General features: G+C 55.0%; 1 protein-coding gene across 1 annotated transcript; it reads right to left on the bottom strand.

The window, feature by feature from the left end:
• Positions 1–267: 267 nt before the first annotated feature.
• Positions 268–35649, bottom strand: ALX4 (ALX homeobox 4; the record flags this gene model as incomplete). The annotated part of the gene is made up of 4 exons (XM_084894495.1): positions 268–2402; positions 3447–3575; positions 10187–10497; positions 35190–35649. 4 exons carry the CDS (start codon positions 35647–35649, stop codon positions 2076–2078), a joined length of 1227 nt encoding a protein of 408 aa, XP_084750621.1. The 3' UTR covers positions 268–2075.
• Positions 35650–60948: the final 25299 nt, after the last annotated feature.

Genomic DNA, 60948 nt, shown 5'->3' with positions numbered 1-60948 from the left:
CACAGAGAGACTTCCGCTACCAGAGGCCTTCTCTTAAAGCAGACACATAGAAAATTGGGTGGTGGAGTCCCTTCCAGAAGGATCCACTGCAAGCCCTCCTCCCCCCCTTGGGGCTTTCTCTGTGCAAGGACTCTCTCCTGGTGAAAACGTGCCTTCTTGAAGGTTCCCATTTAGGAGGAAATGGGACTGCTCCCAGCCTTGGGCAGCTTGCTCCTTCCCTCACTAGGTTTTTTTTTTTTTTTTTTGGGGGGGGGGTGGTGTCTGGTTATTTCAGTGGCCCTCAGAACTGAAAAGGCCACTCCATGATCCTCCAGCAAATGAAATCCGGAAAGCCACGCCTTCAAGGACGTCCAATGCCATGTCCGAGACCCCTGTGGCTCCAGCAGAGCGACCTCAGAGTTCCGGCTCACAGAGGCCTGGCTCGCCTGAGGGAGGCCAGAGCCAGATGCTCCCCGGCCTGTTCTGGAGCCGAGGAGAACTCGGGGCCGAGGTGGACACTGCGATTTCCTGTAAACCCCGAGCAGCTCAGAGGCAGGGGATCTGCCCAACCCAAGAGGCTGGCCTGCGTCCAGGCCCCGGGGCTGACGCGCCTGGCCCTCCTCACGGGCAGAACCAAGGGAGAGAATAAGAGACAAGCACTTCAGAGGGTGGGGGCTGCCATGGACCTCCCGGAGGACGGGGACATATTGTGTGCCATGGCTTTGGTGACGGCTGGGGCCTAGCTGCAGGTCTCAAGTCGGGCAGACGTGGAGTGCCCCTCCCCCTTGGAGGCCCCTTCCTACAGGCAGGGCAAGGCTGCCGAGGGCATCCTGGGCTCGCCCCTAGGAGCCTCCCAGAGGCCAGAGGGAGGGGCTGGGGATTCCGATCCCTTAGGAAGAAGCGTGAGGTGGGCTGTCTGCCCTGTGCCTGGAAGGCTACGGAGCCCAGTCACTGTGGAAGGTTCTGGAAGGTATGTCGGTGTGCCAGAGATGGCGGAGGATGGGAAGGCAGCCTGGAGACCGAGCGTGGGCACAGGTCCTCCAGCAGATCCCGCACACGCCCCTGACCTGTGCCTCCCCCAGGCCCTGGCTCCAGTGTCCCAGGTGTAAGTCCTTCCAAGACACTGCTCAGCTGCCCCAGTGAGTGACCAAGAGGGGACAGGAGGGAGAACCCAACCCCCTCCCCCCTCAGGGGGGCTAACTGGATGGAGAACAGACCTGCCCGACCTGCCCATGGTCGCTGTCATCCCGCCCGCAACGGGATGTCAGGGCCGGAGACAGTGTGTGTGCGAGCCCTGCCCTCACTGGACATTTCCCTGTGGCCCTTTCTCTCTCTGGAAGCTTCTCTCCCCTGAGCACTGGGGGTACCGTGGGGTCTGCATCCTCCCTGGCGATACACCCAGATCCAGGGTTTCTGGGTGCGTCCCCCTCCTGCACGTCAGCACTGCTGGTGACCGCTGGATTCTTTGGCTCCCGCTCCTCGGCCCATTCATTCCCTCTGGGCGTGTCCAGCCTGGGGATAGTCAGGATGGGGACTCCTCCATTCTGGGTGACGGTGAGGCAGGTGCCTGGGGTCCAGGAGGTCAGGTTTTATGGGGTGTTTAAGAAGAGGAAAGGAGCCAGGAGGGCGGGGGGCTGACCCTGCAGGTCAGCCTGTTCTCCAGACAGTCTTGGGGCTGCTGACCGGGGGCCACACAGAAGAAGGATGGACGGACGTGACTGCATTGCGGCTGCTGCTGAGTCTCAGCGGGAATTTAGACTTGACTCAGTGGTCACACCAGGCGGGATGGGGGAGAGGGTCTTCAGCTTCTAATGGATGCGAAGTCGCAACCCCGGCCACCGCTTCCTCCGCTGCCCCTGGCCGGGAGCAGGCATCTCGGCCTTGGTGCGGGGAGGGACAGGGGCCTGCTGTCCCCTCCCTCCCAGCAGTCCACGGGGCCTCAGACCTGGGGTGGCTGAAAGTGCTGAGGGTCAGGCCCCTGGCTCGGGCCAGGTTCCTAAGAGGAAAGTCGAGTGGGAGGCTGGGGGCCTGGAAAGCATGGGCGTGGCCAGCGCCCTGAGGTGGGGCGGGTGCGGGCCCGGGGCGGGAGGGCCCTGTCATGTGGCCCAGGAGATGGCCGCACTGTGCTCCTTGGCCTTCATGCGCAGGGCCGCAATGCTCGAGGTCTTGCGGTCCGGCTCCCCGTTGAGCTCATAGCCGTTGAGGCCCGGGCCGAGGCCGGCTCCGAACAGGCCGCCCATGTGCGTCTGGCCCACGTGGCCACCGGCCCCGGAGACGCTCAGGAAGTCGGTGACGCCGCCAGCCCCGGAGCCGGGGGGGTGGGCGTGAGGTGACATGCAGGCTGGCACCGGGTCGCAGGGGACCACGCAGGCGGGCACTGGCGAGGCTGCCCCGTTGTTGCCGATCCAGGACGGGTTCTGAATCTGGGGAGGAGGAGGGAGAGATGTCACCAGCTGCCTGGGGCAAGGGTGGGGGAGTTGGGGGGGCGGGGGGAGTCCATAGGAATACCCCCTGAGTGACCTCTCCCCACAACGAGCTCTCCCCAGCATGAGGATGAGCCCATTCTTACTTGGGAGCCCCTCTAAGCATGAAGGTCCCCCAGGCGCCCCCAGGAGAGCCTGGGCTGGGTGCTTTGGCGGCTGCCCCCCGGGGCCAGGCCTGCAGTAGGTAGAACTTCTGTCTGCTTCGAACTTCAGACTTCATCTGGGGTCCAGTGAGAGGTTGGGGCTGCAGCTAAGCAGCCGAGGGCAGCCCGTCTCGGCCGCTGCCTTCCTGATCATAGACACAGTTGCGGACTTTGTCTCTTTGTCCGTGGATCCTTTGAGGCCAGCGCCTGATTTACCTCCGGCTCCTCCCAGGCCAGAGCCTCCAGGGTACGCGATCAGTGGGGAGCGGGGAGCTGGGCGTTGGGGGCATGGGCTCTGGGCTGGTGGGTGGTGGTGTGGAGGGGGTGCGAGGGGGCAGAGGGGACCTACATCTCCCAGAAGCCAAAGTCAGTGGCTGAGGATCTCAAAGCTGATGCCCTTGAGGCCTCAGAACTCACTCGAACCAACGGATACACTGCCTCAGGAGGTGAGTGCAGCGACGGAGGGGATGGAGCCAGTGGGGCACCCATATGTCTGGGGTGAAGAGGTGGAGGGTGCCCAGGCAGTGGTGGGGGTTGGGCTGGATGCAGCTGTGTCCCCTCTCCTCTCCCCAGCTTCCACCTCTGGGCCCCATTCCCCTCTCAGCATTGATGGGGAGGCAGGTGGAGCTGGGGACTCAGCCACGCCTGGGGCAACCCTCACGTGGGACAGGAACGGCTCTGGCCTCCCACGGTCTGGTGTAAGGGCACACAGCTTACTAGGCTGGGCCCGAGGGACCTGGAAGCCGTGAGCCCCATCTCGGAGGACCTGGGTCCTTCTCCAGAGTGCGGGTTCTGGGCTGGGGGGTGGAGGTCAGAGCAGGCAGCTGGGGCAGGGACTGACCTGGGCGTAGTTCTCAGCGCGCGTGAGGAGGGGCAGCTCGTAGGCCGTGGAGAAGTGGGTCCGGACCTGCTGCATCTGCCCGAAGCGCTCCCGCTTCCGCCACTTGGCCCTCCGGTTCTGGAACCAGACCTGCAGGACAGAGCAGGTGTTGTAGGTTCGGTCCGAGGCCCAGCCCGCAGCGGTGACCGGGAGCCCAGCAGGCCACGGGGCTGCCGGCAAGCGCCGCTTCGGTGTGCATCCCCAAGGGCTTACCATCTAGAACGGTCGAAGCCGAGAGTCAGGGAGGCAGCTCGCTCACCCCCCACCAACCAGGGCCGTGACCCTGGCCAGGAACTTCATTTTTGCTACGTGTCAGGATCTAGAGCAAGCGTCACACACATGAAACGCGTCCTGGTCGTGAGCATTTATGGGGAGGTGTGGCCTGATCTGCCGTGGAGAAGCTGATAAAAGCGTGAATACCCCTCCAGAAAATTGTCCTATTAGACCAGTGGTTGGCAAACTGCAGCTTGCGAGCCACATGCGGCGTGCAAGCTGCGGTTTGCCGCTCTGTTGACTAATGAGTTTGCCGACCACTGTATTAGACCACCACACACGTGGTTTTCCGAACGGCCCGTGACTCCCTGTGGCCTGCCAGCCAGAGGCCCTCCCCTCCTGACTCTGCCTTCCCCCCACCCCCATTCTTGTGGGAAATAGTCTCCCGGCTCTGAAACCCCGTGTTAAAGGGCCTGAGGATCACAGAGCCCTGCTGGGCAACAGAGGCAGTCAGGGAGGGCTTCTTGGAGGGGAGGGCTGGAGAGGGGCCTGGAGTGTTGGCTGGAGGGAGAATCCAGGCCTGAGTTTAGAGACACCGGGCACGCTGAGGAACAGTGGGAGAAAGGAATCGAGGAAGCAGAAGTCAGACTGTGGGGACCTCGGGGGCCAAGTGCAGGGGTTTGCCCCTGATGCTGTCAGCAGAGGCAGACATGTAAGCGCTCACTCAGAAGGGGGGCTTCATGGGAAGAGGGCTGGAGGCCACCTGTCACCGAGCATGGGTGGTGGAAGCTGGCCTGACTGGGGGCCTGAGTGGGGGGGGGGTGTCCGGGGCAGGTGAAGGAGCTGGGATCCATGGGGGGTGCTTGAGGCACTTCTGGCCCAAGGCTCGTGGGCAAGAGCTCCCTTCAGGGCCTGTGAGCCCTGCCTGACTGGGAATTGCCAGGTGGGAGAGGGGTGCTGAGGGATCGGCTTCCAAGCCAGGGATGGCCTGGGGCCGAGTCAGAGGCGGGAGCTGGGCTTCCCAGAGGCAGGCTGGGCAGCAAGCCTGTCAAACCCAAAGGCTAACACGGACCCCATAAACGATGCATGCGGCCTGTGGGCTGTGCAGCCGACATGCTTTCTGCACAGGCTCCCAGTGTCGCTCAGGAACGGAGTGCCCCACGGGAGCGCTGGCACTGCCAACAGCCTCCGTTTCTGCCTCTGGAAAATGGGCCAATATTTGTATTGACATCTCCCAGGGGTGATGCCTCTTAGGTGAGACAGATGGGAAATTCCATCCATTTTTAGAGTGCTCCACATTTGTTTATTTATACCCTGTTTCCCCGAAAATAAGACAGTGTCTTATATTAATTTTTTCTCCCAAAGTTGCGCTAGGTCTTATTTTCAGGGGATGTCTTATCTTTCCATGCGCTAGGTCTTATTTTCGGAGGATGTCTTATTTTCGGGGAAACACGGTAGCGCCTGGCCTTTCTTGCTGTCCTTCGCTAGAGGAAAGGCTCAAGAAATCTGAAGTATACCGTATGTATCTCATGCCAGCGTAGGAAGGGTGGGGGGAGGAGGGAGTGTGTACTGCACCTTCCTTCCCCCCAGCCCCAAGTATGCATGGGCACAAGTGTACACACACACATGCATGCACACACACCACACACCCACACACACCCCACACACATGCATGCACACGCACCACACACACACACGTATGCACATGCACACACACACGCCTGCTGAAGTTTCTTTCAGTCACTCTTTCCCCCCTCCTGACTGTGGCACAGGAGAAGCGGTCTTCCTGTGTCCTCCCTGGAGACCGGCCCTCTCCTGGGCCTGGGGTCTCGGCCCTGCCCCAGAGCCTGCTGGGAGCCAAGGGCGGGTCAGATCTCCACTCTGAGCCGCTGAAACGGGATCCCCCTTTATCAGCGGCCTGGAATGGGGGGCTGGGGGCAGGATGAGAGAGTGCATCAGAGGAGCTTGTTTTCATTTCATGTTTAATTTCCTGCAGGCTTAGCTCAGTCTTTCTGCTCCTTCCTCCACCTCCCAGGGCTTTCTGTGGGGGGAGCCGGGGGGAGGGGAGAAGCCCACCGGAGGCATCAAGATATATGGCTTTTTCCTTCTCTCTTTGGGGGCGGGGAGAAGGCAAGAAGAGGTTCAGTTGCCGCCTGCGGAGGTTTCTGGGAGCCTGTGGACTCGGGGTCCCTGTGTGGGAACGCAGAGTGGAGAGGTGCCGGTGAAGCCTCCGCAGGCCTGGATGGGCTGGGAGGGATGCAGCGGGGAGGGAGAGGGCCAGTGTCCCTAAAGGAGCCTGGAATTGAGGGGAGGAGTAGAGGGGGGGGGGATGGAATGTGGGGGAGCTGGTTGTGGGGGAGGAGGAGGCCGGCAGAGGGGAGACCTGGGTTATCTGGGAAGATAGATGAGCAGGCGAGGGAGAGGAGGCAGAGAGAGCACTGGCTTGGGGAGGGGAGAGGGATGGGGTCAGGCTGAGGGCTGAAGAGGAGATGGTGGGAGGCGGCTGGCTGTGGGGGAGCAGGCTGCTGAGAGCAGACCTGCCACCTCCCCCTGCAATTCCTCCCTCCCTGGACCCCACCCTGTGCACATGGCTAGAGCTCTCTGCCCAGATCTGGCTTTAAGCTAAACTAGCCTCTCTGGTCTGCAGCCTCCTCCCACATAGATGGGGCGGTGGCAGGGGCATCCTCACGGGCCCGTCCTGTGCCGACATTCATGGGTCCTGAGGTTTTGCATCCTTCTATTTCTGACCCCTGGAGCCTGACACTCGGAGAGCAACCCCCCTGCTTCCACCCAGATTCCCTGTGCCCCATGCCTGTCTCCACAGCACACCCTCAGGAGGGGAGCAGGCCGCAAGGTTCTGTGTGTCTCACCCCAGACCACCCCATTCCCCGTCCCCTCCTCCGGCATGAGCCCATCGGCGCAGACCTCTCCCCAAGGAACCAACCTTCTTGGCAGAGGCCCTGCTAACCGCAGCCCATCTGGGGCCCTGGCGGGGTGGCCCAGGGCGGGGAAGGCCTCTGTCTTATTGTCTTCAGACACCAGCTGCGCAGATTGGAATCCCAGACACAGAGAGAGAGGCCCCTGCAGCCCCCTGGAGCAGGGCCAAGCCCCGGGCTTCTTCCCAGGAAGGGCCCATCTCGGCACCCCGTCACTCCTCCTGTGCCCCCCACCCAGGCACCGGGCTTCCCACCAGCTGGTGGTGGGCCCCAAACACACTGAGCGGACGCAGGCAGGGGGTTCTGCCACTATTCCCTTTGCCCCCAGGGCACTGCCAGGCTCATGGCTCAACCCAGAGGTCTGAGGCAATGAACATCCCACCCACCCTGCCAGGGCCTCCATACAAAGACGTTTCGGAGCAACCTGGCCTGCATCCTAGGACAGCAAACTGAAGCGAAAGAAGCCCCCGGGCTGGAACCGCGAGTCTCAGATCCTAGTCTCAGCACTGCCACCGCGACCCGTTCCCGAGTCCCCGGACCACAATCACTCTCTCCCCCAGCCGCTTGTGCTCCTTGTCATCAAACGAGAGGACCAGGTGATCCTCTTCAGCACTAACACACTGCAATTCTAGGATCTCCCCTTTGGATCAGAAGACAGGCAACCCTTTCTGCCTTGGCTGCTGGGAAGCTCAGAGGCGAAGTTTGTGCTCAGTGGCAACGATGATCCCAAGCCTAGATTTCTGACATGATGACCTTCCCATTTTATGAAATTGTTCCTGTTCTTAGGTGAAAATAATGAATCTTCCATTATAAGCTACTTCTCAACTCCTTTTTTGGGGGCAGGCATAGGTGTGTGTGTGTGTGTGTGTGTGTGTGTGTGTGTGTGTGTGTATGCAGAGAGAATACCAATTTAGCTGGATAGTGGTGACTGAAAAATGTTCGGCATGCCTCAGTGTCATTTCCATGTTTAGTACTGGAAGGGCCATCCTTCTTTCTATACTAAGGGAATTCTACCCCTGGGTACTTCCATCTACTTGCTAGGAACACATACAGCACACATATACGTACACACATCCTACACAGAAAATGAGTCGGTTAATCTCACACCAACACAGCACCTATAGCAGTGGTTCTCAACCTTTCTAATGCCTCGACCCTTTAATACAGTTCTTCATGTTGTGGTGACCCCCAACCATAAAATTATTTTCATTGCTACTTCATAACTGTAATTTTGCTACTGTTAATGAATTGTAATGTAAATATCTGTGTTTTCTGATGGTCTTAGGCTGTACAGAACCGCTAGCAGGGTCACCTAAGACCATCGGAAAACACAGATATTTACATTAAGATTCATAACAGTAGCAAAATTACAGTTATGAAGTAGCAACAAAAATAATTTTATGGTTGGGGTCACCATATGAGGAACTGTATTAAAGCGTTGCGGCATTAGAAAGATTGAGAACCATTGACCTACAGGAATGTTCCATTCCAGCCGACCCCTTCTCCACCTCCTGCCAAATCCATCTGCTGAGCTGAAGCCAGATTCTGGGGTTCCTGTCCAGACTCTGAGCACGTGAGGTCATGTGGCCAGTGATCCCCGACAGTGGGTGGGAGAGGGCTTTTGGAAACCCAGTAAAGCCTGCCCTGCCTTCCTTCCCCAAACACTCACTCGGGGTCAGAGCGGAAAACAACAAACAGCCTGCCCTCGGGAGCTTAGCTTAACCCCCCTGTTCACATCACTGTGGTTCAGACCACTTCTGGATGGCTACGTATTTACTGAAATGGCCGGTCCTTCCCATGTTAGCTATCGTACAGCATGATTCTGGCCTGCGCTGCAAATGTCTCTCCCTCCTCCTGGTGAGACTGGCGAAGTGTGTATCGCCTTAGAAGAGCTCTGATAAGGCTCCTTAGTGAACTAATGCCACAGGGGGTGCCCTTGGGGTCTGCTGAGCAAGGCAGGGCTCTTTGTCCCAGCACTGAAAGTCCTTCTGAGCTGAGCTGAGCTGTGCTGTACTGCTAAAAAAAAAAAAAAAAAAAAGCAAAAACAATTCCCTTTTTCCTCAAGCTATTGACTCAAGCACACTGAGGGGGAAACCTGCTATCTGATGACATTTTATTTGCCATTTCTAACAAGCTCTGGGGTGGAAAGCAGGCTGAGCATGATGCTCTATGTGAAGCTGAGGCCTGAGCTTTAATGCGTAAGTTTTGTCACCGTTTGGGGTACTCAGAGGTCTTGGTTTCCTGTCTGGTTCTTTCTTTGCTATAATTTCACACAGAGTGGCAGGGACACCCTCTCTGGACAAATGAGGTCAATTGGTCCACAAATATTTACTTTTTGCCTTTGTTTCTCTGATTTTGGCTTTCTCTAATTGGTAGGAATACAGGGATGAACAGTCACATAGTACCTGCCCTCAAAGGCTCATATTCTAGTGATAGGAGACAAACACAAAATAATTTAAGTCAGTCATTTCTACAAAGGAGATAAAATAGGATAATGTGGCAGTAGGTAACCTGGTTTGGTTGTGTTGTGTTGTGTTGTGTTGAGTTGACTTGGTTTGAGTTGAGTTACATTGTGTTGAGTTGTGTTGATTAAGTTGGATTGTATTAAATTGAGTTGTGTTGGATTTTGTTGGGTTGGGATGGGTTGAGATGTATTGAGTTGTGTTGCATTGTGTTGCATTTGTGTTGGTTTTGTTTGAGTTGGGTTGTACTGAATCAAGCTGAGCTGGATTTTGTTGTTGTGTTGTGTTGAGTTGACTTGGTTTGAGTTGAGTTACATTGTGTTGAGTTGTGTTGATTAAGTTGGATTGTATTAAATTGAGTTGTGTTGGATTTTGTTGGGTTGGGATGGGTTGAGATGTGTTGAGTTGTGTTGCATTGTGTTGCATTTGTGTTGGTTTTGTTTGAGTTGGGTTGTACTGAATCAAGCTGAATTGGATTTTGTTGTTGTGTTGTGTTGAGTTGTGTTTTGTTGGTTTGGGTTAAGTTGAGTTGTATTGAATTGAGTTGTGCTGGATTTTATTGTGTTATATTGTGTTTGTTGTGTGATTGGGTGGTGCAGAGGGCTTCTGCTTTCACCATAATGGTCAAGAAGACTTCTCAAAGGAGGCATATAGAGTTGGGACCTGAAATACAGAGGAGTAGGTGGCCCTCTTGGGAAGAAGGAAGAGCTGGATTGGTCTTGGTCTCTGCCCACTGGGCTGCTGTGATGTCTTTAAGTTTACCCTGTTTCCTTTCTAAGAGACAGATCTTCTATAGCAGAGACTAGTCATTTACTCCTTTATGAAACCACTTAGACTCTCACACCACTTAGAGCCCAAATACAGCTTCCAAGCTTCCTGCCCCACCCTCCCCCCACAGGGCCCTCTTCTCCCACTCCTACTCCAACCAGAGGAAGGAGCCCAATGTTAAAGTGAAGCAGGGCGGGCTGGGAGCCTCTGGGGCTCTCCTTGGACAAGGTGAAGACAGTGTGGTTGAGGGACAGTCGGCAGGCTCAGCTCCAAGGGAAGGCCCCGCTCTCACACTCCACCCCCCCCAGGCACCCTCACTGACCTGCACTCGGGCCTCGGTGAGGTCCGTCCTCATGGCCAGCTGCTCCCGCGCGTACACGTCGGGGTAGTGGGTCTTCTGGAAGACCTTCTCCAGCTCCTCCAGCTGGTAGCTGGTGAAGGTGGTCCGGTTCCGCCGCTTCTTGCCCTTGTTACTCTCCGAGTCAGCCTTCTCCAGCGGGCTGGGGAGGTCAGCGCTGGCCCGGTCCTGGGGCCCCTTCACCCCAGCCTCCTTCACACTGAGGTAGCTGCTGTCCATCCCCACCGTATCAGAGTCGGGTGGCAACTCTGGCTCACTCAGGGAGCTCTCTTTGGCTGAGGGGGAAGGAAACAAGGTCAGAAACCAGTGACTGAATCAAGAAAGAGAGCAAGGAGGGATAGGGGTGCCATCCTCTGACTTGTCTCATTGGGTATGAGGTCAGGAGGCCTGGGTTCTAATCTTGGCTTGCCATTACCATGCTGGGTGACCTTGAGCAAGTCCCTTTCCCTCTCTGAGACTTTACCATCATCTCAAAATGGTTCCTTTTTAGCATCAATGTTATGTGAATATGGGTCAGTCATTATGACATTTATGATTCCCGCCCTTCTGAGCCCAGTCTCCTCCTTCTAGAAGGCCCCCCCCCCCCTTGCCAGAACTTCTCCTTTGGGCATGGAGGGTGTGAGTCAGTGCTTTGGAACCCCGAGATGGAAGGGAAAACTCATTCAGCTGTCATTTCAGGACCAACTGAGCTTGGGATGAGGAGGAGAGGCCCAGGCAGGCGGAAGTGCCCCTCTTTTCCTGGCCTGGTGTCTTTTGGAGGTTCAGCAGGAATTGCGGCTCCCTCTCCAAAAATCCACATCCCCTTGCCCTCCACACTGGTCTCACCAATTGGCCAAGCAGTGTCCGGCCCCCTCCAGGGGGGCCTTGGTTGATTTACACAAAGCTGGAGGCCCACACCCACTGCTGTCTGTCAGAATGGGGCTCCGCCCACCAGTTCTTAGAAGCTGGAAAGGATCAGTCAATCAATGCAGGTCAGGGATGAGACAGAGGCCCGGGTGGGAGTGGTGTGTCTGCATCCAAAGAGCCCTGTTAGCACGTGGGCAGACACAATGGCCTTTGGGGTTGGAGCAAGGGCTCTGGAGCCTGACCCTAGGTATGAATCCCACAGGGATGACTCTCCAGCTGTGTGCTTTGGACACTTCACTGAACCTCTTTGTGCCTCAGTTTCCTCCTCTGTAACATGGGGCTGACGATCGCAGCAGGATAGGTATCCTCATAGGGTAGTTGTTGGATTCAAGAGGCCACCATGTAAAGCACGGGGCACAGTACCGGCTGGCTGTGCACGTTCCTGCCAGCGCCCTTATTCCCAGGGTGGTCTTGGCTGGCCAACAGCAGAGGACTGACCCTGGAGAAGTCCTCCGAGCGGGCAGACACTCGCCGGAGCCCCTGGGTGCGAGTGCGTGTGCGGCCCTGTGGGGAGGGAGCGGGCTGGTGTCTGCAGACAGGGTGTGAGCCCCTCTCGGAGCCCCTGTCTGTAGCTGGAGTTAGATGACATCACAGATGGATGAGACACATGTGCGCAGCCTCTGACAGGACCTTGCACACACAGGCTCCGATCACCACAAGCATGAGGGTCACGCTAACCCTCGCTTTCCTCTTCTGGGACGCGGCCCAAGCAGTGGGCAGTATGTGTTGGGACGAGGCCGCTGGCCCAGGTCTCCTGACCCTGCCCAGGTCCTGAGGCTTCAGGCTCGCTCCAGGCTTTGTGGGTACCCCGGGGCTCTCTTCAAGGGGGGGAAAGCTGCGAGGGACATTTCGTCTCTGTCATTCTACCTCCCTCTCCGAGGCCCTGAAGATGAGGGGGTGGAGGTGAGGGAGCCTGGAAGCAGCTCCAGGAGGACATTTCGGGGGGTCACTGCCAGTGCCGACACCCCCAGGGGGTGGGCCGGCCCACGGGATCACGCATGACACCATGTGAGCCTGGCACAGACCGCCAGGTCTTGGTGACAGCTTCATGTGAACTGCCGCTGGCAGCTGGGCCAAGAGCTTTCAGCAGAGATATTTATCTTCCTGGCAGACAAATAAGTTTTATATTTTGGGTGTTTTTTTTTTTTTTGTTTTTTTTTAAAGAGAAGAAATCCCACTCAGCCTCACCAAAAATAAACATCTCTGTTATGCAACTTCCTGTAGGTCTGACTGGCAGGGGGCAGCCCCTACCCCTCCTGCCCGCGCCCTGGGCTCCCTAGGCCCCATCCCATGACCCCGTGGACCCTTAGCGCAGCCTCGGGCCCCCAGGCTGGGGTTGGGGCCGCCCCGCAGAGCCTCACGGGCTGAGCAGAAGGAACTCCATGTTATGGAAACGAATGGTTGGTAGGGACCAAAGTCCTGGTTTTAACTGGGGGGGAACTGAGGCCAGAGAGCACGGGGAATGTGCGCTAACCCTCTCAAGTCCTGGGTCCTTCCCCGAGGAGAGCAGGAGAGCATAGGGGCAGAAGAACCAGGCCTCCCATAGCCAAGGAGCCCTGCTCAGCGTGTCATGGGGCAGAAGGGCTGCCTGGGGATGAGGGAGAAGCCCCTCAGGGCTGCACTGGGTCTGGGCTTAGCCAGTGCGGAGGCGGAGGCGGCAGAACAGCCAGTCTTCCACGGTGAGGAGTCAGAACTCAGTCTCCCCACCTCTAGCCACCCACTGAGAGGGCGTGAGGGGGGAGATGGGGAGACAGCACGGTCTGTGTGCAGACACCACACCAAGGGCTGGGAGGTCTGCCATGACTCCGTGGGACTCATTTCACATCAGTCTCGTCTGCAGATGGGGCAGGCACGCCCCTCGGGAACGGGGCAGGGGGGTGAGGGGAAGCAGGCAGAGAGGGTGTCACACCTCATCAGGGTGGCGAATCCCTCCCACCCTGGGACTATGGACCTTCCCCTTGGGATCTGGATGGGGAGGGGGGTGGGCATGTCTGTGTCCAGGTGAACGTCCACCGACCGGAAAGGCAGGAGATGCGGGGATTCTGGCAAACGGATGCTTCCGGTGCTCAAAGAGGAAGGAGAGCCTCCCAATCCCAGTCCTGATTAGTGGTCGCCTTGCTTGACGTCCTTTGGCAGCAAAGGAACTTTCCCCGAGGTTCTGTGCCCGCCCCCCCCCCCCCCCAGCTGGTGGCATGACAAGCCGAGGCCCTCTCAGGTTCTGGGTCCAAACCTCCTGGACTTGTGGCATCTAGCTCAGCCTCCTTCCACCCCAACATCTCCACCCAGTGCCGCTGCCCAGGCTTTGGTGACAGAACTCACTGCCCCTGGCAGCTGGACCTCCGTCCTGCAGTCCAGCCCTGTCTGTGTCCTGGAGACCTGATGCCCTGCTCCTGGTTCTAACCCTACAGACCCCCCAATACAGCCCGGTGGGCATTGAGGGTCGGCTGCCCCCTCGGAGTCTCCCATCTCCTGACTATGAAGGTTCAGTTCCCCTCGCTGCTCCTCAGGTGGCCCCGGGTATATGGAGCCTGTCTCTGACAGGCGGATGCCAGGGATGGTGCCAGCAAATTGTTCTCTGGCTGGATGATCCCAAGGGGCTGGTGGAGAAGCAGCATGGCATCCTGAGACCTGGGTGCCCTTCTCAGTAAGATGGCACTGAAAATAGAGCTCCTGGAACACACACCCCCCCCTGTCTCCCAGGGCGGGCCCAGGCGGCAGAGGCACGGAGACGGGCTTGGGCATGTCCAGGAACCCCAGCCGGGCATCTGCCAGGAGCCGGCTCCACACCCACCAGGCTGCTGGGCTGGGGTGGAGAAGTCCCCTGGGAGTCTGCCCGCTGGCCAGGCTGCAGAACCACTGTCTTCAGGACAATGGCACCAGCATGAGGCCGAGGAGCAGCAAGCCCTGCCTGGGGCCGGGTCACTGGCCTGGCCTGTGGGTTGGGCTCCTCCCCAGCCCCCCTCCACTCCCCCAGGCAGGTCCCGTAAGGACTTCGAACGGTGCTGTGCTGACTGACAGCCCTTCCACAGTGGGCTTTGTCTCGGGCTGTGGGGCCCAATACCCTGAAATCCTGATCTGCATCTTCCCTGTGGAATGTCCCGATGTGGACATGACCCCCAGGCCACCCAGAAGAATCAGTTAAGGTGCCTAAGACACGGAGCGTGAGCACCATGGGCCCATGGAAGGTGCACGGGCCCTGGTGGCCGTGGCGGTACCGCCTGCTGTTCAGACAGCCCAAGGTGAATGCTACTTCCATCGCCCACTGCTGATGAAGTGGGAGCTTTCAATTCAAGGTTCTGTTCTCAATCAGCGGCCCCCAGGGCCCGGGGTCTCTGCCCGAGCTCCTCCAGGCCTGAGCCTCTTCCAGGAGCTGCCGGGTCCATCCTGGCTGTTGGGTTTGGAGAAATAGGAAAGCTTTCTTTATCCCCTGGCCCTCTCTGCCCACTTGTCCTGGTTCAACCCAGAGGCATCACTCTAATGTAGCCTGACCCTTGTTGGATGTGAGGGCCCTTGAGAGGTTTCCAAAGGTGCCTGCGAGTGTTTATAACTAGGATTTAAAGAGAACATGTTAGGACTGTGGTTTAAAGAGAAGGGACTGCCGAAACCGGTAGTGGGTAGAGAGAGCATCAGCCTGTGGACTCAAGGGTCCTAGGTTTGATTCCTTCAAGGGCATGTACCTTGGTTGCGGGCACATCCCTAGTTGGGGTTGTGCAAGAGGCAGCTGATCGATGAGTCTCTCTCATCGATGTTTCTAACTCGCTATCCCTCTCCTTCCTCTCTGTAAAAAATCAATAAAATATATTTTAAAAAATAAATAAAGAGAAGGGACTTCTGAAGCCATTGGGGGAAGAGAGTGCCGGGTGTCTCTGTGTGGGTGCTCCTTCCGTGTGCCCAGAGTGTGCCCTCGGGCAAGAGGCATGGCCACAGTTGTTAATGGGTGTGGGGGTAGGGACCTACGTGTACTTGCCTGCAGAGCATGCGCACTTGTGCAGGCAAGTGGGATGTGTGTGCTATTGCATGTGTAAGCAAGCATTATCCTGCAAATACACATGAGTGGGTATGGCCATAGGTGGTGTGTGTGCATGTGTGAGTGTGCATGTGTGCGTGTGTGTGTGTGTGTGTGTGTGTGTGTGTTTGTGTGTGTATGTGTGTGTATAGTTGTGCCCAGGCCTTGCACATGGAGTGTGTGTCTGAGGGTCTGAATAATCGTATCCTCCCTGGTTTTGATTACATCTATTTTTCCTCCAAACATCTGCTTTGAGGGACATGCCGCCCGCTCCGCTCGCTCTGTTCTCGGGTGAGCGGCCTCGCACCCCCTGTGGCAGAGCGCACAGCGCCGATGTAATCTCCTTAAACAAAACAGGCCAGCGTGAGGCCCTTTCATGCTATTTAAAGGGCAGTGACTAAGCCCACTGCTGTCCAAACAGTCCTGTGGGGGTGGGGTGGAGGCCAAAGGTTACCCATCGATCACGTCCCCAGCACACCTCCTCTGCCACCGGGCTCTGACCAGAGCTCAGCTTGAAGGCCCTCATTTAGCCCCGGGCCCGATCAGGAGGGCTGAAGGAGTGGCATTGCAGTGAGCACACGTGGAGGCTGTCCTTTGGGCACCAGTGGGGGCGGTGTCCCTGTCCAATGGAGCTGCCCACCTGCAGAGGACAGCGGGCTGAGTCACAGGTGCTTGGGCCGGCCAGCCACCAGGTGACCCAGCGCTCCTGTTCACCTACACGCACCAGCCTCAGCCCTAAATGCTTCTCCGGACAAGGGCAGTCTGAGACACTGTCACCAACCACAGGGCTGAGGCTACCAGAAGACTCAATGCCAACTGATCTCCTCAATGGGCCTGGGACAGCAAGAGGACATTAGGGGAAGCTAGTGACACCTGAGTACAGTGATATTTAAAGAAAACAAAAACAGCTGAAACCGGTATGGCTCAGTGGATAGAGCATCAGTCTGGGGACTGAAGGGTCCCAGGTTTGATTCCAGTCAAGGGCATGTACCTTGGTTGCGGGCACATCCCCATTGTGGGGGGTGGGCAGGAGGCAGCTGATCGATATTTCTCTCTCATCGGTATTTCTAAATCTCTGTATCTCTTCCTTCCTCTCTGTAAAAATCAATAAAACATATTTAAAAGAAGAAAAGAAAACAAAAACAATGGGCAAAGCATGTGATCAGACACTCCACGCAGGTGTAAAATACGCATGAAACATGCCCGGCGTATTGCCCGCCATGAAAGGCAGATGACGAGCCCTGTGAGATGTCACTGCACACACACACCCAGCAATGGAAGTCAGAACCGGGCGGTACCAAGTGCTGGCGAGGACACGGAGCAACTGGAACTCTCTCATCGCTGGTGGGCACGGTGGGGCTGTGTCAGAGCCATAGGCTGGCCACACGACCCAGCAGGTTCACTGCCAGGCATTTGCCGGAAATAAACGAAGACATTTTCGGGGGATAGGGGCACCAAATCTGCATGCACTGTTTAGAGCGCCTTTGTTCATAATCGCCCCAAAACTGGAAACAACCCGACTGTGGGTGGCTGAGCAAACTGTGGTGCAGCTATGCGATGGGGTACTGGTCAGGGATCAGCGGAACACGTGCTGATACAAGCAATGGCACGGCTGACTCTCAAAAGCAGGCTATGGTCTGCAAGAGAGGCCGGTCTCGAAATGAACGTAACGCATCCCTGCACTTATTTATCATATGGCATTTGGGGAAGGCGACAGGTCAGGACGGAGGAGAGACCACTGGTGGTCGGGTCGGGGAGGGGTTTGACCACAAAGGGTGACACCTGTGTGTGGACCCATCCAGTATCCCAATCGTTACAGGAACGTGTTAAAATTCATAAAACTTACACCCCCCACACATTTAAATTTTACAGAATCTTATTTTAAAAATAAAAGAGATGTGAGTAAAGAAAGTACAGAATTGTGTTTAAATATACTAAGGGAAACTAAGCAAGTGAAACGTTTGTAGGTCTCCACCCAGTAATCCCACCTCTAGGAATTTATCCTGAAGGAATGATTATGATGAGCACAAAGAATTAACTAGAGAGAAAGTTCACGTGGCATTATTACACAGAAACCCTGAAAATAGCCAGGATGTCTGGGAAAAGACCTGGGTTAAATGAAGGACGGTGGTTCCAGAAATGGAAGCTCTTTCCTCTGCAGACTATTTCTTCCTTGGCATTTGACACGCATATTATTACGTGTTTATTTGTTTTTTACACCCCCCTCCCTTTGTTTATTATCTCTCTCTCCCTTCCATAAAATAGGGAGTATATCTGAATATATTTGTTTTGTTGTCCTTCACTCTATTGCCTAGCATTGTGGCTGGCACGTAGTAGGTGTTCACTAAACATTTGATGAACAAATGAAAGAAACTGGCATTATAGAAGAATAGCATTTTAGTACTCAGAAAAATGTTCATAATATATTAAGTAAATCTCATTTGAGAGGTGGGGAAAGGGGGTGGGTGGGTGAAGGATCTGTCCTTAGAAAATACTAGAAGTTTCCAGAGGTAAGAACACAGGTTCATTTTGTTCTTTTTTGTTTGTTTGTTTATGGTTTGCGTTAATTTTCTGTTTATCCTACCATGAACAGGAATTGCTTTTATCACTTTATAATGCTATTTGAAAGCAGCCATTAGTAATAAGTGCTGGATGCTGCTGGAGGGATGTGAGCCCCACTTGGAATGGGTGGAGGAAGGGGGCAAGCTTCAGAGAAAGACCCCTTTTGCAGTAGTCATTGGCCACCTCCTCACAAACTGGGCCCCTCCAGACTCTGAGGCCTCTTGGATAACACACACACACACACACATGAACCCTGTTTTCTGAAAGTCTTTTTTAACCCAAGACTGTCCTGTACATCGTTCCATGCTGTTCCATATTCTTCCACCACATCCTTTTTCGTGGCTGCATAGTATTCCACCACATAGCTAAACTCTATTTTATCTAAGCAATCCTCTCCTGTTGGCTTTCTGACTCTCTGAAATTATCACAGGCCTCTGATGACCATCCTTATCAGTAAGCCCCTCAGGACACTCATGGTTTCCTTAGAAGACACTCCAAGCACTAGAAATACTGAGCTAAATCATGCACACAACCTTACAACCTCGGAGGACACGGCCAAACTGTCTCCTAAAAATGTTCCCAATTCCTCAGTGACCAGCAGGGTGCCCACTGCTGCAGGGCCATACTGTTTTTAAATCTTTGCCAGTGTGATGGGTAAAAGTGAAATTTTGTTTGCATTTACTTTTCTGAAATAACCAGTGAAGTGAAACCTTGCATTTGTCGTGAATTGCTCCTGTTGGGTTTATTTTTGTGAATTGCTTCTATTGGGTTTCCAAGGTGACCCCTTCTCCCAACCTGACTCCTAGGGTGGGCTCCCTTCTTCAGCACTGAATTCCCTGCCTGTGAGAGATGATTCACGGGGCTGTACCTCCATGAGACTCAGAAGAGCCAGGTCTCCCTGATGCGTTGCTAGGTCTTGAGCCAGCGCCTAGGCTCCTGTCCTTGGTGGCACCGGGGCAGCTTTGTCTGCCCTGCTGAGGGTCGCTCCACAGAAAAGCGACCCAGGCCTTGGTCCCTAGCACACACTGCTTGTGGGGGGTGGCTGCAGCATCGGGGTGGGAATGCAGACCTTGTGGAAGGAGGGGGTGCAAGGAAACCAGCCACAGGGAAGGCCATGAAGACCAACGGTGGCCCCGCAGCCTCTGTGGTCGGGAACAAAACTCTTGGCTGTTCTGTTTCCTCAGCTCCATCAGTATTGTTCAAATCTTAGCCAGGAAGTGGGGGGCGGGGGAGGGTTGTGGAGAGGGAACAACCTCTGCAGGAAGCCAAGAGGAGGCGTCCCTGGGTCTTGGGGTGCTCTGCTCACCCGAGGGTGGGGTCCCTGGCCCCTGCCAGAAGGTAGTAGGGTCACACTCCCAGGTGGCCAGAATCAAAGCTGCAGTTGCTCATACTGGCCACCAGGAGACACTGCAGTCCCAACAAAGTTCCTCTGGGCAAAGGTGGTGTCTCAGGGCCCCAGTCCCCTGATGAAATTTCTATAACTTTGGTTGAAGACTCAGGCCCTTACCTGGGAGGGTTTGCCAAGCAAGTAGTTACTCAGTCCTGCTATGTGTCTGCTGTTGTCTTAGCACAACAAGGGACACAGCTGGGTGAGGTGGATCCGTGCTCCACCCCATGGAGCCATTTCCTCCTCTAGTTCTGAGGGTGTTCACATTCTTGACTCATTTTGATCCTTTCCAAATGTCCCCACGGTGGTCTGAGCATCCTCATGTTAGAGGTAGGAAAGCAGGCTAACTGAGGGAGCCTTCGAATGTCTCCGCGCCGAGGAGCAGCCTGCCCTGAGCTCCCTTTCTTCCCGAGCTGCCTCCCTTGCAGAGCCAGGGAGTCCTGGCTCTCCAGCTACTTGAAATGAGCTGAGGAACGCACCCCCTCCCCAGGGCCCCTGGTGTTTTGCCTGGTTGGCTCTCCATGTGGCTGGCAGATTTGATGCCAACTCTTCTGTGGGTTCTTCCCAAGGGAGACTCAGCAGAGGCCGGGCTGCAGACAGAAGCTCTCTGTTCTTCCCGCACAGGGGGGTGGGGGTTTTGTTCCTGTTGAGAGGATGGAGGGGGCTTCCCAGAGCCAAGGAAGGAAACCGAATGAGCACTGAGCTCTCCCTACAAACCAGGAACTGTGCTTCATGCTTTACCCAGTACTAGGACATCTATCATCCATCACAGTCACCGTTACTGACCCTTTACAACTTTGTGAAACATCCCCATTCCACAGGCCCAGACACTGAGGCCAGAGGGAGTAAATGACTTATCTAAGAACATACAATGGATAAGAGGCAGAGCTGGGGTCTGAACCCAAAGCCTGGGCATTTCCTCTGGACCTTCCTGGGGTGCATTCCTTGTGTGGGACTGGGACATGGCACCAGGAATCAGGTTAAGGAGGGCGTGAAAAAGACTGGGACTCAGGAGAATGGCTCCCCGCAGATGCCTCCGACCCCATTACGGCCCACCTTCAGTGCTGGGCCTGACAGAACCTGTGGCACCTGGGATCACCAGTGTGGGTCATTGCCTTGTCTCAGGACTTGTTTTCAGGGTCTCCAACATCCCCAGGCTACTCCCAACTAACTTTCTTGTTCTCTCCCTGACATTATGTCTTGGTTTGCATTCATTCTCTACCAAATACTGAAGTATTGAGAGGTAAAAAGGCAACTTTCTCTTAAGAAGGTCATAAGAAAATAATATTTATGTTATGTTTATAGGCATATTATGAATACAGATACAATATATACATAGAGAGAATGCAAGAGAGATGGATACCGCCTATATGATGAAATGTTAAATTTGGGGAGTTGGCATCAAGGGCATCTGGGAATTCTCTGTACTTGTACCTTTTCTTAAAGTCTGAAATTACCTTAATACAAAAATTTGCTTTAAAGAAGAATGTGGATAAATGAGGAAAAACCGCTTTATCCAGGAATCCTCCTTCGGAACCCGTATTGGTAATCCTCTGAACAGGACCCAGACTGGAGTTCAGTTAGCAGCCTCCCGCCTACCCCTCACCGCCCACAGCCTCTTGCGATTTTGTCATTAAGATGACAAGGTAGATGCCAACTCTGGGGACAAGCCCTCCTTCCCAGTTCTTCGGACACCTTCGTTGTCACAGAAGATCTGGCGGCTCAGAACTCACGGTCCCCATCTAGCTTCTCTGAGGCTGCAGGAGGCAGTATTTTGTTCCCTGAGGTCAAGCTACTGTTGGAACTTATCTAAAAATGTATTTTATCTTTTCAAGCCTATTGTAACTTCAGCTTTCCTACAGTTAGAGTAAATGAGTGAGGTTTCCTTGTATAAAAAATAAAGTGGTGAGATGGAAAGCCTACCGACAACTAATACACGGGGACAGCCAACTGTCCACCAGCGGGAGAACGGATAAGCCAATTGTGGTGAATGCAGTACACGGGAGTGTTATTCAGCCTCAGAGAAGGAAGTTCTGGCATATGGATACATCTTGAGGATAGCCAGCTGAGTGGAATAAGCCAGTCACCAAAAGACAAATCCTGTATAACTCCACCCATGTGAGGTACCTCGAGTACCTCAAGTTCATGGCGGCAGAAAGCAGTGTGGTGGTTGCTGGGTGATGGGGCAGGGACTTGTGGGTAATATCAGGAAGTGATATTCAACTGTAGCCATACAGAGCTTTAGTTTTATGAGATGAAAAGAGCTATGGAGATGGGTGGTGGGGATGGGTGCCCAACATCATTAATACACTTAATGCCACGGACCTCACACTTAAAAATGACAAAGGTGGCACATTTGTTACGTGGATTTTATCACAATAAAAAATTGAGGAGCCCGGCCAGCAGGGCTCAGGGGTTGAGCATCGACCTATGAACCAGGAGGTCAGGGCACATGCCGGATTACGGGCTCCAAACCCACGAAGGGCGTGCAGGAGGCAGCCAATCAATGATCTCTCCCTTCCTTTCCTCTCTGAAATCAATAAAAAAATGTTTTTTAAGAAATTGGGGGGAGGAAAGGGAAAGAAAGTCCACTAGCCAGTGTCCCATAGGCCCTCTGTCCTGCCTGCATGACCTGCTCCATCCAGTCCTAGGTCCCTTCCACCCCCAGCTTATGCCCTGAATTCTTTCTCCCTGTCTTCTCCCATGTGCTATGTCTAGATCTCATTTATCAAATCCCTGGGTCACCTGCTTGTTCATTCACTGAACACCTCCCCAGGGCCTCCCCTGAGTCATGGCCTCATGGAGGGGACAGAAAGTCAAGGGTTACCAGGCCCGTTGGGCCAGAGCATCCTGGGCACAGCAGGTCCACAGGGTGGAGCAGGCAGTCCTGGCGGGAAAGGTGGGGAGAAGTTTCAGCGATGCATGGCCTTGAATGGAGTGTTGAAAACCAGAGAGGTCTTGGCAAGGCAATGTTCCATTTTTGGTAAAACAGGACACTCCCAACTCCCCAAATTGGTCATAAATGACCCAGGGAGACGCCTTCAGGGCCTCCCACCAGGGCTGCTGACAATAATAGAAACAACAATCACATAACCCCTGGTGTCTGAGCGGTGCTGAGCCATCTGCTTCCATGTCTGATCCTCCCCAGATGCCCAGGAGGTCAGTGTGGTTGCCCATTTTTCAGAGGAAGAAACTGAGGTCAGACTAGTTTAACAACTTGCCTGAGATCACAGAACTAGGAGCGGGCAGAGCTGGGACTGAAGCCCAGCAGTCCAGCCACAAGCCCAGCGTGGTGACTGTCGCCTGTCAGGGCAGCCATGAGGGGTCCTTCTTCCAGAGCCGGGCTCTTGGGAGGAGGAGATAGGCTTCATCGGGTCCCTGGGAGATAACTGAGCCGCAGCAGACATTTCCATCACAGCGGGCTACACTGAGCTTTAGGGTCACCCTGAGAAGCCCCCTTGATGGCTACAGTTGAATATCACTTCCTGACATTTACTGGGGTGGGGGCATTGTGGTCTTAGTCTAAGGGACTCGAACTGCCCTTAGCTGCTCTCCTCTCACACTGGAGGTTTCCCAGCTCCCACCTTCCAGGCCCAGCCCAGACCCCATCCCCAGCCCTGCCTCCAGGCCCTGCAGGAGATTCTGGCACCTGGCAGGGGAAGGGGAGCTGGCCCACGTGGGGTCCACTCAGAGGGGCAAAGGGAGCCTCCCTTCGCCCCCACAATAAGTCCCAGAGCTCAGCACCAACCCACACCTTACAGGCAGGATATGGAGTCACCCCCTCAACCCCCCAGTGCTCACACGGCCCCTCAGGACTGCGTCTCCCAATGGGAACTGGCTGTGATGTGTCAATAGTTATTATTTGGGGGCAAGTTAGGCCAGAGTAGCTGTAAGAGCTGAGCAAAATCACTCGACCTGTAACCGTCTCATCCCACACGTGCCTCCTTCCCCAGGTACACTCTCTTCAGCTTGGATTCACCACCCAGCCCAGCTGCCGTGGACATTTACAGGCGTCTGTCCAGAGGCGCCCGGGGCCCCTTCAATCAGGGCCCATTGCACATCGATGCAACGAAGACTAAAGGGGGTGACACATCTGTCACCGCGGTGAAAATCAGATGTTCACTTTATTTTGTTCCATATTTTTAAAAAACGTCCTGTTTAATCTAATGAACCAAATAAACTGATGGGCAAAAATAGACCCAGAGACACGGACGCGTGAACAGACTGTTGACCCTCTGAGGGGAGGCAGGGGAGGGTGGGTGGGAAGAGATCAACCAATGAACTTGTCTGCACATATGCATAACCCATGGACACAGGCCATGGGGCCTGGGGCTGGGGGAGGATGGGAGCAGGCTGGAAGGGTTTAATGGGGGGATGGGGAGGAGGACCTATGTAATACTTTCAACAATAAAGATTTAAAAAAAACAACTTCTGGTTTATTTTTAAGGAAGACCCTCACATACACATACTTGGACTGACTGAGGTGGCAACTTGAAGGCACACCGTGCAATGGACACTGTCGTTTTAATGGCTGCATTGAGCACAGGGGGGCTCAGGGGCCCGTGGACGGCGCTCAGGTCAGCTGTGAACGACTCACAGAAAACCGGCTCCCACGTCCATTCCTGGCGACACCTGGGCCACTTCCTTACGTGGGCGCGCACGTGTAAGTGCTCAAGGACCAGTTTCTCCGTGGGAGCGTCCTGTGCCCCCTTCATGCCACCAGAGATTGGAGGTGGGGGTGGGGGTTGGGGGGTAGGGACAGCAGTGAGAGGGTGGCCATTCCAGAACCAGACCTCCGTGGCTCAGGGCCATGTGGGCTCAGGCAATGCTTCTCCAAGTGGGTCCAGACGCTGATGCTGAGCTGGCCAGGAGGCCATTTCACGTGGTCCGTGGTCCGTGATCAGAAGCTTGGGGAGGGGTTTGTCGGTCCCTCCCACGAGCGGGAGCAGCCCTGGGCTGGTTCTGAGGAAGGCTCTGGAAAGAGAGGGAGGTAGGGCCTGGGCAGTCAGGATGCATGGCCATGTGAGTGGTGGAGGGAGGCAGTGTGCTGGGTCCTGACAGCCCCTCCCAGCTGCACTCCAGGCCACAGTTTACGGAATTCTCTCGTGTGCTTGGTACTGTCTGATGGGCACAGGCATGAGGCCACCCAGGCAGCGGGCATCAGCCCCAGGGCAGAGGGTGGGGAGGAAAAGACCCAGACTTTGGCTTAGGGGGCCTGAGCTGAGTTCACAGTTGGGACAGTGGCCCTGGGTGGCTCTCCACCTTCTTTATCTGTAAATCCGGGCTGCTAACACCTCCCAAAAGGTTTCAGTGAGAGAGCCCCTGGGCGACACTGAACAGATGTTCCCTCATCACAGGGGGGCAAGCTGGGGCCCAGAGAAGGTGCAGAACCCCCCCCCCTATTCTCTGTGCCCAGCTGTGCCCACGCAGAGGTGAACACCGCACAAGCCTCGCCCCTGGGGGCCTTCTGGTCTGAAGGTGGAGGCCAGACGAACACATAGAACAGACATTCACTCACACTGCCTGGGTACAAGGTGGAGGCGGGGAGGCTGTAGGATCTGAGGGGCCTGGGAGTACCCCTCCCCGGACTTGGATCCCTCCTGCCCTCGTCTGAGGCAGAGAGCCAGCCTCCTTCCTTTCATCACTCATCCATATTCGAAAAGATTTTGTTAACCACACAGTGCAGCTCAAGTAATAATTTTCCAATTTTATGCATTGAGGTCAGCGATAACTGTTACAGTTTTGACCAGACCGACACCGTCGGAGTTCCCGCAAAATCCCCTAGACAGTGATGGCTAACAGTTGATCTGCTTTAGGAACTGTCCCAAGCTCCTTGCCCACCCACGTTCCCTTATTCGTCCTCACAATATTCCTGAAAGGTGGGCGTTCTTATCCCACGTTAGAGATAAGGAAACTAAGGGGGAAAGTTCAACCAATGTGCCAAGTGCACAAGCAGAAATCTGTTCCCAAGTCCCCGCTACACCAGCCTCCCCAAGCCAAAGGCACCTGAAGTTTTAGGCAGCCTTCCAGCCCAACAGGGGGAAGCACGACGTTTCTAGAAGATTCTAGGAATACTAGAAATGGTGCCTGAAGCTTGCCTTTGGCAGTAAGCAGTCCTCTATCACCAGCCCTTTTATCCACGGCCCCTCTTTCCACACGTCCAGTTGCCTGCGGGCAGCAGAGACCCAAAAATGTTTAATGGAAAATTCCAGGAATAATTCATACGTTTTAAAGGGTGCGCCCTTCTGAGCAGTGTGATAAAATCTTGTGCTGTGACCCTCGTTTTACTTAACAATGGCCCCCAAGCCATTCGCATAACTTTTATGACACTGCATTGTTGTTATTGTTCTATTTTATTTGTTGTTGTTAATCTTTTACTGTGCCTAATTTATAAGCTTCATCATAGGTGTGTATGCATAGGACAAAACATAGTGTCTGTAGGGTTCGGTAGTATCTGTAGTTTCAGGCATCTGCTGGGAGTCTTAGAGTGTACCCTCCATGGGTAAAGGGGGGCCACTATATTCACAGGGCAACGTGCTGGAGTGGGGGGGGGGGGAAGCATGGACAGAGGCCTTCCCTCCTGGAGCTCCTCCTGCTCCACAGAGGGGGGCTCTGGGGTCATCTTACCTAAGGGAGTGGGTCTGAAATGTGGGCGTCAGATGTGTGGGCCCTAAGAGCACCTGAGAATTTCCCCCAGAAGCAAGTTCTCACAGGAGGGTCAGCTGATGTATATGGAGGCTCTGAACCCACTGGGGGCCCAGCCAGAGGCCTGGGGGTCTGTCCTCCACCCCTTCTCACCAGCCCAGTTCCTGGGAAATAAATGTGTCCCCGAGCTGAATCTCTTTGCCCTGTCGTCAGTCACCGGCCTGGAGGTAAAAGGGGGGACAGGTTGACTTGCGAGGTTCCCCATTTTCTGGGATTCTGGACTTTACCTAAGAAGGCATGCAAGGGACAGACAGACAGACAGATGGGACAGAAGAGAGAGCCTAGAAATAAGCTCTCAAATATATGGCCGATTGGTTTTTGACCAAGGTGCCAAGATCATTCAATGGAGAAAGGGCAGTTTTTTCAACAAACGGTTCTGGGAAAACCAAATATCCACATGCAAAAGAATGATGTTGGACCCTTATCTTATACTGTAGGCAAAAATTAACTCAAAATGGATCAAAGACCTCAGCTTTAGAGGCAAAATTATAAAGCGCTTAGAAGAAAACCGATACTGGAGTGAGCAAGGATCTCCTGGATATAACACAGAAAGTACGGGAAACTAAATGAAAACGAACGAATTGGATTTCATCACATTTAAAAGCTTTTTGCATTTAAAGGACACCATCTGGAGAGTTAAAAGACAACCCACAGAACGAGTGGAAATATTTGCAAATCACATATCTGATAAGGGATTGATATCCAGAACAGAACTCCTACCACTCAACAACCACCACCACAACAAAACAACCCCATCCAAAAACGGGCAGAGAACTAGAATAGAATTTTCTCCACAGAAGACATACAAATGGCCGAACACAAAAGGACAAGTATGGCTGGCCTGATCCACATCCATGAGGTACCTAGAGCGGGAAAATTCATGGCGACAGAAAGCGGGACACAGTTCTTCAGGGACTCGGGGGAGAGATGTCAGGTTCTCCCCACAGGCCTTGATTCCAAGGAAGGAGAAAGGAAGAGAGGATGAAAATATTTTTAGTTCACTTATATGTGGAAGATAATGAACCAAATAAAGTAGAGACAGACTCATGGATACTGAGAACAGATTGAGAGCTTCAGAGGGGAGGGGATCAATAATGAGAGGGGGTGGGGCCCTTCATCCTTCCCCATAAACAACTTGACCTTGCAGGATGCACCTGAGGGGGTTAACTGAGGCCACCTGACTGACCTCCGCTCTCTGCTCTCACGGAATCAGGCACTTCAGTCCCCTTCTCTGTGAAGATCCTGCAGGCACCTACCCCTCACTCCCCTTTCTCGTAGGACAGGCCCAAACAGCCCCGTTTTACAAATGAAAGCAAAGGAGTGAAGTCAGAGAAATAAGGGGAATGTTAAAAAAAAAAAAAAAAAAAAAAAAGCCAGGACTTGAATTTGGGTCTCTTGACCTCCAAAGAAGACATGGGGGAGCTCGGGGAGGGGGGGGGGGGCGGGGAGGGGAGAAAGGAGAGAAGCAGCAAGGGCTTTTCAGCTACCAGAGAAGATCCAGTGGGCCTGTGGTGACTTTCAGCTTCCTTCAACTTCTCTGAGACCTCCCCTTCCTGGGCAAGGCAATGCCCACCTGGGGGGTGGCGGGGGGGACTTCTAAGGAGCTACACGCTGGGCAGACAGCCCTTCCTACCACTACACACCCAAGCTGCCCTCCTCTGCCAGCCTGAGCCAGGACTCCCCATTCCAGCATTGTCTGATGCACTGGAACCACCAAGTTACTATCCTGTGCCCCACCCTGGCGCTCCTCCGAATCCGACACAAGGCCTGGCACAGTGATGGCTACGTTTGGGGAGCAATGAGTGAGTGGAAGCAGGCACTTCAGTCCCCTCCTCTGGGAAACAGAACATCTGTCTGGGCCAAGAGATGTCTGGGGCCTCTTCCAACACTAGGTGGGTCACCCCACCTGACACCAGGACCCGTTGTGTGTGGGTGGGCAGTACCCAGGCTCCTGGACGCCACTGAGGCTCCGGGCCTGGCACATGGTCAACGGAGAGAGGAGAGGTCAGTCACGTGGCCTCAGTTAACCCCCCAGGCACAAGCCCTCATGGTTTCCATCACGCAGGAAAGAAATCCTGGCCCAGAAGTCACGCAGAGATCATCTATGTATTTGATGCATGGAGAGTGTGCAATGTACAGGAGGGGTTACCATGAAGGAAGTGGGTGAGCCTGAGCAGATCTTCCCAAGTCCTTCCTCTTCCTCCACCCCCAGCAGTGGAAGGAGGAGAACCCAGCAGTGGTTCCCTCCTTCCCATTACCCTGTTTACAGGGCATCATTTCTCTTTGGGCCTCAGTTTGCTCATCTGCTAAATGGGATCTGCAACATGCAAAAAGATGGTACAGATGATGGTTTCTCTCCAGGGTGAGCCACATAGGGCAGAGGGTATACTCAAAGCTAGGCGTCAAGGGGAGGCCTCGCTGCAGTGTGGGTGGGTTGAGGGGACCCTGTGGAGGCCCCAGGAAGATGCTGGGGACTGGGTGCCACCCCCATGGGCCAGAGCAAGACTTTGCCTTCCCAGGGCAGGGAAGGCCACAGGCAGTAATGCACAGGTTTAGTCCTGTTTCCCTGGCATTGTACATAGGTGCGTGCCCTCGGGCACACGAGGCTCATGTACACTGGGGATCGTGTGTGCCCTTCTGTCACACAGGAGTGCACACAGACTAGCACATTCGCACACCCACTTGGCCTCCACTCAGGACAAAGGTGCCGGGATATGCTCACAGGTGGCTCTGCCCATGCTCCAGCCACACTCTGAACGCGACAATTCTTCAGTCCCCTTTCCAGTCCGTACACACTTACTATGCCCAAACTATATCCCCAGAAGGATGGAGCCAGAGGGTAGCAGACAGATGCTCAGCTTGTCCTCCCAGGACCATGTCTGCACGTAGGTGCTCAGAGGGTGCAGAGCAGGGAAGATGAGGGAGACAGCACTTGTGTGGCCTGGAGGGCCCAGGAACTCCAGAGCCTCAGCTTGATCCTGGCCACTTGTGAGCATAAAGACACCCTGTAGGTCCCCACTCCATGTTTAAGCCCCACCTGGAGCCTAGAGCCTGCATCCCACTGGGCCCCCAAGACTGCAGCTCATTGGTCCCTGTGCCTGTAGCACACCCCAGGGAGCCCCCAGGGCCCCTCTTTGCCTCCTGGAAAGCCTCTCTGTCTGCTGTGTCCCGTTTCTCCTGGACAAAAGTGTGTGTGTGTGTGGGAAGAGCAGGGAAACACAGAGAAGGCGGGTCCAAACTGGTACCGGCACAGAAACCCCTCGAGGGTCTTTGAAACTTGTCCAAGCTTCAACATTTCACAGCGCTACAGTCCAGACCCAGGGCGGGGAGAGGAGGGGACCTTCCCAAGGCCGTGCAGCCCGCAGGAAAGGACGGCAAGACCGCCTGCCCCTGTCCCAGGGCTGACCGCCCTGCTCGCGCTGGTGTCAGGCTGGACCCACAGCCTCTTCGTCTTCTCCTCCATCACGGAGTGAGGAGCGCGCTGAAGGCCAGCGGCTTTGCCCGCAGCTGGGTGCCTCGGCCCCGGTTAGGAAGGAGAATCTGCTCCGTGGCCATCTGCTTTCTGAATCCCATGAAGCACGCAGGGCTTCCCACAGCGCCCAGCAGCCTCTCTCTGGACGTCCCAAGTGCAAACAGGGGTCACAGGGAAAGGCTGGTACTTGAAGGACTACGGCATCTCCCCAACCCCCCCCCCCTCTATCTCTCAGTCACCCTCCTCTCCTAAAAGGCATTTCAGATGCCATGGCGCCACAGTGACCCCCCAACTGCCTCTGGGGCCAGAATTGGAACCCGTCTGCTGCCCCCATAGCCACCCCTCGCTGCCCCCAGCCTTTCCCTCCTCTGAGTCTCCACTTTGCCTGTCTCTGCTCTCCACGGAGCTTCTCTCTCCTCCTCCTTCATCTCCCTCTCCCCCTTCCCCCCCCCCCATTCCTCCTCCTTCTCCTCCTCCTCCTCCTCCTCCTCCTCCTCCTCCTCCTCCATGCTGGCAGTCTGGGGTGGGATGCTAAGGAGAAGGGAACCACTGGGATAGTAGTGGGTATGGGTCTGGTGTGCCCCGTGGCCTTGAGACAGCACCCTGGACTTACAGGGTGGCGGAGGGAGGGGGGGGGCGGGCTCTGCTGCACCAGGGAGTCAACCTTTCTGAGGATACCAGCTTCCCAGCAGCAAGGCGTTTGCTGTTCCCAGACCATGGCACCCCTGGACTGGGCGAGAAAGGAGCATCTTGCTTGGAGGTGGGGTGTCGTTGCTCCTCTGGAGGGCACTCCCTGGGGCATCAGTAACTCCTAGAGGCACCAGCCTGAGGCTGGGGGAGGGGAGGGGGCGCTAGTTGACTAGAGAGAGGTGCCTCCTCTTTCGGCAAAAGGGCTCCTTCTAGAAGAGGGGCCTCTTCCCACTGTCCAGGGCAAACCGGCCAACGGGGTGTGGCGCCCAGAGCCCCTGACCGAGACCAAGACCAAGGGCGGCTTTCACTTTTAATGCATCCGTTGGGCAATGCCACTCCGCCATGTAGTCGGGCCCTCACTGTCTTGGTTTCGGAGTCTGATGGCTCCCCGTCACCTTAGCGAGTCCCGGGCGCCCCATAGCTGTTGTGGGAAGTTGCTGGAAGTTCGTGGGCAGGTGGCGCCTGGCCGGCGGGCTCAGATCCAGACTGGGATCTCACTGTCCCCAAACAGGGCCTGTGCCAAGGTCCCTGGGGGTCGTGGGAGCGGAGGACGCCGAAGCTCCGAGTGGAGGAAACACCTCCGGCCAAGCTTCCCCTCCATTCCCCCATCTCCCCCTGCTCGCAGAGACAGGCGCTCCACTCAGAGTCCCCCCCTTCATGCCCGCGGGGCTGCGGGCGCTCCCGACAGCTTCCCCCTTTCCCCCTTCTTTCCCGCTCGATGCTTCCAGCCCCTGGTCCAGGGGTCCGCAGCGGTGAAGCCTATTACGCGAGAGTCCAACTTCCCCTCACCCCCGTGACTGCGAAGATCCCAGTATTTCCATTGCGAACGAATTTCAATGTTCCCGTGTGCCACCAAAGCAAGCCCTCCTCCCGGCGCGGAGCTGCGGGAGGGAGGAGAGAACCGGGCTGAGGCCAAGGTAAGGAGAGGTAGGTTCCCCGGAAAAGTGCGCCCGGCCTCTGTCCAAAACGAAAGTCCTGGGGGCTCCGGCTGGATTGCATGTGGGTATTTGGTATTTTAACTTGGTTTCCTACCACCACTCCGGGGCGCAGTGCGCGTCGCTCCGGGTTTGGGCATCTCCGCCGTGCGCAGCAGCGGCGTGGCTGCGGTGGAGGCGGGAGGTTCCCGCCACAGCGGAGGCATGGGGAACCCCGAAAATGCGGGGCATACAAAGTCATCCTCCCAAGTCATCCTCCCGAAGGAAACGCCACCGACTGGCACAGGCGTGGTCCCCAGCTCGCCGAGGTCTGGTCTGTAATTTTCTTAAAACAACTTACCCAAAATTTCCCCGCAAAGTTTCCGCGCACATATACACACACAACAAACAACGGAGTAGCAGGACCCAGGTGGTCCTCACACTACTGTACACACACACACACACACACACACACACACACACACACACTGTTCTTCCAACGTCCCACTTAGCCGTGGGGACTGCGCTGCGTGTAAACTATTTGTAAGAAAGAAAACGTTCTTCAAATCGATCGATTTAAAAGAATATTAATTCTTTAAAAATACAACTAGTTCTTCTGTTCTTCTGTTTACGAAAGTTGGTGTTTTAAGCGGGATTGTTGGAGCAGGCGGGCGGCTATCGAAATTATTGAACGAAAAAATTAAAAGCATCTTCCTTCGCTCCCTCTCCTCCAAAATTTTGGGGCGGGGGGGGGAAGGGGGGCTCGGCGATGCCACAACTCCCAGGCTCCAGCGTCCCGGACCACCCCACCCCACCAACCAAGGAGCTCACTGCTTCCGCCACATCTAGGCTTCCCTGCGCCTTTGGGGTCCCTTCCAAACCCCGCGCTGGTTCTTTGACTAAATTCAAACACCACCCGACTGGGGCAGAGTTGACCATTTTGGGGTGATTGTGTCCGTGTGGGGAAATAAATGTCCCGAGCATTCAGACAGTGCCTCTCATTCCACTAATCAGGACCGGCCTCAGGGGCGCCCAGGGGCCTCGGGATAGCGGGATAGCGGGATAGTGGGCGGGACCTCAGCGCGGGGAGCGCTGCCCTGGCCGGTGGCTTCTGGGTAGCAATCCGCGCGCAACGAAAACCTGCGTGCACCGAATCGAAAGCGAAAGACAGAGGGAGCGGGGCTGCTCCCAGAAGAGTCCGGGGCGCATGGCAGGGCCTGGAGCGCCTGGGGCGGCTCCGGGGTTTGGTCCTGGGTTTGGGGGCCAGGTTCCTGAGCCTCCACCACAGCGGCGGTGGCGGTGGCGGCGGCGGCGGCGGCGGCGAGGGGGCTGTTTGAGCCGCTGAGAAATGTCCAGTCTCCAAGCTGGCGAGTCTCCTAGGGCCCGGGCGCTCAAAAACGGGTCAAGGATAGGAAGGGACTTCGGAAGGTCAAAGTGCTGCCCCAGAGCTAGGAGACCCAGGAGCCGGCGCCCTGGCGGAGGTCGGAACTGCAGCCGGCCATATCCCGGTGGGTTCTTGGTGAACGCGCTGCAGGGGACTGCCGGCTCCTGGAGCCCGTTGCCTTTTTAGTGCTGACGGGAAAACCGAGGCCGGGTTAGCGGTAGAGAGGGCGAGGGTTTCTCACCTTCACTCCTGGCGACTCAGAGAAAATCCCGACAAAGCTGTCTGTTGGAGACCCAGGGGCGGCCCCTACCCCCAGGCCCGTGCCTCACTGGCGGGGACCCATTGATCTCTGGGAGGTCCCGGAGGAACCTGGCCTTGAGCTCCGTTCAGTCACTGGCTTCCGACCCCGGAGCAACAGAGCTGGGAAGGAGGGTGCGAGGTGGAAGCTACCTGAGCATCAGCGCGGGGCCCTGTCTGCCCCACTTTCCCCAAGCTCCCGAGGCTTTTTCCTTGAACCTCATTTCTCCTCTTTTGAACATAGGGTCTGACAAGTGAGGGAGAGAACAGCTGTCAGTACTTGCCTCGGTTTCTCTCCTTGCTGGCAATCTAGAGAATCTACCCCAGAGGTTCTTGTCCCCGCTGCCCTGGGAAGGGCAGAGCCTCACCTCTTGGTGCCCGCGGTTCCTGATCTTGTACCTAATGTGCCCATCGCTTCTGTAGGAGGACCAGAGAGCTCCAGAGAGCTCCTTCCGGCAGGGAAGCACAGTGCTGAGAGGAGGAAAAGAGGGAAGAGCTGCTGGTTGTTTGTGGCTTTGCCCTGAATAGTGCCTCCACCTCGGGCAGCCAGGGAGCGGCCTGTCTGCCCTGCGATTCTGGCTGCCTTTCCTCCCAACCTTCAGCTTAAGGCTTTGCCCACAGCGGGGCAGGCGCCTGACCTCTCCTCAGAATTGGGAATGTGGAAGAGGGTGGACTAGACTCCGCTCTCCCCGGGGGACATTTACCACCCAATAAGGCCTCCCTATTATCTCCCCACGATGCAGATGAGGACTGGGGTGTGGGGAGTTACTCACTCTCAGGCCACACTGTGGGCAGCCCCAGTAGAGGAAGGGCCAGGCTGGCATGTGAAGGCCCTGTAGGGCTCAGAGGGGGTGTCGGAGGGGGCCAGCCCTTATCCCTTTTCCCCTGGACCACGTTCTAAAGAAGAACGTGGAAGCCATGTGGGATCTCTCTTTGCCTAAAGTGGAAGCCTCTTCAGCAGCCTCCCCGGAGAATTTCTTTAAACCACGAAAACCGGGTCCAGTGGAGGAGAAAGCACAGGAGTCTCCTGGGGTTGCGCCATGCACCTCCATGGGGCCCCCAGTTTGTGACTTGCTCTCACTTAACAGTCCCAACTGTCATGGATGAGGAGGGCCCTGGGTGAGGCCAGGAGGCAGAGAGCCGCTGGCTGCTGAGCGTGGAAGGAGCACCTGTGTGAGCTGAGAGCTGCTGTGATCTGAAGGCCTGATCTCGTTCCAACAGGAAGGTGGAGGAAGTGGGGAAAGGCCACCGGATCCTTCCAAATCTGCTCTCAGTCCTGCCCTGTGGGTTTGGGAGTGTGCGACTATGTGCGAGGCCACATGAGTGTGTGCATCCGATGTGTGACCACGTTGGCTCATGAAGAAGAGATTGTGTGTGTGTGTGTTGTGTGTAGAATGCAAGTGTAGACAGAGCTATGATTGTGGGAATTTTTGTGCATGTCAACAACCACCAAATGAACTAAAGCTGAGCCCGAGGGAGATCACATTTGAGTGCAAGAAAGCGCTGGCCATGGGCTGCTTTCCTAAGGCTATTCCACTGCCAAGGCCGCCACCATGTCCCACGTCTGTCCCAGGCCTGGTGCCTCTCCATCTGGCCTAGATCAGCTCAGCCAAAGCCACTGCCCTGTCAGCACCGGCCCATCTCTAGGGCCCTGCCTGCAGGCCTCAGGGGGAGACTGTATCTAGTCCAGAGAAGACTTACCCTTGCTTCTCTTTTTCCCTCGCTCCCAGCTTGGGGCTCACCAATTCCCAGTCTGTGGAAAACAGGGCTTACGCTCCTCGCTGCTCTGGCTCAGGCCGCCCTCGAAAGAGGCCATCTTCTCCATTATGGCCACTGATCTCTGGGGCCCAGGCCTGCATTCCAAGGGCCTGGAGGTCATTCAGGGCTCGGTTCTCTGTGGGCCCATCAGTACTAAGAAACGTCCCTCTTCCCCCAGCACTGATCACCCTCCAGATCTTCAGCTCTCTGCCTCCCTGCGGTCACCCCTAAACCATCTTTCCGCGGCTGGCCTGGAGAGAAACGCTCCGGAACCCTGGCAGGTCCACCTCCCTGGCCGGTCCACCAGCCGCGCTCGAGTGGCCACTGGACTCGGGTCTTGCGCGGCCCCAGGCGACTCTGGACCCGAATCCGTGTGGCATCCCCGTTCCATGGCATCCCGGGCGGGCGCTCCGAGGACTGCACTCCGCACCTGCGATGCTCCCACCGAAGGCACGGCCAGAGGAGCCTCCAGACCGGCCGGGAGGAGGCCCTGGCTGCCGGGACCCCTGCGCCCCGGGCTGAGCCGCAGCCGTTCCCGCTGCCCGCACGCCTGGAGCCGGTGCGTAGCGGCCGCGGCGGAGCTGGCCTGGAGGCAGCGCAGAGCAAGTGGTTGGGGAAACAGCAAAGAGGGGGTGAAACAAACTCCAAGTGGGATTTAACAGCTCCAACGCTCCTTGGCCTTGGCGACGGTAGAGATGAAGGTGCAAGACGGTTCCTTGTGGGCAGCGGATCGGATCCCCATTTCTCTACCGGGAATCGCCCGCTGCTCCGCCCGCACCTCCTCAGCCCAGCAACCGCTGCCTCCCACCAGCCGGAGAGGTTTCCGGGGCGCCGAAGCCACGATCCCCGGGGTCCCCGGCCTCGAGGGCCCCGCACGTGCACTCACCGTAGCAGGGGACCTGCAGGGCCGCGTTGTGGCCGCCGCTGCCCTCTGGGAGCTTGAGGCTGCCGTCCGGGGGCGTCTTGCAGGCGCCCCGCTGCAAGTAGAGGTGCGGCGGCTGCGCTGGCGGCTGCGGCTGCGGCTGGGGCTGCGGCGGCGGCGGCGGCGCGGGGGGCTGCGGCTGGAACTTGGCGAAGGAGCCCCGCGCCCCGGCGCCGCTCTCCAGGGGCGCCCCCAGGTCCGGCTGCCCCGCGCTGTAGCGTGCCCGGCTCTTGGCGTCCCCGAACCCCTGCCCTTTGGCGGCGGCGGCGGCGGCGGCGGGCAGGAAAGTGGCGCCGAACTTCTCGCCGCCGGGGTACGCCCTGAAGGGCGAGGAGCCCTCCCGGCTCTGCGGCACCGGGCCGTAGTAGGCGTCCATGGCCGCGGCCGGCGACTCGCTGTAAGAGACGCAGGTCTCCGCGTTCATGCCAGGAGGGCGGCGGGCGGCGGGCGGGGGCGCAAGCGGGAGCGCGGGGAGGAAGCCACCGCGCGCCCCGGCCGCGAGTTTGGAGAAGCCGGGAGGCTGTGCGCTCCGGGCGGGCCTGCTCCTCCTCTCCCTCCTCCCTCTTGGTCTCTCTCTCTCTCTCTCTCTCTCTCTCTCTCTCTCCCTCCCTCCCTCCCTCCCTCCCTCCCTCCCTCCCTCCCTCCCTCCCTCTCTTCTTTCCTCCCTCCCTCTTTCCTTCTCCTCCCTCTCTCCCTCTCCCTCTTTTTCTCTCTCCCCTCCCTCCCTCTCTTACTCTCGCCTCTCCCTCCTCCCCTCCACAGCTGGCCCAGGAAAAGAATCGAGTGCAGTAAAAAGATTCAGATGTTTCGGAAAGTCGACCTGATCTCCCCAAACCCTCTTAAGGTTTTTTGAAGGGGTAAGGTGGGGGGGGGGGAGAAATAGAGAGAGTGAATTTCCTCATCCAAATCCTTTCTTCTTCCCTCTTCCCCCCTTCCCAACCCCTTCCCCCACCACCCCTTCTTCCCACTCTCCCTCCACTGCTCCTGCCCTTTCTTGCCTCTCCCTTGTGGTAGAATCCTAAAAATTTCACCCGAGGAGGAGGCGAAGGCTCCGGAGGCTGGGCTGAAATGATCTGGTCCCAGCTTTGGCCTAGGGGAAGGGGGCATGCAAAACTGTAATGACAGATTAAAAAACAACAACAACAATAATAATAATAATAATAATAGTAATAGTAAAAAGCACCCAGCAGGTTTTGCCTTTCGGACTCAGATGGGCCGCTAGCCTCGGGGGCAGGCGTTCCTTTGCACACTTTCTGCGCGAATGTGTCGGCGCAGCTGCCGGCTTCTCCGCCGGTGCCTTTACCGCTGTTTCCAGTCTCTCTTCCCCGCTGTCGGTTCCTCCGGGAAATGCGCACACACGCGCCGGAGTCCCGTGCGCGGCCCCTTCGCGTCTGGCTGTTCCCCTCCTCGGTGGGGGCTGGGGTTAGGGGCGCGGAGGGACTTGTGTTCATTCGACCCCCGAGAAGCCCTCCTCTGGGCCGACTTTCAGAAGCTTCAGAGAGCGGCCTCTTCCCTTCTCTGCCCTCCTCGCGCCCAGCCCCGGGACTCTCTGGCCGGCGGCCGGGTGGGGAGCTTGCAGTTTGGGCCCCATGGCCTCGCTGTCACCTGCTCACTGCCCGGGTGGGAGTGAGGCGGCCTGTGATCTCTGGTTTGATGGGTTGTGGTTTCCTTGACCAACGCATGCCTCCTCAGGAACCTGGGACCCGCCACAGCCGGGAAAAGAACGTTTCCTGCGCCCTGAGTCCCTTCCACACTTAACAGAGATTGGGGCCCCCGATTTTCCCACGAGCAAATGGAGGCTCAGAGAGGTGCGATCACCAGGTTACACAGCTGTCAGGGAGCCTTGGAGCCCTGGGCTGAAGCTAGCCCGTCACCAACCAGGGAGGACCTTTGGGATGGAGGAAATGCAGAGAACAGAGGAAACAGTTCTCCCCGCTGCGGAAGGACTCCGCTGAAGGAGACCCGTTAGAGAAGCTCTCCATAAAGTGCAGGAAAAATCCCCGGGAGGAGGAAGTACCTAGCTGGAGTGCTGGCGCTCATTTGCACAGTTCTGCACAGAACTCCTCCAGGGAGGCTGGCAGCTGGGTCAGAGTTGAAGGAGCAAAGGAAAATGAGTGGCCCGAACCCAGGAATGCAGGCCAGAAAGCAATCTTCTGATCTCTCAACAACAACAACAAAATCTCCGGATGGGGTTGGGGGTTGCTTCTACCCTCAATGTCATCCCGACTAATCCTTACCCCAGTGCGACTCCAGTGCTATCTCTGCTCCTTGCCCTGCCTCAGTGTGACCATGTGATCTCACATCTGGTTCCCATCGCGGCTTACCTTGAAGTGAATGTTAATAAAGATATTCCTCAAACAGTGGCCAGGGGTGCCCATCCTGAACCCCTGTCCTGTTGCCCATCCATCCACCCTTCTGGCTCACAGACCTAAGGCCCATGAGGATCTTGCATTTATTGAGCATTTATTGTGTTGAAGCCAGCCACAGGCCATCCTCCTGACACCCCCAGCAATCTGGAGATGCTTGCCTTGTCCAGGCCATTTTGCAGAAGGGTAAACTGATACTCAAAGACAACAATTCACTTTCCAAACTCAGATAGCAAAAAGTGGGTGAGCTGAGTCTGCCATCACCATCTGGCTCCTGTCCAGCCAGTTTCTTCCAGTTCTTCGATCCTGCTAAGTTCTGGATCCCCCAATCCTACTCTGCACTTAAAAAAAATATTTTTATTGACTAGAGAAAGAGAGAGAGAGAGAAACAGATTGGTTGCCTTTCGCACCCAACCTGATCTGGAATCCAACTTGCAACCTAGGTGTGCCCTGACCAGGAATCCAACCCGTGACCCTTTGGTGCATGAGGCAGTGCTCAACCAACTGAGCCACACCAGCCTGGGCCCTGCTGCACTTTTGTCTCACCAATGATTGAGGTTCCACCTAGAGTCACTTCCTCCAGGAAGCCTTCCCATCAGTCCCAGTTTGCTTTGGTGTTTCAACTGGCAGCATCTGTGCTCTGGGCTTCATGGTCTTCTGGTTGCCAGGGTGGGTGTTCATCTCCATCTCACTAGTTGGAGGTTCCCTCAGGGCTGTCTCTGCCTGGCCAGGCATCCCCACAAATATTTATAGAAAAATATTAAAACCAGGGCTCAGACCCTTGGTCTTTCCACTGCGCAGCAAAGGCACCAGTTCCCAACCTCTTTGGTTTCCTCTCCCTCTCCCTCTTCGTGAATCAAACAACAAAATTCAGAGTGCGCTGGCTGGCCTCTTCGAAGCTGATGGCAACAGCGAGTTCTCTCAGAGCAGTGCAGGGCTTGCCACACAGTAGGCGTTCATTTTAGGAGCGTTGAATGAATAAATGAATGAAAGCACCATGTGATCTGGGGGCTGAGAGGCACATTTTTGCCAAGGAGTTCCAAGCGAGCAGGCTACTTCCATTCCTGTGCCTAGAAGCTGCCTGCAAACACAGCTGGGGCAGCAACCCCTCCACTCTCCCCACCCCCAATTTCAGGCCTAGACCCAGGGGAAGACTATATGAAGTGAGACACATAGGGTGGGATCAGAAGAGGAATGACCCCAAGACGGGTATAATTGCACTTAGGGAATATTCCCAGGAACCTTTGCGCTGTGTGCACTCAACACAAAACATTGCCTCCTGCTTTCTTTGGGTGCTGCCTCTGACCACCCAGCCACATGCACCTTTAAAATATATAGATTGATTTCAGAGAGGAGGGGAGAGGGAGAGAGAGAAACATCAATGATGAGAGATATCACCAATTGGCTGCCTCCCGCACGCCCCACACTGGGGAGCTAGCTGCAACCAAGGCATGTGCCCCAACAAGGAATCAATCCTGGACCTTCCTGTTTGTAGATGGATGTTCACCCACTGAGCCACGCCTGGTAATTACTTATTTAATTATTGCCTCATTGTTCCATAATTCCCTAGCCATCCGGGGGATTCAGACCCAGGGCACTGGGGCTCAGCATTTGATGTCCTCAGCCGGAATCCATCCTGTGTCCTTGGAACCCTCTTTCCCAGGTTGGACCTTAGAGATGGACTCAGTGAGAGTGAGTGTGCACCTGCGAGGGAAACACTGATGGGTTTGTCTGCAACTGATGAGAAAATTCTGGGCAAGTCTTTTGCCTGAAGAAAAATGCCACCTGAGCCCATCCCCTAAGTCTCTTCAAACACACCGTTCTGAGGAGAATGCTAATAAATGTAGCTGATTATTTCTTTAAATATATATATAAAATTGATTTTTTACAGAGGGAAAGGGAGAGGGATAGAGAGTTAGAAACATCAATGAGAGAGAAACATTGATCAGCTGCCTCCTGCACACCCCCCACTGGGGATGTGCCCATAACCGAGGCACATGCCTCCAACCAGAATCGAACCTGGGACCTTTCATTCTGCAGGTTTTATCCACTGAGCCAAACTGGTTTCTGCAGTAGCTGATTATTTCTATGTGCTGAGCCTTCAGTCATCTGTTCGTCCATCGGCTGGCCCATCCATCCATCCACCCACCCACCCACCCATCCACCCATCCACCCACAGCTGAAAGCTGAGCCACTCCCACTCAGTTCCTCCTCAAAGACAGGCAGGCGCAGCACCCTTGCAGCCATCTGGCAACTTCCAGGGTGCGGAAGGCTGGTTCTGGCTCTGGCCTCTGCATATTATTTCTACCGAAGCTAAGGCTGCCCTTGGTTTACTGGTTTTCTCTAATCTTCTCCCGCTACCCTGGACATGCCAGGAGCTTCCTTGCACTTCCGATGACTCCAATGGAACCAGGAATGGTAGGGGTCAGCAGGGCCCTCTGCTTCAAGTCCCGCACCCTCCGGCCTGGCAGGCACCCCAGGCCGCCCCTTCTCCCTCCCTTTTGAATCTCTGGCTCAGCCCTCCGGGAAGCAGCTTCCCCTCCGTGGGCTCTTTGGGCTCTGCCCACTGCCTGGGAGGGCGACTACTGAAGAAGAGTTTCTTTGTCTCAGTAAATGTCTGTTGAGTGAATAACTAAAGGGCGGATGAGTCAATAAATGAATGAATGAATGAACCAAGGAATATCAGAGGAGCATTGCTTACTGCTCCTGAGAGTGTTAAAAGGTCCCTGAAGGAGGAGGCACAGCAGATACCCCTTCCTTCCAAAGGGGAGGACACATTTGGACTCACTTCTTTGGTCTGAGCTCTGTCCCCACAGCTTCCCCCCCCCCCCCCCCCGCCCTCTGCCCCAGCCTTGGACAAACAGTGGAGATGGGGTGGGGGCACCCCAGCTCCACCCAGCAGATGCCTTTGGCATTAGGGCTGCGACCCCACCTGACTTCCGGTGTGGGTAACAGGGGACCACCCGGGCCTCAGCGAGTGTGAGCACCATTTGGCTGGAAGTTGCCACTCTGTAAACACCGGACACGAAGGCTGCTCGGAAACGTGGGGACGCTGAAAGGACACTCTGGACAACTGCAGCGGGCAGGAATCTTGCCCCAGGAACCCTCCAGCCTACAGAACCCGCTGCACAAATCTCACACTCTGGGCATATCATCTTAGCAATTATGTATCCGACAGCTGCTACCCCAGCCTTTGCACAGAGGCCTTTGCAGTCTCACAAAAGCCCCGCGGTGGGTACCTTCCCGTCATTTTATAGCCATTAAAAACCGATCGAAAAAGTGGAACCAGCCCTGACTGGTTTGGCTCAGTGGATAGAGCACCAGCCTGGGGACTGAGGGGTCCTGGGTTGATTGCTGTCAGGGGCATGTGCCTTGGTTGCGGGCACATCCCCAGTGTGGGGAGGAGTGCAGGAGGTAGCTGATGGATGTTTCTCTCTCACTGATGTTTCTAACTCTCTATCCCTCTCCATTCCTCTCTGTAAAAAATCAATAAAATACATATTTTTAAAAAAAGCGGAGCCACAGAGAAGTGAAGCAATTGCAAAGCCGGGGACTTGGGACTCTGGCACTAGGAGCAGCCCACTCCGCACCACGGAGCGTCCTGGGTGACCTCGCAACCCAGCACGGTGCTCGGTGATCTCCGGGAGCAGTGGTTGGAAGGTTCCAGATGCCTCCTGGCTGCAGGGCCCTCAGAGGAACTCGTACTTCCCAGGCCTCCAGGTGCGGGAGCGGGCACTACAGCGCGAATCCGGACAGCCCCGCGCTGGGAGGCCCGTGCCCTCTGCGGGGCAGGGAGCCAGGCCGAAGAATCAGGGCACTCGGCCTGGAAGGCAGCGCCAGCGCCAGCGCCGCCCGCACCCAGCCTCGGGACACTGCTTCTGGCCCCCCCTCCCGCACCCCCTGCATCCCAAGGCAGCGCAGAGCACCTTCCGCGCTGGGCTTCAGCGCCCACGCTTCCCTGGGCCCCGCGCTGGGTGTGGGAGGGAGACTGTCCCACCTAGGTTCCCTGCGAAAGCCCCCCTTTGGGGGTGGCTTAGGCGCTCTGAGCCCCTCGGGAGGACTGGCAGGGGAGGTCTTGGGGGACCAGGTCCCCATGTGCCTAGCGGGGCCGGGGAGCCTGCATCTCCGCCTTCCTCCTCACCTGCGGAATCCCCGTCCCGTCCCAGGCTTTGCTGGGTAACCCTGCGCAATCGCTCCACTTCTCTAGGGTTCCTTTGTTTTTTTTTTGTTCGATTTTATAATCGTTGGAAAACACAGGCATTGTAACCACCGGCTTTAGCGGGGTCTGCGAAGGCCTCAGTGTGCGATCACCGGCCCCCTGGGCCCCGGGCTGGGGCCTGGAGGACACCCACTCCGCCTCCCCTGTGTGTGCTGCCGGTCAGCCAGGGGTGGGGGCGTCTGCGTTCAAGGCACCTCTTTGTTCACGGGGAAGAGCACTAACTGCGCTGTCCATGCCTGCGCCCGCCCGATGCGGAAACGCACACCTATGAGTCTCCCCCAACCCCCCAAGCGCTTTGGGGATCCGCCTCCAGGCTGGGACAGAGAGGGCGAGGCCCCTGGTGTGCTTTTGTGCGCGGGGCTGGGGTTCCAGTCTGAAGGCTCAGGCCAGGCGCTGGGCAGAGTGGGGTGCCCTGCCCTCCACCCCTCCTTAGGCGCAGAAGCGAGCTCCCAGGCAGTGGTTTGCTGGGTGAGCCCTGTGGAAAAACAAAAACAAAAACAAAAAACAAAATAACAACAACAACATCTCAAAAGCTTGGGAGATCTGGTCTCCATGCTGCCAGCGATGTTCTCAGGGGTAGAGCTTGGCTGGGGAGTCTGTGGGTGGCAGCAGGGAGGCCTCTGGGGCTGGGAAAGGAGGGGAAGGGAGGGAGCAGCAAAATGCCCAGCGGCAGTTGCATTCGTGGTCTAAGAGATTCAGATTCAGCTTTAGATTCAGATTCAAACCCCAGTCCTGCCACTTTTGGCTGTGTAACATGGGCAAAGTGACTTCCTTCCTGGGTGGGCCTTGGTTCCCTCACCTGTAAAATGGGGATACAAACAGTAACTGCTCCATACAAATAGCTACAAGGATGAAATGGGATTGTGCTGGGCTAAGGTATTGTCCAATAACAGCAATAACGACCCCCTGAGACATTGCTATGTAACGACCATAGCCGGGCCTTAAAGAATCAGCGAGGGCCCTGCCCTTCAAGGTTTGGAAAATGGGTCATAATCTTTCTTTGCTTCTGACTCCAACTCCTGCCTGCCATGGTCCTTTCAAAGCTCTAGGAGTGAAGAGGCCAATGAATGGAACCTCGGGGAAGTTGGTGAAGGCAGGAGGTGGGGTGTGTGTGTGTTCTGCGGGGTTGAGTGTGTATGGGGGGGGCGGGGCTAGGGTAGAAGGTGTCTGCTGCCCCCCAGCTCCTGGCTCCAGCCCACCTCACACCTAGAGCAGCAGCCCCTTCGCATGGCTGGTCCTCTCTGTAAGCTCCCCAGGCCCCTGTGGGAGAGAGTCCACCTTCCTGTTTTACAGCCTGGAAAATGGAAGCCCAGACAGGGACACCCTTTGCCCAAAGTCACACTGCAAGCCAGAGGTGAGGCCTGGTATCTTTGCCCCTGCAGCCATGGTACCCCACGATCTCACCTAAAGGGAACCAGGGTTAGGCATTTGCACCCCAGCCTGCACCCCCTCTGCTGCTAGCCGCCAGCCTCAGGAGGGAGGGGTCCCGGCCCTGCACCTGTCCTGGGAGGGAGGCAGCCCACTGCACATTCCAGTCCCCCATCCCAAGGCTTGTGATTGGCAGGGAGGGAGGCTGGGGGGAGGGCAGGGTGGAGAAGAATGGAGGAGAGATGTTCTAGAATAACCCTAGGCACCAGCAACAGAAGCAGAGACAGATACAACCAGCTCTGGCACATAGTAGGTGCTTAATAAGTGGGGGTAGTTACATTTTGATTGCTTCCTGCTTTCCCTGGCTCCCAGCCTTCCCAGCTCTCTCCAAGGATGCCATTGACCTGACCTCTGGGTTCTCTTTCCCACCCACCTGTGGTCCTTCCCTCCTTGGGACCTGTAGGCGCACAGCTGGCCTGATCGCATCCCCTGGTACGCAGGGGAGCCTTGCCGGGAATGCACAGATGTGGGGAGACTGCGGACACCTCTAGAGTCCACCTGTCCACCCGAAGTTGAGGGGTGTGTGTGGGGATGGGGCGTGGGGAGCAGGGGCAGTGACTGGCGAATTCAGCGGGAAGCGCAGCACAGCAGCGGGATTCACCAAGCCCCTGCGCTTGGGAGAACCTAAGGTGCGCTCACAGACTGACTCGAATCTACTTGGAAAACCAAGCAGCTGGCTGCCGAGATAAAAGAAACAATCAAATCTACTGGGGGCAGGGGTGAGGCCCCAGGAGCCGGGCTGCAGGTGTCCCTTCGAGGTGTATTTTGGGTGCCAGTTCAGGGCCTGGCACACCTCTGCACATCCGCGCAGCACATCCTCCTTGGTTCTCACTCTAGGAGGCAGGTCCAGGCCACGAAGAGGCCCCTCCCACCAGAAACAGGGAAAGGCAGATCCTGCAGAGTTGATGGTGGAGGAACCCTGACTGTAGAGCCCAGCGCTGGTGTTCCCCTGCTTCTGTGCTGAGAGGAGCTGTGGGGCCTCCTTGGGACTCCCAGCTTCCGCCCTCAGCCTATACCCCCAACAGCTCCCTCCTCCCCAGGAGCGTGGGAACTCCTAGCTGCTTCCTCTAAATTGAATTCGTTTCTGGGTCCAGTCCATTTTCCAAGGGGTGTTTGAAAGCGCACAGGCTCTGGAGCTAGGCAGAGCGGGTGCGAGTGCCCACCTGCAGAGATGCGACCTTGGGCAAAGCTTTCTCCTTTCTGCGCCTGCGGTCCTCATTTGTGAAGTGCCCGGATGGTCTGAACCTCCTGGGAAAGTTGGTCGGCTCAGAGGTCCCTGGGCCAGTGCTCCCCTTGCTCCAGTCTTGACGCTTATGTGGGACAGAGCAGGTTTTGCAGGGCTTGGGGGAATGGGCAGTTCATTCAAACTCACCATCGATGATCTTCTGCCTCCAGTGGTGATCAGTGACCAGTTACTGGGTTTCCCAGCTCCTCATCCTCCCTGAGCTCCGGGGCCTCCTGGTTCACTCCCAAGTGTGGCCAATCCAGCCATTTCAGAATTTGCCTCCTTTACAATGCCTCACCAGTCTTACAAGTGGCACTTAGTACATTCTTCATGTGGTACAACCACCACCTCTAGTTCCAGAACATTCTCAGTACCCTGAAAGGACCTGCTTTCCTTTTTTAGCTGTTCCCAGAACCCCGCTGTGTGCAGGCAGACAACTTAGACACCAGGGCTCCAGGCCCTCTTGACGCCTCCTTTGGATGCTTTTAAAAAGTGCTCAGTTTCCACAATGATTTACAAAGTTGACCCCAGAGGACTAAGGCACCAAGGAGGTGGGTGGGAGAGTCAGTGTGTGTGTGAGAGAGAGCAGGGCGTGGGGTGATGGGGCAGGAAGCTGGAGAAGCAGGCCCAGGGAGGGTCTCTGATGCCCCATCCCTCCAAATGCTGGGTACGATTCTCATAGCAGGAGTGAGGGCTCCACACATACAATTTCGGACAAGCACTTGCATCATTGATAACTACAAGCTCTTGGAGAGCCACTTCTGAACCATCTGCTGAAGGCTGAGGACTCCTCCTGGAGAGGCAGCCGATGGGGGCTCTCTTAGGTCCCCAGGGCTGTTGTAACCAATGACCCCAGCCTCGGTGGCTTCCGCCAACAGACATGTATTCTCTCTCTGCTCTAGGGGCCAGCAGTCTGAGGTCTAGGAGGACCGTTACCTGCCCTTTCTAGCTCCCCATGGCTCCAGGCATTCCCGGAGGGCTTCATGACTCCCATCTCCGCCTTGCTCTTCACATGGCCTTCTTCTCTGCATCTCCTTTCCTGTCTCTTATTATGGGCACATCATCAGATCTGGGACCCACCTGGAGAATCCAGGATTATCTCCTCTGAGGTCATTTACTTAACTGAACTATAAGTATTCATTGGTTCCACATAAAGTCACCTTCAGAGGTACTGGGGATTAGGACACGGACCTAGCTTTTTTTTGGGGGGGGCTACCACTTAACTCAGTACAAATGCATACCTGCAAGTCTAGATACACCTTCAGGGACTCCTGAACGCCTGTCCAAGCAAGGAATCCGATGTACGTGCCACAGCCAGAAAGGTGGAGAGAAAAGCAACCATCCCCATGGCACCGTTCTCTTTAAGGAAAGACACCCCCACATGTGCTTAAGAGGAGAAGATGAAGCCACCGTTCTGGCCCCTTTTGAAGAAGAGCATTCCACAGCAGAAGGCTAGGGGCAGACACGGGCTGCCTTTTTGTACTCGAAGCTCTTAAAAAATGCAGCATCAGCCAGAATCTAAATTTGAGAAAATGGACCCACAGGAAATTTCCCTCCCATCAGACAGACTTCATAAAGGCCCTGTAGGGGCTCTCGTGGCTCCGAGAGGCCTTTTAAGAAAACTGCAACTTTTAGCCAGACCCCAAGAGAAGTGTGGCACCGATCTCTATGCCCCTTCCTGGCTTCTCCTCCCGGGGGGTGGGGGGTGGGGACCGTGTGGGAAGACCTAGCTCTTTTCCAGGGAAGGAGAGAGGAGAGGAGGAGGAGAGGGAGCATGGCAGGGGAGAGAGGCTGTTCCCAGAGCTGGAGAACGGGACCAGGACTAGAGGCGACAGCTTCCTCAGAGATAGAAGTGACAGCTTTCTCAGCTGGGTCCCCGCGTCGCCACCTGTGTCCTTCCCGCAGGTCGGATTTATAGAGTGTAACATTTTAATAAAAAACACACACCCCTTCCCATTTTGGTACATTAAGAGATTTCTAACAAAACACTGTAATGTTGCTATAAATTTTTCTCCCAGCACCCTCACAAGTAATAACTCAGCTCGGGCATTTTGCATTTTATGTTTATTTTGATGGCTACATTCCAGCTGGGGGGGGGGAGGGGGGGTTTGGGGGGAGGCTCAGGGTGGGGAGCGAGAAGGCAAAAATGCCTCCTCTTTCCTAGCCATTAACTGTGTGTTTTTAATAAAATCCCCACAAATTGGGGAGCCGATACTTGGAAAGGAAGGCGGGAAATCATGACACCTTATCAGGAAGTGCCAGTGGCCTCCGTGCTAGGAAGGAGTTGGGTTGAGGCCCTGGCGGGGCTCCCCGGAGGGTTTCTGGAATGCCTCCTTTGCCCATGCCATGTGTTCAGCCTGAAATGCCCTCTGTCTGCTCCCCAGCAGCTTCTGGGGCGTGGCTCAAGCCTCATCTTCTGGAGTTTTCCCCATACCCTGGCTCTACCAGAGTGATGGGCCTCCCCTCAACAATATTCACACTCTAATCTCTTATCACCTATCATGTCTTAGGCTGGAATGGACTGAGGCAAGGAATGTCCAATGCATGAATGAATGAATGAACCAACGAATGGACTAAATAGAACTGGTTGGGAAACTGTTTCACCACATTTGAGTTACCTCTATGAAGGCAGCTATTTTGGGAATGATTTAGGTTCCCTTTAAGAAGGAACCCAGTAGTTCCAAATCTCATGGAAACTAGTTAGCAACCCCCTTTTCATTCAAAGGTGTCCTATTTCTTTCTTCCTTTTTTTTTTTTTTTAACATATTTTTATTGATTTTTTTACAGAGAGGAAGAGAGAGGGATAGAGAATTAGAAACACAGATGAAAGAATCATTGATCAGCTGCCTCTTGTACTGGGGATGTGCCTGCAACCAAGGTACATGCCCTTGACCAGAATCGAACCTGGGACCTTCATTCTGCAGGCCGACGCTCTATCCACTGAGCCAAACCGGTTTCAGCCGAAAGTGCCGTATTTCAGTGGTCTTACACCCAGGACACAGGTCAAAAGAGAGGTTTGTTAGGCTTTCTAGTCCATTCCTTTGCCTCCAGGTGAGAATGGAAGGTGGGATGTATCTGTCACAGATGTGGGGGCTGCCTCCTGGAGGCTGGGGCTAAGGGTCCCAATGCCTGAAGGCTGGTTAAGGCTCCGCCTCCCCAGGCCCACACTGTGGGATCCCCATATCCTCCTGCCTCCTGCCGCTGCTCCTTGGGCCCCCACAGCCACCCTGGGGCTGCTGATGAAAGCCGGGGTCCTGGTCCCCCTATTCCAGAGGTTCTCTCAAGTCCTCAGTGGAGATGATGAATGGAAAAGGTGGGCGTGAACTGCAGAGCGCCTGGGACAGGGAGGGCGGCAGTTGACCTAGTGTGTGTTTCAGTGATTGCAAGTCACGTGCGTGGGTTGTGAGCAGGTCAAACCCTGGATTCAGAGTGATTTGGGCTGAGTCACCATTGGCTGCAAACTGGGAATAACTTGAGTAACTGGGTCCTGGGAGGAGGAGAGAGGATGATTTGAAGAAGCCCTTGGAAAGTGCTTAGTGTAGGCAGAGTGGGAGAGGGCCTGGCTCCCCTTCTTCCCCCCACCTCTGCCCCACCTCCCCGGAAGGGAAGTCCAGCTTCTTCCAAGCTGCTTTGCTTCACCTTCTTTATGGGTATAAACTGTTCTCCCATCAAGAGTTTGAGTCCTGCCTCTGCCACATATTCACTGGTCGACTTTGGGTGAGTTACTAGACTTCTCTGAGCCTCTGTTTTCTTATCTGATCAATGAGAATGATAACGCCCATCTTGATCCATTGCTGGGAAGACTGAAGGAAATGAGGGGAAGGCCTGGTACCTAGCGGACATTTGACAAATGTGTTTTATTTCCTCTCCTACCTCAAGGAGATAATAAGCAGATACTGTGTGGTGTCTGCTACTCCAGGTGCCTCTCCTGGATACTCCCCACTCCCACCCCCCCCCCCCCCACACACACACATAGTGCCTACTGGCTGCAATGGAGGGCTGGACTGGCAGGGAGACCCCCACACTCATCCTGGCTCTGAGAGTCACATGTATTTTTCCCTTTATAAACGCTCAGCCTGGCCCATGGCATGTTAAAGCTGAGATTAAACAGTTCCAGGGCAAAGCCAGGGATCAGGCTGATCTTGGCTCTTTCCAAAGTGTTTCTGAGCCTTTTAGGCAGGTTCCCAGCCCCCACCCTGCAGCCGCTCTAGCTTTAATGGGTGCTGAGCACTTTACACCCCGTGAAACCAGCGGCAAATGGTCCCAGTGTCTGATGTGCCGGCCTGGCCGGCAGCGGGGCGCTGGCACTCAGCCTCCGCCCCGAGGAAATGAAAGCCTGATGAGGGCTGGAGAGGAGGTGGTGTAGGAGCTTCCAGAAACAGCATGGCAGCCAGAGCCAGCTGGGCCTTCCCTCCTGCGGGGCCATCTCCAGGCATCTCTCCCTCTCCCTTCCCAAAGACCTGCTCCTGCTGGGTCAGCTCCCAGAAACCCCTCCTGCTCAAGTCGTGTATCTGTGTATAGTAATCATAACCAGCAATTAGCACTGTTTATTGAGCACCTAGTACAAGCCAGACCCACTTCTTGGCTTGTTCTGTGGATTCTCTCTTCTGGGCCACCCAATCCACATTAGCTCTCTCCCCTTCTTCCGGTTATTCAGAGCACTCATCGTTAGCTGTAACGCCTGGGTTATTTATTTACTTTCTTGTCTGCTGTCTGTCTCCCCATTATAATGCCAGGAACCTTATATGTTTTTTTAAAAAAATCAAATATATATATTTGACTTTTTTTTACAGAGAGGAAGGGAGAAGGATAGAGAGTTAGAAACATAAATGAGAAAGAACCATCAATCAGCTGCCTCCTGCACCTCCCCCCCCCCCCCCACTGGGGATGTGCCTGCAACTAAGGTACATGCCCTTGATCGGAATCAAACCCGGGACCTTTCAGTCTGCAGGCCGATGCTCTATGTTTCTTCATGCTCTGTCTCCAGGGCCTGGAGAAGTGCGTGGCACAGAACAGATGCCCAGCAAAATTTTATTTTATTTTTTGTCTGAACAATGGATACTTTTCAGAGCCATCTCCTAGAAGGGTGCTATGATAATCCCCATTTTGCAGATAAGAAAACAGAGGCAGAGAAGAAGCCAGGATCCTTGATGAAGGGCACACTGTCAGGAAGGGCAGCACTGGGATTCCCACCTCAGAATGCTGGGCTGTGGTTCTCCTACGCCACACCGCCTCCCCTTGCCCACTTGACTCCCTTTAGGGCAGCAGAAGACCTGGTCAAAAACGAAGGCTTGTGGCCCTTATGTTGGAAGAAACAATTCCCAAATAGTTGTGTTCACAACCATACAATATCTTGTTTGCACAGAAATCAGTCAGGTTGTTATCATTACACGCCACTGCATGATGGAGCGATCAAAGCTCAGAGAGGCTGTGTACTTGCCTCAAGACACACAGCAAGGATGTGGCGGAGCTGGCATTTGAAGCTGGGTCTGGCTGGCAAGGCTGTACACATCTTGCCTCTGAGACTCATGGCCTCTCGGGGAATTTGAGTGACTCCTCTAGACTCACACAGCCAGGAAGTGGCAAAGCAGAAATGGGGCTAGGAGTTCCTGGGATACCACACCCAGTTCACTCCCCCCAACTCCATCCTGCAGTCTGGAAGCCAGGTGGGGGGCAGGAAGAAGGTATGAGGTTCTGACTGAATACATAGTCTGCATGCCCTGAGGCCCAGGAATTGGCGAAGAGTGATGGACCCTTTATCGACTTGTGTGTGTATTGTGTGTGTGTGTGTGTGTGTGTGTGTGTGTGTGTGAAATGCTAAGGCCTGAGTATTCGCCCCACCTGCACCCCACCTCACCATGGAATGGAGTGAATGTGGAGGGAGGGCTAGCTAGGGGCTGAGAAGCTAGAAAACCCAACCACATTTACTTGGGGAAGGCTGCAGAAACATGGGATGAGGTGCAGGCAGGATTAGGAGAGTGAGGTTTTGAGGATCTGGAGTTAGAGAGAAGGAGCCTGGGGCTCGGGACCAGAGGGGAGAGCGAGTGTCTTCTAGGAGTTTTTGGTGTACCATATAATGAATGTAATCTTCGTTTTCCTGTGAGTCTGCAGTAAACATTTTTAAAAAACATATTTTCATTGATTTCAGAGACGAAGGGAGAGGGAGAGAGAGATAGAAACATCGAGGAGGAGAGATAATCATTTATCAGCCGCCTCCTGCATGTCCCCTACTGGGGAACAAGCCCGCAACCCCGGGCATGTGCCCTGACAGGGAATCAAACCGTGACCTCTTGGTTCATAGATCAATGTTCAACCACTGAGCCACACCAGCCGGGCTGCAGTAAACATTTGAATGGAATTTCAACGTACTGATGTACCTCTGAGGCTGGCTGATGTTACTTGAATTGAAGCTCTGTGTCTAGAGGGGCTATGAGAGGGGCTTTTGAGGCTTAATGTGTCTATGCATGTGTGCACATGTCTGTGCTTGCGTGTTCATGTAGGAGGTTGTTCTAACTGAAGGCATGTGTGCATGTGTGTGTGGGGGGGGTACCGACAGCCTGTCCATCCCCACGGCTTAGTCCCAGTTGTGAAGACTGCCTCCACAGGAATGGAGTCAGATAATGAGGTGGGGAGCATTCAGGGAATTGGCATTGGCCATGGGATAGAGTAGGATATGGGGGGACAGGCTCACTGGGCCAGAACACACAACATGGCCTGGAGGGGGATTTAGCTGAGCAAGATCCAGAGAGCAGAGAGGGAAGGAGCCATGGCGAGGGGGTGGGGAGACCCTAGGGGTGGTGAGGCACACCCAGGGAGGTTGTCTTTACCTTTCCTCTGTCCCCCCCATAATTCCGCAGAGCGAGTGGCGCTGGGGCCTCTGGAAAATGCCAGCCTGGCTTCTGCATCCACGGTGATGAGCACAGGGAGAAAGTCTTGCACTTGGAACCAGGAAACTGGGTTCTCATCCTGGCTCCGTTCACACTGACAGGCTGTGCAACCTTGGGCAAGTCACTTGGCCTCTCTGAACCCAGCTTCCCCACAGTGACATCCACCTGTCTTGGCCTCAGACCGCACTACTATGCTGTTGGTGACATTATTTGTCAACTGCCTCCAACATACGTCATCCTCCAGCTTACTTCACTGACTGTACTTGTCAAACTTGTATTTCTGGTGATGGATGCACACTATTTGAAACCTACACACACAGGACCAGCCTCCGGGGCCTCGGAGCAAGCAGATCCCATCACCACCGTCTTATAGTGGCGGATATAACGGTACCTTCTTGCATTTTTAAAAAATATTTTATTCATTTTTACAGAGAGGAAGGGAGAGGGATAGAGAGCCAGAAACATTGATGAGAGAGAAACATCGACCAGCTGCCTCCTGCACAACCCCCACTGGGATGTGCCGGCAACCAATGCACATGCCCCCAACCAGAATCGAACCTGGGACCCCTCAGTCTGACGCTCTATCCACTGAGCTAAACCGGTCTTGGCACTTCTTGCATTTTTTCTATCTTGTTTCCTCCCATCTCTTGTTCTACTTCTCCTTGGACTCTCCCTCTCTCCCCAGTTCCTTCTCCACCCACTCACCCCCTCTCAACCTGGCTGCCCCCCCCCCCCCTTACTCCATCCCTACCTCTCCCCCAGGCCAGCCTCTGGAGCCAGAGCCCGGATGAAAGCTGCTGGCCAGGCCCATAAATCAGCAGCCCAGTGCCCCTTAACCTTCCCCATTAACCTCTCACACTGGCAGGCATTAGGTGTTACACTTGGCTGCCATAAATTACTTGCCAATGAATTTATGAGCATTCACCCCTTGAGGCCTGCTTCCTCATCCTCCCCGCTTGCCCTCAGGGCCGTCCCCACATCAAGGTCGGCTGTGCCTGGTTCTGGCCGGGACTCCCAGACTCCCCCATCTGGTGCTCTGCACCCCAACCCCTTATCACAGACAGGGACTAGAAGGTAGAAGGGACGGAGGGGAGGGGCAGGGCGTGTGTGGAAGTGACCCCTTAATTCCACTCCCCAGAATTTCCCTCCTCCAGGGCCAGTGCCTTCAGCGTTCACACATTTACCCAGGAGGTGCCCTGGTCCTGACCAACCACAACATCCACCGTCATTTTCTGTGTTTCTCCTGCGGGCTGGACACCTACATGTTCACTGCCTCTGAGTCTGACAACTGTGTGAGGGGTGACTGATGGCCCCGTTTCACAGGTGACGAAAGGTGATGCCAAGAGGCTGCTGGGTGGACAGGGACAGATGGCGACAACCGCTGCACTTCCCTTTTTTCTAGACCCTCGCAACCTGTGCGTGCAAGACCACTACAGAGGAGAATACCCAGGCCCCCAGAGTTCGGCTGCCGTGCCGGTCACACAGCTTTCTGAATTTATAAGAGGCAGGTCGGGAAACCACTGGCGTGAGAGTTAGAGGATCACATCACATCCTACTCTATAGACGTCCAATGCTGCCCAAACAATTCCACGTTTGGAGACCGTGACAACGGAGCCAGCGGCTCCGGCTCCTTCCCCGTTGTGCTGCAAGCCGGTGACAGTAGGAACAGCCGTCCCACGGCAGAGACGACGACGAAGGTCGTGATGGCTGACACGTATGGATGTCACCAGGCCCCTCGTCCCATGCCAGGTGTTTTGCCGGCAGAAACTTGCTGAATTTTCATGACGTGACCCTATGAGGCAGGTGCTATTGGTAAGGACATTTACAAAAGAGGAAACGGAGGCAAAGAGAGGTCAACTACTTTGTTGAAGGTCACCAGCTAGGAAGTACCAGCCCAGGAGTCAGACCCAGCCCTTAGCCTCCAGAACACTGGCTCTCCTGCTTCCCCAAGATACTGATAATGGTGTGATGACATCACAGGTCATTAGAGCGGCGCCTGTAGTGGCCAGTGGCTGCCAGTATGCTGGCACCTTCTAGAGCACATGTGTCAAACACAAGGCCCGCGGGCCAAATCCAGCCCGCCAGGCCTTGCAATGTGGCCCGCACCACGCTGTCATCACTGCACTCCGCTGTCAGTTTATGACATTGTCAGTTTATGACTGTTCAGTAAACCATTCGGCCCGCGATTTAGGCTGGATTTTAGATTTTGGCCCCTTCTCTGATTGAGTTCGACACCCCTATTCTAGAGGGTGGGGCAGGAAAGTTACTGAAGGGATGAGACCAGCCTGGTTTTCATGCTTCCCCTCCTCCCAGGGGGCATCTGGGACAGGAGCTTTTCCTAGGTCCATGGTCGGCAAACTGCGGCTCGTGAGCCCTATGCGGCTCTTTGGCTCCTTGAGTGTGGCTCTTCCACAAAATATCATGGCCTGGGCAAGTCTATTTTGAAGAAGTGGCGTTAGGAGAAGTTTAAGTTTAAAAACTTTGGCTCTCAAAAGAAATCTCAATCGTTGTCCTGTTGATAGTTGGCTCTGTTGACTAGTGAGTTTACCGACCACTGTCCTAGGTGAGCCCAGGTCCATGGGAGGTGCCTGACCCTACATGCGGCTTCAGCGCTGACCCCGACTCCTGAAGCAGTGGCCTCCACTGTGGCCTCCTGAATGCAGAAGGAGGGCAGGAGAGCAAGTGTCTGCGATGATAGGGGAGGATCTGCGGACAGGAAGCTGTTTCCTGGGGCCCCAGGGACAGCAGACTGAGAGGGACATGGTCTCAGAAGTCTCAGAGGAGGCCTCTGGGCCAGCTGCCACGAAGGGCCATACGCCTAACCCCTCCCCCCCCCCCCTTCATTCCCCTTAGAGCTCTGGCATCTGCAGATGATCCATGTGCAACTTGCCTGAATAAGTTGTGTATGACCCTGGCGTAGAGGGCACAGGGTAGGGGAGCCAGAGGTACTGCCACTGCCCGCCGCCTTTCAGTGGAGGGCCTGGGCCCAGTTCTGCCATGGAAAGGGCAGGAGTGTAGGAGTCACATAGACCTGGTGCAATTCCCAACTGACCTGGGTCCAATAGTGAACCCTCTCCTCAACTCACCCCCACCCGGACCTTGTGAGTGTGACCTCATTTGCAAAGAGGGTCTTTGCAGATGCAATCTGTTCAAATGGGTCAGGCTGGCCTCGGGTGGGCTCCCATCCCAGGACTCTTATAAAAAGAGGGAGATGTGGACCCAGACACTCAGGGGCGGAGGTGCTGGGAAGATGGTTGCAGGGAGTGGATGAGGCATCTGCAAATCAGGGCATAGCAGAGGTTGCTGGCCAACACCACAGGCCAGGAGAGGCAAAGGGGAATTCCTTCCTTAGAGCCTTTGAAGAGAGAATGGCCCCATGACACCGTGATTATGGACTCGTGGCCTCTAGAGCAAGGAGAAAATAGGTTTCTGTTGTTTAAGTCACCCAGTGGGTGGTACCAGGTTATGGCTGCCCAGGCCCCCCATGTCCCTGGGAAACTAACGTGAGATCCATTGCTTATGAGCTGGAGTACCTGTGTTGGTCACTCGCCTCTCCAAGCCTCTGAGCGTCCCTACAGCAAGGAGGACTGTCACCACGGGGTGTTTGAAGGATTTAATGAAGTGGTGGCCGAAACCGGTTTGGCTCAGTGGATAGAGTGTCGGCCTGCGGACTCAAGGGTCCCAGGTTCGATTCCGGTCAAGAGCATGTACCTTGGTTTGCGAGCACATCCCCAGTAGGGGTGTACAAGAGGCAGCTGATCAATGTTTCTCTCTCATCGATGTTTCTTACTCTCTGTCCCTCTCCCTTCCTCTCTGTAAAAAACCAATAAAATATATTGCTTTTTTTTTTTTTTTTTTTTTTTTTTTTTTTACAAATAATAATAATAATAATAATAATAATAATGAAGTGATGTACCCAAGTCCAGAGCAGGTCAGTACACGGCAGTGAAGTCTGGCATCAATGCTTAAATATAACAGTTCTCTAGAGCTGGGCTCCCAGGTGCTTATGGAGGGACTGACAGCCCCTGTTATTTCTTATGGTTAATTTTAGAAATTCCAAGTTAACAAGTAGGTAAAGCTGATCATATTTGTGTAATCTCTATGAAAAGCATCACAAGTTGTATATTCAACATTTTGAAGAAAAGGGGGGAGCAAAACAGCCATGTTTTTCACCCGGTGCGCACAGATTACATGTTTGTAACCAAGTGAATGAACAGTTAGTTTACACCAGATGGCAGCTGACTGCCCGATGCCAACGGGAAATAAAGTTATGTATGTATATACACTCACATAAACGGATCTCTGACCTTGTATACAAAACCACATGTGTCTATCTCTTCATGCATATTGGACACATAGCTATTCATAACAGATGCATGCGTATACATCTTCCACAATTCCTCCCGGCAAATATTTACTTAGCGTTCCCTCTGCAGGGCATGTGGATGTGTGTGTGCAGTTGGAGGGGGATATGTGTTTGCAGATAAATAATACACGCACAGAGCTGATTATACCAGAAGCCAGGCAAATACTAGATGAGCGAGTGGGAGTTTTGCTTGGAAAGCAGAGTCTGCTCCGAACCCGCTGGCTGGGAAAGGGTGCCAAAGCCTGGAGGTGAACATGAGCACAGGCTTGCGTGTAGCCTTTCACAGAATTCTCACCGCACCTCCCTGAGCGACAGTCCTCCTTGCTGTAGGGCTGCTCGGAGGCTTGGGGTGGCTAGTGACTAGCACAGGGAATCCTGCTCATCAATGATGGATCTCACGCGTTTCCCCGGAGCTGCCATAACCCCGAGAGAGGGGAGGGGGCAGCACCGAGCACGGTGGGTGCGGGAGGGAAGGCCTGGGTCTCCTCTAACATGAGCAGGGTCAGGTTCAAGGCTACCAGCCTCTTCAGGTCAATTGCCACAGTCTCATCTTGGTGGGGGCATGGAATAAAACACTTTGTGAGAAGAGGAGCCTCTGGCATGCGTGGCTCCCTGCTCCTGCCTCCCACACCGAGCATCTCATGAAGCAGGGGCACCAATGCTCCCTGGTGACGGCCTCTGTGTCCCGGGCCTCCCGTGAGTCCCACAAGCTCCACGCCCTCCTTGAAGGCCCTTGTCTCCTCGTGGGGCCAGGCCAGGCAAGGCCGAGTCAGACTCGCTGGGGGCCCCTGTGCTCTCAGTCTCCCCTCAACCGGAGGGATTCATTCTTCCCCTGCCTTCCCTACTAGGCTCAGAGTGGGTTGTTGGGTCTTGTTGGCTGCCCTGCCCTACTACCCCATGCATCCCCCGCCCACCTCCCCCCGTGTGGAGCACAGAGCCTGCCCCCTAGGAGGTCCGGGATAAAATGCTGGGAAAATGGAGGCTTAGAGCAGTGTAGGGGCTTGTCCAAGGGCAGCAGAGCAATGGAGGGGGTTTGTGTGCCCACACCCCTATTGTCCCAGTGAACCCCACTTTTTTATATATTTTATTGATTTTTTACAGAGAGAAAGGGAGAGGAATGGAGAACTAGAAACATCGATTAGAGAGAGACATCAATCAGCTGCCTCCTACACACTCCCCACCAAGGATGTGTCAATGTAATACATGCCCTTGACCGGAATCGAACCTGGGACCCTTCAGTCCACAGACCGATGCTCTATCCACTGAGCCAAACGGGTTTCCGCTGAATCTCATTTTTGTGTCTTGATCTGACCCTGCCCACCAGCCCATGAGCCCCAGGGGCAGGTCCTTGTCTGGCTCAGTCACACCTAAATTCCCCGGCACCAGCGCACCAAGCGCACCAACTTGTACACAGTAGCTGCCCAGCAGGTGTTTGTTGAATGAATGAATGACTCAGGGGCTTGGTTCGGAGCTCTGGGCCTGAGAGAGCACAAGGGCACAGAGGGACAGTGTTTCCGTCCAGGTGACCTGGGAGTTGTCCTGCTAAGGCCCTGGGAGCCCAGGCTTCGGCTCGGGGAGAGGGAGGCGGGCAGTCACTGGGGGCAGGAGTTGGCACAGAGTTGCCTAAAGATGAGTGGGATTTGCCTGTGACAAAGGGGCCCCAGTCAAGGACACTTATAATAACTAAACATTTCTGAAAGGACTAACGTGAAACACAGTAACTGAGTCTACGTACAGGAGGGCAGTTCAGGGGTGTGGATTATTTCCAGGGGAAGTCTTTCTCTTCTTTTTTTAAACTATATTTTTCATTGATTTCAGAGAAGAAGGGAGAGGGGATAGAGTGATAGGAACATCATTGATGAGAGAGAATCATTGGCTGCTTTCTGCACCCCCCACTCTGGGGATGGAGCCCACCGCCTGGGCATAAGCCCTGACTGGGAATGGAACCGTGTCCTCCTGGTTCAGAGGTCGATGCTCAACCACTGAGCCACACCAGCGGGGTGCGGGGGGTGGGGAGGAGAAGAGGGGCAGTCTTTCTTTAAGCCCCATGAAGACTGACAACTAGGGACTGAACATACTTGGTCCTATTAAAGGTAGATAGTTAATAACCTCCATTTAGCAGATGAGGGAACTGAGGTTCAGAGAGGCAAAGCAACTTGCCCAAGGTCACGCAGCCAGGTCTGAATCAACTCTCACCCTGGGCCTTAGGGAAAACCCCTGCTGGTCTTGCTACTGAATCTAGTATAATGGTTACTGCCTGCTTTCCTCCTCCCCCACTCCCCCCCCCCCCTTTTTTTTTCTTTTTCTGTTAGGAATTCTGCTTTTTCTCCCTAGCCAAAAGGGTGCATTCTGGGCATTCAAATTTTGGGGATTTCCCCCTTTGGTATGCCATCTAGGAAGGACACTGGTTTTGGTCTCTTCATCAGAGACAAGGGCTACCTGAGAGACACGGGCTTTGTGCAATGCACCCCTCCTCCACAAGCCCACCTTCCAGTCCTCTCAGGGGAGTTCCCTGATGCCCGGATGAGTGAGAGGGACAGTTTCTATGGGTGGCCACTAGTCCCCGTCAGCTGGCCCCAGAAACAGAACGTTTGCAAACGTAGGTGCTAGACAAATGAATAAAGGGGCTTGAAGTGGGCCACTCATCACTAATAACATCCCTCCCCCTACCTCTCCGTGGATCCACACAGACCTGTACGGGTGGACTGAGCCTGTGCCAGTGGCCCCGGAGTTCACACGGGTGTACCCCACCCTGTCACCCCAATTCTAGCTTATTGTCCAAGCAGCATGGTTTAGTTATTCTAGGAAGCGTCCTTGACTGGAGACCCTTTGTAAGTGACCCGTGTAAGTAGCTGGGTGCCCTTGGGCAAGTTGCTTCAGCTCTCTCTTCCTCAGTGTTCCCATCCGTTAAATGGGGATAGCAGTATCGGCCTCCTGTATTTGCTGTGATGTTTTAGATAAAGCTTTCAGTGCAGAGCCTGGCGTCTGGGAAACTCTGAATAAATGTTAGCTGTTAAGACAGGGCTGTGGTGAAGGGTGACAGGGGTGGTGACAAGCAGAGGTGTGTGAGGGTACGAGGGGTGTGTGTGGGGGATCCCAGGCCGACTCTGGCGGCAGGGACATGGCCCCCTGTTTTGCTGAGCCCTCCGGCAAGGAGCTTTTCCTTCCCACAAGGCTGCGTCCGGCCATCTCTGTCATTTGGGCTGGCCGCCTGTCCCTGCCCTGGCAAGGGCAAAGCGGAGGCCCAGCCAGGGGGCCTGCCCCATGGCTCGCCCTGACAGGCCAAGGACTCTGTGTCCTGTGAGGGAAGCAGCCCTGGGTTGCAGCTGCTCCTCCTGGGAGGGGCAGACCCCTCTCCTCTGCCCTCTCTGCCCAGGGGTCAGTACCCCTGGGGGTCACAACCCTAAGACCCTCCGGTCCCCTTAAAGCTGTCTCCTCCTCCTGTTCCTCCGCCCCAGAAACCTGCGAAAATGAGCCAAGTTCTTGGGAAATGAGACTCCAGCTGGGGGCCTGGTCCCTTCGACCCCAATCGCTTGGGGCCTGGGGGTCTGTCTTCTTGAAGATTCTCTCTCCTTTCCTCCCATCCCCCGTTCCCACACTCCTTCCTGCATTTTCCCTCACACTCCCAGCTCTTCTTAAAGGGGCTCTCAGAACGCATTTCCTATGAACAGAACAATGCCCTATTAATCTTACGAGGGATTTGAACTTGGCCACATTTCAGCCTTTGATTTAAATATCATTTTGGTAACGGGGAGGAAAAAAAAAAAAAAAGAAGTCAGACTTTGGGACAAGGCTGGCTTTCCAATACCTTCCGAGCAGGAGACGATTTCCAATATAAAACGAAGTCCCCTCGCTCTCTTCCACCCTCCCGCCCTCCCTCACACAAAAGCTCGCTTCCCACATACTTCACGGGGATATTTCAAGTTAAAGTTTTGTTTACCTTATAGAAAAGTTAATTAGTTCCTTTTGATCTCACAGGGCAAACCGCACAGGAAATTTTTCTTCGTAAAGTGTACACACACAGGCACGCTCTGCCCGCCCAGCCAGAGATATTCATTAAAACAATTCGTTGCGATTTTTAATTTAAAGAAAACATTTTACATTTTCCCCATTTGTTATTAAGCGAGCAGTTGTCCCCAGGGCAGAGCACAAAGGGGTCCCACCGCCGTGTTTTTGCTGCTCGAGCAGCCAGCGCCGGGCACTTTATGATCTGTCTTCCAGTTTGTTTTTCTACTTTGGATAATAAGAGACTTCTACAGAGAGGCAGACCCTCCGACATGCCAGGTTTCAGTCGCCAAAATATTAAAAAACCCGGGGTTTTGGAGATCGAGGCTGTATGGTTTAAATAAAGATATTTAAGTCCCGAAACATAAATATTCAAGATCCCGAAGAGAACATATCATTGCGTCCAAATCCGAAACAGGCAGTGGGTGGACTGAAGGGAGAAGATGTTTACTTTCCTGAGGTTTATCTAATGAAATATAATAAATAGTACATCACGCTCTCTTTTTTGTTGTTGTTTTTGTTTTTTTAACCCCGAGAGACATTTAACCAGTACCTGGATTTGTACAATAAGCTGCTTAGCGAACGCCTAGAAAGACAGAGGCTTGGATTTCCAAAATGCGATTTTCAATCGCAAGCACATTTCCCACCTCTTGTCTTGTTCCAGGATCAGGGATGCCGAGGACTCTGAATAGTGGAATTCATTTGCAGCCCAGACGGAGCGAAAAAGAAACAGTTCGGCTTCCCCAAGGTTGAAAGAACAAATGTAAAGATATGGCTGATGGAGCTGCCAAAGCTGTGGTCCCGATTAGGGCAAGAAAAAAAGAAAAAGAAAAGTAGATACGGAGCGGACAGAAAGCCCGTGGAAAAGATGTTTTCCCCAAAGGAAAAAAAACCACAAAAGCATAACAGCTCGGCAGAGTGGTGTTGACATCAGTATATAATTTTGAGGATATTTTGGGGTGCGTATCCTTTTCCTGCCCCTGACGCAAATATTTGGAGATTGGGACTGTCATTGTTGATAGAAATTAAATTGATGCCGCATTCAAAAGATATAAAAACCATGTTAACATATGGGGCGGCTTTGATGGCGTTCTGTACAGCGAAAGTATATGAATCTGATGACATTTTATTGTCACCAATTTTGTATTTTAATCTGTCCCAACGACTGCCTTTAAAAAGGGAACTCTTAATGTAGCTTTCTTTTTAAAAACGTAGATTCCTTTATCA

This window comes from Pipistrellus hanaki (genome assembly GCF_964339955.1).
Source record: "Pipistrellus hanaki genome assembly, chromosome: 9".
NCBI classification, from domain to species: domain Eukaryota; kingdom Metazoa; phylum Chordata; class Mammalia; order Chiroptera; family Vespertilionidae; genus Pipistrellus; species Pipistrellus hanaki.
This window is presented reverse-complemented; position numbering and strand designations above follow the sequence as displayed.